The sequence below is a fragment of the Molothrus aeneus genome, chromosome 10 (assembly GCF_037042795.1).
Source record: "Molothrus aeneus isolate 106 chromosome 10, BPBGC_Maene_1.0, whole genome shotgun sequence".
Lineage (NCBI taxonomy): Eukaryota > Metazoa > Chordata > Aves > Passeriformes > Icteridae > Molothrus > Molothrus aeneus.
The window spans coordinates 11,221,556-11,275,475 of record NC_089655.1 but is presented as its reverse complement, the minus strand read 5'-3'; the positions used below and the strand labels follow the sequence as shown (position 1 = coordinate 11,275,475).

At 41.3% G+C, this 53,920-nt stretch overlaps 2 protein-coding genes across 2 annotated transcripts; both read left to right on the top strand.

Annotated features, from left to right (window-relative positions):
* Window positions 1-1,123: 1,123 nt before the first annotated feature.
* Window positions 1,124-8,621, top strand: PAQR9 (progestin and adipoQ receptor family member 9). Its single transcript, XM_066556276.1, has one exon. It carries the CDS (start codon window positions 1,124-1,126, stop codon window positions 2,336-2,338), a length of 1,215 nt encoding a protein of 404 aa, XP_066412373.1. The 3' UTR covers window positions 2,339-8,621.
* Window positions 8,622-29,518: 20,897 nt separating this feature from the next.
* PCOLCE2 (procollagen C-endopeptidase enhancer 2) lies at window positions 29,519-51,941 on the top strand. The gene is made up of 9 exons (XM_066556275.1): window positions 29,519-29,616; window positions 30,453-30,561; window positions 37,902-38,157; window positions 39,726-39,850; window positions 42,769-42,905; window positions 44,177-44,331; window positions 47,547-47,630; window positions 49,613-49,780; window positions 51,381-51,941. Exons 1-9 carry the CDS (start codon window positions 29,522-29,524, stop codon window positions 51,515-51,517), a joined length of 1,266 nt encoding a protein of 421 aa, XP_066412372.1. The 5' UTR covers window positions 29,519-29,521; the 3' UTR covers window positions 51,518-51,941.
* Window positions 51,942-53,920: the final 1,979 nt, after the last annotated feature.

Here is a 53,920-nt window from a genome sequence, read left to right as displayed (position 1 = left end):
TTTCACATTGTCGTGATTCACTACCAAATAGAAGATTTTAATGAAAATCTTTGGACAAAGCATTCTAATTACACTTGACCTCAGTTTATACCATGTGACCACACATGTATCTGAATATCACCATGTAAAATGTACTTTTGGCAACCGAGAGCTACTGGATGTTTAAGAATATCTGAAAACAAACGTTGAAGCAGCAGAGAGCAATCCCTTAGTCTGACTCCTACCTGTACCTGCATTAGTGGTGCAGGTGCATTAACCTTCTATTTCCTTCAGATGCCTTAAGGAACAGTAACACCCGTACAGCGCTTTCCCCCGTATTTTTATATTCCGATTATGTAATAGTGCTGCTTGCATAACCGCGACAATAAGTGTAGGATTTGTCTAAGGATCAACACGGAGCAGCTCCTGCCAGCCGTTCCCGAGTGTCCCTCCCAGCCGCCCCGCTCGGAGCGCGCAGATAAGGTGGGTGCCGTGTGTGTCAGTGACGCTCACCCCATGCAGCCCGGCCGGGAAGGTTTAGCCTAGAATAACGTTTGCATTCACTGCATGAGATAATGTCACCAAAGAAATCAGGTCTCAGCGGCCTTACCGAAGCACACAGGACAGACCGCTACCCAGCTGCCACCCGTCCCCTGTCTGGGGGTACCTCCCCGCTCTGTCGCGCCGCCGGGGATCCCCCAGCCCCGCGGGTCCATCTCCCTTTTCCCGGGGCTCCCGCCCGGCTCCTGCCGCACGCGCGGGCGCAGCCGCGCTCGGGGCTGGGCGGGCGCCCCGGTGCCCCCTTTGTGCCTTTTACAGCAGAACAGCCCCGCGGGCAGGCCCCGCACCGGGCAGTGCCGGTGCCAGTGACCCTGCCCCCGGGAAGGGGCGCCGCGGGTCCGCTCCGGCCACACGCCTCGCTGCGAGGGCGCTCACGGACCCGCCCCCCCGCTGCGGCCGCATCAATCATTAACGGCGGCTCGGGTGTCCAGCGCCTCCCACCCCGGGAAACCCTACCCGGGGCGGCGGGGGCGTCTCTTCCCGCTCCTCGGGAGCGCTGGATGCGCCGCCGGTCTCCAGTTACCGCGATGCCGGGCGGCGGGGCGGGAGGAGCCGCGGCGGTGCTGCCACTGCCCTTGCTGCAATGAGTGATGCTGCCGGGGGCGGCGGCGGGGGCGGAGAGGCGCAGAGCTACCGCGGATCCTCCGCCGGCGGCTGCGGGCGCAGCGGCTTTGCCTCGCCCGGTCGGCGGCGAGGCGGCGGGCCCGGGGCCGGCCGGGGCAGCGGCAGCATGCCGGCGGGCGATGGGGACAAGAAGGAGGCGGCGCCGCCGCCGCCTCGCCCTGCCGCCCTGCTGCGGTGGGACGAGGTGCCCGAGGACTTCGTGGAGTGCTTCATCCTTTCGGGCTACCGGCGGCTGCACTGCTCGGCACAGGAGTGCCTGGCCTCGGTGCTGCAGCCCACCAACGAGACCCTCAACTTCTGGACCCACTTCATCCCACTACTGCTCTTCCTCAGCCGCTTCGGGCGGCTGCTTCTGCTGCGGGGCGCCGGGGACGTGCCCTTCCACCACCCGGCCCTGCTGCCCCTCTGGTGCTACGCCTCGGGGGTGCTGCTCACCTTCGCCATGAGCTGCACGGCCCACCTCTTCAGCTGCCTCTCCCCGCGCCTCCGCGCCACCTTCTTCTACCTGGACTACGCCTCCATCAGCTACTACGGCTTCGCCAGCACCGTGGCCTACTCCTACTACCTGCTGCCGGGGCTGAGCCTGCTGGACGCCGGCGCCATGAGCCGCTACGTGCAGCAGCGGCTGGGCTGGCAGCTGGACTGCAGCCTCCCCATCGCGGCCTACCGCGTGCTCGTGCTGCCCGTGGCGCTGGCGCTGGCCGTGGGCTGCACGGCCGCCTGCTGCCGCAGCCGCGCCGCGTGCTGCGCCTACCCGTTCGCCGTGCGCACCTTCGTGTTCGCCATGCCGCTCAGCATGGCCTGCCCCATCATGCTGGAGAGCCTCTTCTTCGACCTCCGCGCGCGCAACCCCACGCTCTTCGTCTACTTCTACCGCCGCTACTTCTGGCTGCTGGTGGCCGCCTTCTTCAACGTCAGCAAAATCCCCGAGCGGATCCAGCCGGGGCTCTTCGACATCGTGGGGCATAGCCATCAGCTTTTCCACATCTTCACCTTCCTCAGCATCTACGACCAGGTGCACTACGTGGAGGACGGGCTGGCTGAGTTTCTCAAGGCACCCCTGGCTGCCCCCACCTACCTAGGCACCGTGGGCTATATGCTGCTCCTGACCGTCTGCCTTGCTGTGGTCGTCAGGAGGTTCCTCAACGTTGCAGACCTGTGCAAGCAGGACTGACCAGCCCGGCGACCCTCGGGACAGCGACCGCCATGCCAGTGACCCTTGGCCTGGAGGTCCTTGCGCCGATGACCTTCAGACTGGTGACCCTCAGACCAGACCCGCCATGTCCTGAAGAAGCTGTGACACCTGGGGGAAACACACCTGTGGAAGAGCCAGGTCCCTTTCATGGAGGTTTGCTGGAGAAAATGACCATGGCAGAACTGCTCGTGCTCTTTAAGCTACTAGGTTACCAGGGGAAGCAAGCAAATGCTTACTGGTATGTTGCTGCTTAGAGTATAAGCTGAAATAATTTAGCTCTGCTACTAGGAAGAATGCATGAATGGTGAATGCCACTTACTAATTTCATAACAATTAGGTCTAAACTAGCTCTGTATATACATATATATTTATATATCTAGCTATATATTTATTAGCTACATATATGTGTATATATATGTATACACCTGAAGACATTTGTGCAATGATTTCTCATAGACTTTTAATCAACTCCTATGTGAAATTTCCTAGCAGATTATGCACTGACATTTATCTTCCTCTCTGATATTGTAACAGGCCTTTGCAGCCACATACTGGATTTTAAATGCAAACAAATCAATAGCTATCTATAGTTTCTAAGGTCTTACAGCCTTTTCAGCCAGAGAACAATAGATTTAAGAGCAAGAGGAAAAACAGCTGTGAATTATTACAGAATTACCAGTTAATGGAGAGACTTTAATTAGACAGACAGTTAGTGGTTGGTGTAGCCACTCAGATACTAAAATAAAATAAAAGGATATGTAAAATAATCGAACCAGAAAGGGGTCAAACTGGTTTGGAACGGGGGCAGAGGAAGAACAAGGACCCTGCATAATGGAATGGCTCTTCCCCCAGCGTGTCAGGAACATCTGTTGTGCTGAGGGAGTTGCTAAGGGGCCCCTTTATCTTCCTGGGTAAATCACCCCCAAACCAGTCCTCTAGAGTCAAAGTCAGATGCCAGACTTTCTATCAACCCCTGCCAAGCTCGGTGGGAGTTCTGTGGATGTAAAGAGAGTAACTGATGCATGAGATCTCATTCTGGATCTTTTAAAAAAACTACATGGAACTAGTTTCTGCTGCTCTTTAATTAGAGCACTGTCATATTTACCATCCTAAAATTAGTTGCAGAATACGATACTGCTGAATCCGAGTTCAGCACCTAAAATCTGGCTCTACAAGTACTGGATACTGGCACTTTTTTGTCATTCCCCACTTTTTCCTATTCTGATTAGTTGTGGCTGCAGCTGGATGTATTGAAGTCCTCTTTCTGAAGCTTTAGGGGAGTTCAAAGACAAGAATTAGGAGGTGTTTTCCAAAGCAGTATCTTTTCAGAGCAACCCATGTACTATCCTTGTCACAGGACAAAGAGCTTAAGTATAGATAGAATTTACTCTAGATACATTTTTGTAAACCATGTGCAGATTTTAAGCAGATGCACTTTGCTTTCGTCTGACAGAACAAGTGCAATAATGTTACACAAGGGGCTTACCAAGCGAAGTTCAGGTGAGAAACTGCTTGTGTAACCCATTGTCTAAAGAAGGGTGGTACTTCCTTAGCAAACCCTTGTGTCAGACTGCATAATAGTGTAATAGCTGTTTTACTCAGCTCCTATTGTAGAAGTGTATTTCTGCTGGGGTCTTTCCCATTTTCATGGGCATGGCATCTGAATCCCAAGACAACGTTTTGAGTCCAGTTCTCATCTTCTGTAAGACAAAGTCCCCTTTGTTTAAAATGGGAATATAGGAAGGACTGTAGCCAGGGGTTTTGAAGTCAAATCCTTAACATGGGTCAGGATCATCACAGACCCAATAACTGATATGCCCTCTACCAATGGAACAGCTTTATGAAAATTTCTCAATTGAAGTGCATAAGCTAAAAGAAAATTACACTCATTCAATTTAGCTTTTATCTCAACCCATTTTAAGTATAATGGTTTGAATATTTTAGATTCTTAGTGAACTATGAAAATGGCCTAACAAAAATATATACTCTTTGCCAGCCACAGTTCTGCTGGTATGTCATTTCTGGAAGGGTCAGATGTATTTTAAGGAGACTGACTAGAATTATCTGGAGTAGCAGTTCCCAAACTGTGGCCTCTTGAGTTATTGCTGTTGGGCCATAAAAAACTGCATAGCCCTGTGTGAGTGGCTGTGTTCAGTTTTCATTTACCAACCTGCATGAAAAGAAAATGGAAACTACATGAAGTATTTTAAATTTTACCTATTTTCACTAAGTTTTGTCATAAATGTAGCATTGCTTTCTTCAGCTGCCAACAAAGCAGAAGATTATCTGCACCACTGGGAGAGAAGGCTGGTTCACAACATTGTTATTCCTTGAAATGTGCTTTAATATTGTGAAAACCCTGAAAACTCACAGCAGAAAGACAGTGGATCAAGACCTGCAACCATGTCATGCTATGAATTTCCACAACTGCAAAAAGAGGCCAAAAATCTTTGAGATGGGCTGTATTCAAGTTAAAATAATAGAGGCATAGTAGTTAGAGCCCAATGACTCATCCAAACTAATTATGTAGAAAGGGTTTGCCTAGGAGATGCCACTAGCACATCCAACCAGCAATTAAAAGCTAAGAAATAAATCTTAGGACAGCAAACCTCAGCATTAGAAGGCAGCTCAGAAACAAACAGTAAAAGCCAAATGTAAAAGACCAGGCTATTAAAGCATACTGTATAATGAATTATATTTGTGCTTGTCAGTCACAATGTAGAGGACATCTCAAGAGGCAATGTCAAAAATGGCTGTTGCTAACTTGTAAAAATACATTTGATATTTGGAGTTAGGCCACACAGGGTCATCTATATATATCTCAACGACAGATAACAGTATAAAGTTTGGATTGCAACCAACTGCAATTTTACTGGAATCTTACTGCTGTTACATGAGTTGCCTGTGAGCCCCAGTCACACTGAAGATTGGGTACCTGGCTCTGATATTAAGAATATTGCTTCATTCAGAAGTTTCTGTTGGCAAATTGTTTAGGCACGTGTATGGGCCTGAGCACCTCATGGAATTATTTGTAAAAGCTGGTTGCAAGCACTGCTGTCTGAGCCACTGTAAGCAGGCTGCTGAATCCTGAGTGAATGGCTACAGGGAGATGTGATTAGAATTTAAGAGTTCTAATTCATGGATTTTTGTTTGTCTGTTTTTTGTTTAAAAAAATGTGACTACAAATTAAAAAGGTACAGTAAGTGTGGAGAATATCTAGGGAATGTTACCTGAGTGTCTGTGTCTATTCAGTGAAGGACATGCATGCAGATAATATTCCATTTGCTGTCCGATGGACAAAACAAATCTGAGATAAAAAGATTCAAATTGGAACAAGATATCTATAATTATAGTGCTTGAATTTGCTCATATAGAAGTGAGTCAGCATTTGTGTGACTTGTAAGGGTGCAGGATAACTTTCTGGTGTGAAAGCACATGACTGAAGAACACGTGTAAGCATGTCCAGAGCTTGGAGGTCTAACCTGCAGACTAGGTGCATAAGGAAATCCTAGAAAACTAACTTGTTTGCAGAAGTATGTGTCATAATGTTTTTATAACCTGCCATAAGGTCTACACTGTGGATTCCACAGCTCATGTTTAAACCAAAAAGGCTTTTCAGGCCTTTTGGAGTAGAATCTGTATAGGGATGGGAGCACAAGGTGAGGACTGGAGCACAGGGAGGTGGCCTGTAAATGCCTGGGTGTCTTTCTGTGTTTGGCCAGCACTGACTTTCAGACTGACACACCTGTGCTGATGTGAAGTGACTGTTGCTGGGGCCACTTCCAAGAGTGTTGGTGGCACAGACACCCTCCCTTGCATTCAGCATGTGCCTAGAACTGCAATCTACACTGGCATATATTCAGTAAGCCTGGCTTCTGGGCACTTCTGAGTAGCCTGTGAGCTTCCAGCTCATCTTCCTGGAAGATCGATAAACCTCCTCTGTAATCACTACCCTGTTTTCTGTGGTGATACAGTATTTTTTCTGCAGTGTGTTCATTTGAATGTCACTATCCAGGGTATCTGTGAAGCTATGAGCAGCTTCATTAGCAAGACTGGAATCTATATCTGGAAACAAAGGGAAAGGTTTCATCTGCATGCTGTGCTTGTAGAAATGTAGCAGTTAAAAGTAGAAGTATGTTCAGTTTTTTTGCTAAAATGATAATTCTGCTTAGTTGTCCAAGTGTTATGCCTATTATTTATTTGCTGAATCCAGCTACTTTGTCAGGTTTTTGTCAACAGTGCACCTGCAGGAAATGACAGTATGGAAGTTTTACTTCATGTTTAAGTAAACTCTGAGGCAGCACATTCATAGAGCATTATTGCACTAAACTCAGTTGATTACCATCCACATGCCTTACAGAAGCAAGTCATACCTGTAGTAATTGCCCAGATTAAACTGATTTTTCATTGCCTGTGAGCTTAAAAATGACCAAGTGGCCAGTAACAAGCTGAGGAGTCAGGCACTCCTGGGTTCTTATCCTTGCTTTGCCACTATCTGTTCTGTAATCTAGGGCAAGTTGTTTAAACTGTGTTCATTTTGAATGAATTTTAATTCATGTGAAACACTGGAATTGTACCAGGGTTGAATTTGACCCTTTGTGTCTCAGTTCCCACATCTGTAAGATGGGGAGAATATACCTTACCTACCTCGCAGGGTTGCTCTGAAGACTAGCAAATGTTTGTAAAGCACTTAAAAATGCAAAGACCCTCCCAGGTGCTAAGAAGAAATCTTCAGCAGAGAGAATGTTATATTTTCCCCTCATCTCACAGGGAGAGGAGCATGAACGTTTCCAGATTGTGAACTCTTGGGACAAACCCCTGTCATTGCCATACTCCTAGGATGTTCACATCCTGTGTCTTTTGGAGCTGATGGCTCCAAAAATTTCCACTGGCTCAAGTGGGGGGCAATCAAGACCCAGGCAGTATTGAACAGGCTGACTAAATGCTTAAGGGTCAGGAGTAAAGAGAAAACATACATGACTTACATATGCTTTTCTTCAGAAATTCTCACTGGTAACTTGTACTGAAGAGCATTGTAACACCCATGAGGCCTCCTTGTTCATTTAGCCATGGATTGTAATCCAGTTACTATGAAACAATGGAGCAGGATTTCCCATCAGTGTCTGTAAGATTATTATTATGTCTCTGTTGCCATTGGGAATTTTGAACTACGTCAAACTTCTTACCAGAGTAAAAAGACCTGAAGTAAATGAAGCTTTTAAGAAAAAATACGTAATCATTTGAGAATATAAAATTATATTGATCAAACAACTTTCTCTTTTTCCCTCCTGTTCTACAAAACCAACTACATGGAGTTAATCTTATGGTTGAGTGAAATCTGAACTCGGATCTTTTGACCACATATATGTACTCTGTCAAGAAGTCCTGAATAATCATTCTAGTAACCCACTCTGCCCATCAACTGGAAGGGCTGATACAAAAAGCACCACTGAGAAGAGGACCATGTTTTTAAGAGTTTTTCTAACTGGGAGCAGTAGCTGAGGGGAAAAAAAAAAGACTACATCAAAGGGTTTGAGTGGTTTGTTAATCAAGGCCTGTACCTTTAGAAATTCTCCCAATATCCAAGTATGTTCCTAGCTTCTGTTAGACACCTCTGAGTCAGGGCTGTATCACCAACACTCAAGATACAGCTGAGACTTTACTCTGTCAGATGAGATGTAAGATGGTAGTGTCACATGCACTGCAAGACACTGACCTCCATTCAAGACACTTAGTGTCTTGGAGCTGGGTGTGGAATTAAGTTAAATAATTTTCACATCTTGCTTAGACAGATGCTGCTTCATTCCACTGAATTCAATAATAAATTATTGACCAAGACAAAGGAAGCAGGCTTTTGCTTAAAGTTGCCTGGAAGGGAACACCACCAGCAGACTTCTGCTTTCAGGGCAATTGCTTCCTGCGCCGTACTCAGAACATGGAGGATTCTGAAGTAGGGCTTTGCTACTTCATGGGAATGCCTTAGGATTTGTGGTTGTAGCTGGGGGTTAATAGTTCAGAGAAACAGTTTATAGCAAGTCAATTCTGTCTGCTAGAGGTTCAAGCACGCTTTAGTAGGAGGTATCATGTTTAAGGGGCTATGCATGCAATGAACAAAAAGTGTGAATTTTGTGTGGTTCTGTTGGGAGGGTTTGAAAATTTACTCTTTGTACACTTTTGGATGCTGACTACTGTATATGTAATGACTATGCATTTTTAGCAAAAAAAAGGGTGTGATCTATAAATAAAGTTGATTCTGAGTTCATTTTTGCAGAAATGCATTTATAAAGGCTTTTCTCATTTCTTTGTATAATTTACTGTGACGCCTGTAGGATCAGAAATACGTTGAATGTAGTTCTCTTCAAACACAGGTGAGTTAGCATGAGTACAGGAACGTTCAGTTCTTATGTAGGGGCATAGGGGTGTTGGTACTTCTGAAAACAGTATACTAGCAAAAGTATCATTGCCTTTTCATTGTCTTTTATATTTTAAAGCAATAAAATGGCATTCTTTGCCATTTTAGTTCTCTGCTAACTAAATAATGATAGACATCCCCGTTACATTAAGATCTAATACATTAATATGTCTTAGAAGATTAGTGTTCAGCCTACAGTGCTCCTTGAAAAATCATGAAATTGGTAGGAATAGCAGTGTAAAGAATCAGCAAAATATTGACTGCAAAATGAAGAGGTCTATTTGGCATCAAGTAAAGTTTCCTATTTGGCATAGCAGGATGGCAAAATACTGTTTTCAGTCCAAGTCAGGCACTAAAAAGCACTCAGTGAACTGCAATTACATAAAGTATCTGCCTTAAGCCTTTTCTGTCGAAATTCAGCAGGACAGGATGTATCCCAACATAATTGCAGGTTCCCCCTGATAGGAACACAGTGGAAAACTGTAGGATCTTCTAGTTGAGGTGTGCAGAATTCCTTCCAAAATTCTAAAATTCTTGAGATTCTTATTCGCAGACTTTGTACATCCTATTTGAAATGTGGCAATGACTTAAAGGATTTGATGAAATCAGCAAAAACCTCCATTACCCTCTTAGAAGTAGATGCTTCAAGAGACTACATCCCACAAATAAATACTCCACAAGACTGCATCCTCCTGTTAACACTTAAGGGTTTTCATAATGTTATCAGTAAACTCTGGATCTGACTGCTGGACATGAACAGGCTGGAGGGAAACCTCACAAAACTGATGAAGCCAGTGAAGATGGCAAAACAGTGAGCAGAATGGTAAGCAACAAAAGTTACAGCTGCTAGGACAGGTAATTTATTGAGGTCAGTGCTTCAGCCTTCAGCTCTGGTGGATCCATAGTTACTCTGATAATCTACGGGAAATCTGAAGGCAATCTATATTTTGTTACCATGACATCACTTCTCTGACAAATGACCCTAAAACTCAGGACTGTATTTGAGGAGGAACAAAAAAACATCTGACACACAATTACCTTCAGATTTTATTCTCTCATCAGAGGATCACGTATGGCTAGCAGGATCTGCGAGTGGAGATGAAACACATTAAAAATTAAAGGTGGAAAAAACATAGAGTATTAAATCAGTATTAATGCTAAAGCTCAATCTTGGCTGCAGTGACAAGAGCCTTTGGGGCAGACACTACAGATGCACTTTCTGCATCAGAAACCCTTTGCCACTGCAAGGCAGATTTCTTATCAGGAATGGCACTACACTTCTGTTCTGGGGAGCTGGAAATACTTCTCGTGCTGGGGAGCACAGCCTTTGGGTACATGCTGCAGGCTGTACAGAAGCAAAATGAGAGACCATGTCACACAATCTTTTTGGAGAGTAAGCAATTTTATAGAGTTTTCTAATTTGAGTCTCTCCTGCCTCCAAGGTCTAATCCTTTCCTCTCCCTTCTGACTGATGAACATGAAAATATAGTTTTCTTTAATTTTTGGTGTTAAGTATACTTTTCAATATTATACTCTGTTTGCTAGAAAATGTCTGTTCTCTCTCACTCTCCTCTGCTGTCCTGAGAAACTGGGCAATGCCACATGTACAAGAAAAAAAATCCTTGGGGTTTTTTTCCCCCCTCTTTATATGCTGGTCTCTCCACATCCACAGTCCTGAGGCTATGGAATTCAATCACTGGCACTCACTAGTGTTCCAAAATCTCAGCTTTTCTTTTTAGCAGCACTTGGAAGGACAACTAGGAAATGTCAGTGAGGTGGATAACAAGCAGCAGTATCTGTAGCCCTCAGAAATAATACAAATAATGAGCAAAAGGTAAACAGGTCCCTGGGGCAGCTTCTCTGATACCTTTGTACTCACAGACATCATCTCTCATTATCCAAAATTGAGTGAAGCTCATAAGCACATGCTTAACTTTAATAGGACTGTATGTTTATCTTTGTTCATTGGTGGGGTGAACTTTTCCTTGTGTTTAAGTGTGCTATAGAAGCAGAGCCCTAATGAGCAGACAGTGCCAGGAAAATGTTGCCAGCAAGAGTCTGGCACAGCAGATCCTGCCATCCAGCCCTAAGGCAGTGTCCTACACTCCCAACTCACTTTCCCTCCTCAGCTGTAGCACTTTAAAGCACTCTCGGGGCATCATCTGAAAAATTTTAATACAAAACAAAGAGCAAAGTATATATACAGCCAGAAATGCACCAACTTAGTCATGAAATAAAGCTGCAGAGTTTCCATTTGTACCAATTACAACATCAAAACATTGTTTCTTGTAGTGTAGTAGAAAATCATAGCTTGAAGAGAAAGAGTTTGGAACAGTAAGTAACCAGAATCACTGAGCACTGAAAAATATATTCAATAGCCAATATAGTTAAAAAGAATATTTATGTCTGTAGAATATGGACTTAAAACTTAAAAAGAGAAGCCAAATATTCTGTTCTCTCTTCTGAGAACACCTTTGTCCCTAGCAATAGAGCAAGTTCCTTCAAGCTATAACTATTCTGCCCTAACAGAAGCATGTCATCTCTTCTATTCTAAAGTTCAGATATGCTTTGGACAATAAAAAAATAATTTGACTTAACTGTGTTCAGTAAAACACAGAGAACTGATATAGATTGAGAACATATACAAGAGTTGGAAACCTGCCCAAAATTCAGGTTAAATGAATATTATTTCAAGTCCCAGCTAGCTTAGCACTTGGCAGACCTATCACCTCAGAGGGAATATACAGTGTATCTTCAGATCTGCTTCTCCTGGCATGACCATTATTCCAAAGAATATAGTGAATTGATATAATGAATGGTAAACAGTAGATACCTCAATTGCAGTTAATCTGTGATGAGTATATTCTTGTATTCAGATATAAGGCTGAATTACATACATGAAAAAGTTGGTGGTGCTCTACATACATCACAGAGTTGAAAAGAGTTTAAAAGTTGTATTGATTTTGACTTTGCTGGCAGATTCTTACATGGGTTTGCACAGAGCAAATGAACTGGTGGACTTACAAATATTACCAAGTGAAGTAATCACTGCTTTCTCTTCCAAAAGTCACAGTGACTCCAGGCAGAGCTACTGAAGACCCACAGTGAATCTGATCTGGCCCTCTTCCCTTTACAGCAGTGGTAGCTTGAAGTGCAAGTCCTCTGTGGAAAGTGCTAGATGTTCACCTAGCAGTTTCCAACACACTTCATTGCTGCGTTTAAATAACCCCAAGGAATGTTATTCATTAGCCAAATATGCACATAGAGCTAATAAATAATTATGATTTTCAGGCTCTGGAACTGTCATGATTTCTAATTTCAGTGTCAGGGCAACACTGCCAGGTATGTCCTAGACATGAGTGACTTCCAACTTATTACTCAACACTCTTTGTTCCAAAAGCCATTTCAGTCCCCCACTAGCTCATGAAGAAACAATCTGCAGCAAACAGGCTGGTAAATGAAGTCTCTAAGGTGACAACTTCCCTTGTGCACTATAATAGGTCAGCAGCAGTGCAGTTCCTTTCACAAGTGATTCCTGAGCTCAATTCACAAACAAGCACCAGACTCAGTTCTCTTCCTTTGGCATTTTGCCTGGAAGGCTCAAACAGGCTGGAGAATAATTCTGACTTGTGAAAAGCTCTTTTCCCCTCCTATTCTCCAATCACATCCGTGTGTGCAGTACTGGCACAGAGGAGGCAGCAGGAATGCAGGGTGGCACAGCACATCTCTGTGCTGCACCAGCCCATCCGTGGCACGGAGCCACATGATCCCACCAGGGCAGCTCCCACACGAGTCAGAGCAGCCTGAGAAGCTGGCAGTGACAGCCCTGCCTGCCTGCCGGGCCAAGTGAACCTCAGAATAAAGAGATTCAGACCTGCTGCTCAGAAGAAAGTTTTGCAGCATTAGTCTGTGCCCAGCAAACCCATGGAGGACACTGAGGTCAACCAGCAGGAGTTTCCTAGACAAGATTTGGTGTTACTCAGTTTTAAGAAAACAAACCTTCATTTTCTAACTCAGCCATCAATGATAAATGATACAGAGAATAGAAATTTTTAGTTTCCCCGAAGTTGCTGGATAGAGCTTAAAGACTAAATGACAAAAAAAAAAAAGATAAATGGATGTAAAAATATGACCACAGGAGGATAAAGGTGGCTGGAACCAGTGGACAAACAGATAAAAAGGACTAGAGTGGTTTTTTGCAAGTCATTTAACAACGAAGTAACAGCACATGCCCAAAGGAAAAGTTCAAGGAAAAGTCACCTTTAATATCAAAGCATTCAGTGAATGTAACCACTAAAGCCCCCTTTTATGACTCTCCAGGACCAAAAAAGGACTTCCAGTGAGAAGTGGATACATACAAATTAGTTCTAGGAAAGTAATGTTTATGTATTAAATAAAAACCACGTTTTAATGAATATGTATGATTATGATGGATAAATACCTTGTTGTAAAGCCTCACAACACACACGGAATATAAAAAATATATATCCTCTATGTGTCCTGCACAAGTAAAGAATGCCTGCTTTCTAATGCTTTACATGTTTTAGAAAGTTTATTCCAGCCAATTTCAGGATCTTCTGCGCTCTGAGGTCTGAGTTGGATCGAATCCTCAATTTCAGTTTGAAATGAACAAGGCAAACCAAATTATTCGCATCTATTGAAAAAGTAAGGGATAATTCAGCTTGCTTTACTCTGTCCCAGCCCGGGCCCAGGGACGGCGGGAGCAGAGCGGCGTGTGCGGGGATGCAGCCGCTGCAGGGGGCTGCGGTAGCTCCGGGGCCGCCAGGAGGAGCCGCAGGAGCGCGGCCGGGGCGGGCACGGCCCCGTTCTCTGCATTTCTCATCTGCAGCGCACAGGAGGGAGCACAGGAGCCCCCGGCAGGCGCCTCCGCCCCGCTCGCTCCTGCACAGCTGGGCCTGGGCCCCGCTACTGTCCCCGGGGCTGCTTTGGGAGGGATGCCCCATCCATGGAACACTCTCAGGGAGAAGCTGGCACAGAGACCTGGCCGGCTGGCAAAAATAATGCCTTAGAGGCAGCTGCTTGCTGATACTATCCAACAGGAAAAAACCCAAAACTCTTTTGAAGGGGATGACGCCACTCTCTAAGACATTCCTGGAATTTAAACTGAACATAAGTCAGTCGGAGTGAGAGTATGCAGTTTGCCATGTTGGCTTTTTATTTAAACATATAGACTAAAATAAGTTCATTTGATCTGTTTCCCTTGTCACATGCATACCACAGCAAATGCAGATTAACATACCTATTAGACTTCTGTAGTAGTTTAAAATCAGCGTGACAAGCATGCAAAGAGAAACAAAACAGGCAAGCAGTAAAAAAGAAAATCTGAAAGGATCTTCCTATGCAGGACTGCACCTTTCAAAGGTGAGCAGTTGAAAGTCATCAGTTCAGAAACGGCTCCTTCCTGGCCCAGACCCAGTGAGATGGATGAGCGCTGGTAAAGCCACGAGGCACACACCTGGCTGGCACAATGCCATGACCACCCTGCCACAGCCAGCATGTTGCCTACTGGATGGGGACAACTCTTTTACTCTGTTACTCAGGTATCAGACTGACCCATGTTCATTGAACCTGCTTACCATATTCCCAGCTGATGTCAAACAATGCACATATATTTCATGCTACAGTTTTCAACACCTTAGGCATTAAAATGTACTTTCCAAACTGCTGCAGTCCCCTTCTTGGCTCTAACATTGCAGTGTTAACTGGAGGATTGCAGCAGTGCTATGATTCAATCCCTGGTGGTAGTTTATTGCAGGAGCTGTTGGACTGGCTATGCTGTTTGTAGGGCAGAGCTGACATTCACAGTCTCAGTGACAGACACAGACACCAGCTCCCAGCTTGCCATGACCTTCAAGCTCTCCTGGGGAACTCCCATTCATTTTGGCCAGTGACACTTCATTCCCAACCTATGCCAAAGATTACACAGCACCTTCCAGACAGCTGTGCTTTCCTGTCCACTGGTCATCTTTCAAATAAGTCTCTTCTGGGCACAGCCACAATCCAGAGCTGCTGTCTGAGGCTGTTAGATGATCTCCACAGCCCTTTTCAAAGTTGGGATATAAGGAAGCCTGATCCACTCCTTTCTTATTCAACACCAGCACATGGAAAACATTTCACAGTATGACTTCCTGTGCAAGCTGCCCAGGGATCCCTACTTCTTGTGTTGGCACAAGCTGTGAACGTCAGCAGCCTTATTGTATGGATGCAGAATCTCATCAGTGTTTCCAACTCTCTTTACTACTTCTTTCCTTTCATTTATTTCTTCCCACTTTCTGACCCAATTTCACTATCTCATCTGTTTCCCTTTACAAATTTCAGGCCTGAAGGCGAATTTCTTCAGATCTGACTCCTTCTATGCAAGTGGAACACTGACAACTGCCTTGAATGTGGGTGGAAACTCTCTGAGAAGAGCCAAGGTGGAGCAGCCAGTGAGGCTGCAGACAGGGCACTGCTCCCTGTGTCAGTGCCACACTGCTGCCCTGCCTGAGGCTCCTGTAGCTCTGTGTAGCTCCATGAGCTGTGCCACACAGGCAGGACATACAAGTGACTTCCCTACTGCCTGTGGCCTTTCAGTGGTCAGTCTTCCCTTCCTGTCTTATACAGTTGGTTGTATTAGCACTAAAGAGTAAATAACTCTACATCCCACTTGAAATATGGTTGAAATGTGGCAACATGAAATCATGCTTGTACATTCAGTTAAATCCAGTAATAACATATTTTATTCTGACATGCCATTGAAAACCAAATGCATTTATTTCCTCATACAGCCCAGGTATAGGTAAAGCTTTTCTGGATGTTTCAGACACATTATATAAACTAAGTCAACACACAATCTGTCTAGATACAAAATACCCTTTGAGAATGAAATTCTGGTCTCTGAGGGATTTGCTCTGGCAATAGTAAGATTTACCGGTTTTGTCATTAGATTTTATTCTTAGGATATCAGTCATCATTTCTTTGTCAAGAGATTTTACATATCTCAACATGACTGATCGACTTGCAAGTCCAATCAATGAGAACTCAGAGGCTTCAGCATCTTTTCTGGTAATAACTGCTGGGATTTACTCTCAGGAGTATAAGAAATGTTCTGCAGTACAAGCCCCATCTTTTATGCTCAATGTCAAATGTAACAGGTTTCTAATAATAGAACCACCACAACCTGTCCAGCAATTCCAGTCCTGGATTTGCCACAGGACATATCTCCTTAGGTTATAGCTAATGCAGTAAACAGTGACTCTTCCTAGTGACATGGTAAAAATAGAAAGGCTTCACATGACAGGGAGTTTTCTCATCTACAACACTCTTCAGAAGGTTTTAGCAAGGGGACTTTCAGTGATATGTTTACAATTCCTCTTACACAAATTACAAAAGAACTCTGGGGGTTTCATATGGCTCTTTATAGGTAGGAAGTACAACCATCTCCAGGGTATACAGATGCTAAATCTTTAATTTCAGACCTCACTTATAATTATATATGCAAAGATTTTTATTTTATGATGGGAACATAATAGAAGAAATAGAAATGTAATGGGGGAAATAAAACTTTCCACATTATCCCTTAATTGAAAGAATTTTCTTGAAAATTCTCACATTCCCTTAATTAGTTCCATGAAGAGACCAAGTTGCAAAAGTATTAGTTGCTTTGGGACTAGCTGTCAACAAAATAAAATACCATAGTTGTAAGCTGTTGCTCAGCTTTGACTACTGGGGGCAGTAATTCTCTGGTCCAGCTGGTGTTACAGTGCAGTGCTCTCACCAATGCTCAGTTAAGAGTTACTTTAAGCCTCCAGAGAATTCATGTGACACCCACAGACTTAACAGGAAGGACAAAAATGATGCAGAGGAGCCAGGCTTCAGGGGTCTCTGAGCTAGAATGCAAAACCTTCACGGACCCATAGCCTGCAGCTGCACAGCCACAGCTCCCCTGGGGTCCCAGCCTCATGCTCCCTGCTGTGCAGTGCCACCATCCCAGCCTTGCACCCTCGGCCCCACCAGAGTCAGCTGAGGCAGGGAGACAGGTTACACTCAGCATGCCACAGCACAGCCCACAGGCAGGAGCAGGGCTGGACAGTTACGAACTCAGGACTGAAAACTCTGATCAGACACCCAAGGACAGGCAGCTATAAATTAAACCTGCAGAGAGTTTTACATCTGCACTGCCTGCACATCCTGGGCCAGGAGAACAGCTTGTTTCCTGTGAGCACATGGCCAGGGACAGCCTGCAGGACACCCCAGGCTGAGGGACACCTCAGCCTCAGCTAGGCAGTGGCTCACTGCACTCATTTCCCAAGGCCAGGGACACTCTCCCATTAACCCAAAGTCTGGTTCCTGGGCTGCGCTGGGTTTTGTGGCTGCTGCTGTGGTGAACACAGCAGAGCAGTGAGTGGAACAGAGAAATGCTGCTTCCTCCAAAAATGCACACATCCATGGCACTTGCTCACAGTGTTTCTGTACATATTGCAATGTCTGCACTTAGTTTTGTCCACACACGGATGGACATAATGCTGTACTTTACAAGCATCAGCTACATACACTAGATTTGATGCAGTACTTGCTGCTTGGTCATTCTTTCTCTTTTCATCTGCCAGAGCCTATGTGATATTTAATTCCTTAACTTTTGGAGTATTCATCACAATATCACTTGATGGATTCTTACCTCTTGCTGACAGCTGCCTGTTCTTTACAGCTTTTACATAAGATGTGTAGATGCAGAAATCTGCTGCAGCCCATCCATCTCTGAGTTTCAAGACAGTCTTCTCTGCTTTTGCAGCAGCTAACATTCAAAATTTTCTTTGAAAATCTTTCATCTGAAAATACATGTTTTAAAGGTTACAGGTCATTTAGCACTCTGCAGTCCAGAATTTCTTTCCAGATGTCAGAAACTACTGTGCTTTAATTATACATTCCTTTGAAAGGCCTTTCACACTACGAATCCTTTTTTGTTTTATGAAAGTCATTTTATTGGCAAAACATATGACTAACAAAAGGGATATGACTCTATTCTTACCGTAATATGAATTATTACAACACTGTTTACAGCTGAGCTTTAAAAACAATTTTCAGGCAGCTCTGGTTTTGATGACTAAAGCTTAAACCTCTTAGGGTTTTTTTACTCACTTTTTTAAAGCCAGAAGCAGTGAATTTATAATTCCTGATGCCATTTTTGTCAAGCTGGGCATCTGTAGGTCAGGCACCTACACTAGAACTATTTATGCTTGTGTTCTCTAACAGAAACACATAAAACTGTAAGAAGATGTTAGAAAATTGTGACACACTGTTTAATTCACAAACTGAGATAAAGTGAGAGCAGTTTTCCTCAGCCTGCACATAGCTTAAAGCTTGCTCCTTGCCTTAGCCCCAAACAAGAATTTGTTGCCTGAAACATTGTCTGTGCTCTAGCTGGCTCAATGAAAACTCATTTGTGCTGAAGAGCCGTGCCTCACATGATGCTTTCAGCAGGACTCTGCACAGACATTACCTGCTGGGGCTCCATACAGCCCTGGCTATTCAACTGGCAGGCAGGTCTCAAGAGCTCTTTACTCCTGCCAGACACAAACCATTATAGAGCAGCATTCTCCGAGAGACAGATCTGCTTGTGGGACGTATAAATACTGGTTTTCCTTCCATTGATGTCAATAGGAGCAAGGATGGAGGTATGATGTTATGAGATGCTAAGTTCTTAAAATATGTTCTGAATGATTTCTATTTTTAAGAGCTGTTTTGCTTTGGAGGATGAAAGGCCTGTTCACTTAATATGAGGAACAAGGTCTGTCTCAGAGATGTGGAAGAACATCTATTCATCCAAAAGCTTAGCTATTTCAGGAATAATCTGTAAATTATTTTTAGAGTTTGTTTAAGTGTTGTTAACTATACCTGGCAGATTTCTGGCAAATGCGTTATTGTTCCTTTAGACTTCTCCATTCCTGCAAGGAAACTTTTTGGGAGATGGGAACTTGTCATTTCTCCTGTTGACACTGTTCTACTTTGTATAAATAATTACACATTCACTGGGACTGGTGCTAACACCTCCACCCTCCCCAGGAGGGTTACTGAACCATCAGACTAGAGCATTGTTTTTCCCTCACCAGCTGGCTCCATGAATATTTAAGTATTTTTTACAAAGTGGGACTGTTCCAGTGAAAGGGGCTGATGGTCAGGTCACTGCTGTGAGGCAGAAACCTGAATTTGCAGAGCAGAGGAGAATTCCTCTCAAACACAGGTAGGAGTTAGATTTTGTAAGGCATGCACTGACTTCTTCAGGAACACTAATGCAATCCTAACTTTCTCTGTGGGAGTTACACATCAATTTGTGTAACTGTTTTGACAACCACTTCCATTAAAAATCCTTCTTTAGCATTAAATGAAATAGTTTGCACCAAATGAAATTGAATTTGGAAACTTAAGTTCATTTAGAAATATGAAAAATCATATTCAGCTCCTGTGTACTGAGATTTTTTTTCTTGTCCAAGTATTCAGTCAATTATTAGCTCATCCTAAATTAGAAAGTCTTCTAATAATATCTTGTTTACCAGTATGGGCTCCACAAATTCTATGCCTTTTATCTTAGTCTAATCAAAGGTCAGATCGATAATTTCTGCTTTCTGCTTTAAAAACTGCTAATTTTCTGAAGTATACCTTGTTGTCATAGAGTGAAGGGTTTCTGTGAAAGGCAGGGTAACTTGAGAATCCACAGCCAGGAAAAACTTCATTTTCCTTAACTGAAAAACTTTCAGTTTAACAAATAGACTTATTTTAAGGGTAGTTCAAATACCAAACTAAATCAAAACAGATAAACTGGGATTAGGAGTGGAACAGACTGCTAAACTATCCAAAATCAAATGGCAGATTTAACCCCTGATTCTTGCATTAATACAAAGTAGCTGAAGAATTTGGAAATGGAGTGAAAATTATCACAATAATCTTTGAAGATGAGGATGCAGTAAAAGCAAAAGTCCTGTTGTGTTTGGATCACACCTCTGATCACTTTGTTACAGTGAAAACGTTTTGGGTCTAAGTCTTGCATTAGACTTCAACTGGAAACGGATGCTGGGGTCTTATTCTGCATTACAGAAAATGTAAAACAGGTAAAAATTCAGACAATAACAATCCAGGGCAGATCAGAAACACAGTAGACTGAGGTCAGAAACTACTTAGTTGAATTAGATGCACTGGACTTACATTAAAAGGAGATAATTGAATAAGGGTATTTAAGAAGAGACTTCAGTGTTCATAATGACAGAAAATGATTAAGGAATCCACAGAGTCTCACTTTTACCTGGGTAAAACCTGTAACCATGAGATGGGTGATAACCAAGAGACAGGCCAGCTAACATTTTAGAGTGGTGTCAAGGCAGAGAGAAGTGTCAGCAGGGTTTAAGTTCCTAAGAGCCCAGAGCTTTGAAAACTTAGCTGGAAAGCTAACTCCAGAGATGTTGTACTGGATAGACAGTATAATAATCATGACCTATTGGTTGCACTTAGGCTCCATATGAACGAGTTCTTCTCATGCCCTTTCAAGAATCTATATACCTCACATCACATATCTACATCTGCTCCTATTTACAGCAGGAATTCCTTGCTATTTGACACGGCACAGGATAATTATTATCAGTGCACTGCAGTACATCTGGAAAGATGAAGGAATGCTGGCTCAGCATACCTCAGGCAAAGCACTGCACCTCTTAAAGAAGGATGGATTACATAAAACAGCACAAGAGCTGCATCAGCCTTTCATGCATGCTGCAAGCCAGGCATAACTGCTTTGAAGTGGAAGAGTTACAGCAGTACAGGTCTTCAACGGCAAAACAGGTAACAACAGAAATTTAAGTAAATACTCACCAATCCTTGAAAATTCTCTGATTCCCTATTCAAAGATGCTTCTCATCCACCAGAAAGTGTTATATAGTAGAGGGAGGCAGTCTTCATTCCTTTTCTGCTGGGATTAAAATGAAATTTGGCTGTTATCTCCAGAATAAGCCCAAAGACCAGGCTTAGATTCTGGAAAGACTTTTCTCATCTCAAAGTACCCTTTCAGTAAGTCAGTAGAAGGATTTAAACATAAAGACTCTTTCAAAACAGTTGCCCTGTGCTCAAGTGTCCATGTCCAAACTGAAGTCAAGTATAGTTTAGGAACATTGAAATTAAATTACAATATTACTTACTCAGTCTGGCCTTTACTTTGTTTGGTGGATACGAGAAATTTCCTCAGAGACTCTTCAAGCAAAAACAGTCTGAGGCTCTTGAAAGGATTAAAACAAGCAACTCCTGGAATAAAGAAAGGATCAACTGCTGCTTGATTCTGGCACTGCACTTTTGACTCCTAATGTACTAAATGACTGCTGTGGAGTTAGAACTGAATACAAGTTTCAGGCATTTTTATACCAAGTATATATCTAATTTAGGCATATAATGCTGTTTCCATATTTCTTTTCCAGTGTTTAGCTTACTTTTCTGATACATTATGTAACTAAAATTACTACTATCTAGAAGTCTCTGGTCCCAGCTCCTAAAATTTCCATGTATGCTCCTTCCATTTTTTTATAACTTTTCCCCTTAATGCTTTAACATTTTAATAAACTGTAATATTTTTTCCATAGCAAGAAGCATTTATCTAGTAGTCAGATGTGTTCTTTGCAATACCATGCTGAGACTGATATTGACAGTGACATTTCTTTGCATATTAAAAAACAAGGATTCTGAGAAAATCATTACCCAGCAACATAATAGATCACAGATGTGTTTAAAAAACATAATATTAGGCTAAACTCTGAATTCTGGTCTGGAAGGCATGTGTGCATCTCCCAGGGCAGTAATTCAGCACTTAGAAAAAGTAAACTCACTATTGTAATGCACATGGCAAATAGCTGAGTTCCAGCCACCAGTGAAATAATTTGGCCCCAGTTTTGCATTCCATGACCCCTGTACTCTGATGGGAAGTAGGCCATGGGGACTGTCTGTAATTCCTGCAGTCAGAACTGCCCAGCCCTGGTACAATTTATTGTTGCACAGAAACATCAGTGATGCAACACCCACTTTCTTGTCAGGGACTCTGTGCTGAATAAGGACAACTGAGAGCATAGCATGAACAGCAGGAGGAACCCAGAAAACCTTTCTGTACCATCAATATGATGCTGCACCTGGCAGAAAATGATTGTATCAAGATATTCCCTCACAATTACTTCAGCTCTCTTGGCTTGGCCTAATCTGCCTGTTAAAGAAAGGGTATTCTCTCTGTTCTGAATTTTCATCTTTGAGGAACGAAGTCCTTCAAATGTAGGCTCCCTCAGTTTATCATTCAGATGTAGCTGTTGAGCTGCTCATTGAAGTTAGGGACTCCTTTTCAAGCAAAAAAAAAAAAAACACAAGTGCAAGAATTATTACAGCTGATGGAAATTTGATTGTATTCTCCCATCTCTTGTTGCACAGGCTGTCATATCATTTGCACATTTTGTGGAGTGCTTTTTCCTCATTGTCCCCTTTATGGTAATTTGGAAGCAGATAGTGAGTTTTCTTATCAGTAAAAGTAGGAAACCAGAATTTTAGTTGGCTGAACAACACTTTTCTTCCTAAGAGCATTTGCAGTAAATAAATTAGATCCAACTGTTCTCCTTTTTATGTCCAGCCCTATAAATAATGTAGAGGGAAAGTCAGGAAAAGTAATGAGAGCATTGGCAGGAAACAGTTTCTCACAGGGCTTAGTTCTGATTTCAAATCTGTGTTGCCAATAACAGCAAACTAATTCCACGTGAAACTGCACTGTGCAACCCAGGTATCACCTGTGCAATAGAGTATGACACCATAGCACATCTGATTCTCTTTAGAAACATCTCTATCCTGCAACTACAGTGTTCAGAAGACAGGAAAGAACAAAAATAGGGGGAGGGAACTAGAAGCTAGATGCCCTAATACAAACCTACTTATTTATAGACTATGCAAAAGTCTTTCTTGGGTGCCAGAGAATTAAAGCACACACACAAAAAATAGTTTTCTTCTTTGCTTGAGGTTCCAATTTTGGTTTTGACAGCATTCGTGCTGAAAGCACATGCTCATCCTGAAAGAGACTTCTCTGGAGCACCCTTGATACCTTTTGCAACTTTTCTTTCCCTACTTCTGCACGAAGAGCACCTGACAGCCTCTCACTGTACACACTCCTGAGGACATTCCCATGTGCCTTTACCCTGTGCCTCCAGTGCCACTTGCAGCCAGCTCCAAGGGAGGGTGGCTGTGACCATCACCAGTTTGTTAGCATCAGCTGTGTCATGTAACTGCACTGGCTCCACACTCTCTTCATTCAGGTCAGAGCTGAGTTGAACAGTGTCTAGTGGAGGTGGTGCTTTTGGAAGGGAAAGGATGCTATTGTACATAGATGTTCAAAATATCAGCTGTTTTCATGTCTCAATCTGTAAATCAGACTCTGATCTAAATCTCCAGAAATTTATTCACATACAGACATAAGTGACTCTTGTCATTAAACAAGAACAATGGCTCCAAGGATGATTTATATACCTATATATCTCCCACTAAAGTAATTCTATTTTGTACCAAGAAACAGAAAGTCTATTTTTTCCATTTTAGTGACACAATTTTCTAGCTGCTCTCCTATTTCCTTCACAAGAACAACAAAATTAATGATCTCAGGTTTATCTCTCACATCCACCAAAGCTAAGGGAATCTGCTTTGTAATTATGTTTCATAATATTATCCACTTGAAGATTTGCTGATTTAGATTACATCAAGACTGGCTAGCTGATCTATCTTAGCTTTTACAGCCATCTAGATAAGAATAGCACCCTGTGACCCTTGCTGATGCCCTGCCCTGGAGCTCAGAAGCTGACCTGCAGAGACTGAGGTGCCTTGCTCCTCTCCTCTCCTCTCTGTCTGCTGCTGAAGATTTGGCCATGGGGCTGCCTGATTCACAGGTACCTGCTGGCACTACAGGGGCTCTGCCGTTGTTTATTTTCGGGCCCTCTACTCCAGACACGATGCTCCTGTTCCTTTTACATGTTGAGTATTTGTCTCGGACTATTATGTTTAAAATGCACTGTTAGGGACATAGCACTTGCTTAAAAATGGTTTTTTTAGAATTCATTCTTCTGATTGGTACTTTAGCCATTTCTACACCTGCTGTGTGGTCATTCTAAGTGCCTGCTCTTGGTCAACAGACCCTGGGAGGCTTCACTGGAATTGTTGAAACAATCTTATACTATGAAGGAGTATCTGCTCACATTGTCAATATTTCAAGAATCCTGTTTGATATTTATTAGATCTCTTTGGTTACAGGAATGTTTGCAATTTAGCAGTCGTTACCGAATTTATAATTTTTATATTATGATGCAAAACAGTTCAAGCAATGATAAACCAGCACCATTCTCCTTAATATTTTCTTATGCTGGCAAATAAGCAACTGACTTTGAACAATAGAAGGTAAAACATTTTAAAAAAATAATTATTGGATATCAGTTTGTATTCCTATAAAGAGAAGAGGCAAGTAGAAACTGATATTAGAATTATCCAAACTGACAAATGGAAACACCAGAAGATAATTTAGAAAAGCCATACTGAAAAACTCTACTGCTTTTATGATTGATGCCTCATGGCCGGTCTCTGCTAAATGCTAAAATGAAATATGAAGTTTTGAACTGTATTAAATATGACATTACTTGAGGTAAAACTAGCAAAGAGACAAAAAAAAAAAGTTAAGAATGTCAGCTTAGTTTCTAATAATTTCCTAAATTCTTAAGGTGTGGGAATACTGTCAGTACTACATTTACATTTGATATCTCAGCATCAGAAGAACCAGGGGAGGGGAGGTCTATGGCTCATCACAGACATTTTCTATATAAAGCCAGAAACTATATTGCCATTTGATAAATGAGCCAAGAGCAAAGCTTAACAGACAAAAAGAGAGAAGAGGGGAATTTTCAGCCTGGAGGCTCTGCAAGTTTTCCAGTAACAATTCTTGTGTGTGGATTTTTATTTCTAAGAAGTAGCAGATTCAATTAAAGGTGCCATATGATTAACTCTTTGTCTTACAGATCTAAGCAAATTTGGGAATCCTAGGAGCTGGCTGGGCACATCAGTTTGCAGGAGTCATTTTAGGTGCTTAGATTATCAAGAAAATAGGGATAAATGCTCTCTATTGCATGTTTTCCAATGCTATTGTGAAAAGGGAAAACTTGCAATTGCAGGAAATACCAAAGTTCTTTTGGAAGTGGAAACATCAAGACCTTGGCACTTCAGACTGCACTGAAAGAGTTGGGGTTGTTTAGCCTGGAGAAGGCTCAGGAGAAGCCTTACTGCAGCCTTTCAAAAAGTGAAGGGGACCTTACAAGATGGGGGAAACTTTTTAATAGGGTCTGTAGCAATAGGACAAGAAGTAATGGCTTTGAACTAAAAGGGTGTAAACTCATATAAGATATAAGGAAAGAATTTTTTTATTATGAGGGTGGCAACACCAAGAGAAATGGTGGATGCCCCATCCCTGAAAACATTTGAGGTCAGATTGGATAGGGCTCTGAACAACCTGATCTAGTTCTTCCTCATTGCAGGGGTGTTGGATTAGATGACCTTTAAAGGTCCCTGCTAACTCAAACCATTCTATGATTCAAATGAAATAAAGAGTGTTTATTTGTTGTCATCTTATTGCAAAAGTCCCATACCTTCTCAGTGATTTCTCATGGGCAGCTCCTCACAGCCAACAAACTCCACCTCTGGCCCAGCTCACCCACCATTTTGTAGCACTCATCTTCTTATTGGACACAACTGTGTCTTATTGGACACAGCTGCCCTATTAAGGGCAGGCCTGTTCCTAATCTTTGGTGATTAGTACAGCTGCAACTCCTCGGGTATGAGATTACCTTCTGCACTATTCTCTTACATTCTATCCCTCCACATTTATTGATAGTATCTCTGTAAATTTAAATTAATTTCACAGTGTCAGCTGAACAGGACCTGTACAGAAACACCAAGAGAGCACTGAAAGGTCTTTTGCCATAGTACAAAATGCCAAGGTATTTTGTCCAGGTGACTCTTCACAGAGAAAAGAAGATTTGGTGAGAAGCCTGAAAGCTGGAGCATAAGCTAAGCTTCATATTCAGTCAGGTCATCAGCCTACTTTGGCTGCTGTACAGCAACATTATGATTATCTTTGTCCCAGGGAAGATGTCAGGGAGAATATATATGTGGGATACATGAGGCACAGGAGGGTTGCACCAACATTTACACAGTTTTTCAAAGCACATCTCAGGGACAGTCTGTCACACAGGGTTACATTTCAGGAAGAGGTTTCCACTTTCCACTTCAGTAGCTGTCTCATTTTCAGGCAGACAAGGTCTCACTTGCCAGACATTCATTAGGAAATTTGTCTCTTGTCAGCTCTGTGTACAAAATATCTTTCTTCAATGACTGATAGGGAGAAGCCCTCACCCCTGGATCACCAGCATCACTAGCTGAGCCCAGCATTGCTGGCAGCAGCTGGTGGGGGAAGAGGGGTCCCTCAGGCTGGCTTTCCTGCCAGACTGCTGCAGGAGGCAATGACACCCTGTGACACCAGGCATTTTTTATAATTCCTATGGCACTAGCTCTGTAGTTCATACATTAAATGTCTGTCACTAAAGATTCACCATTCCAAGCCTGAAGATCTGTCACCTCAGGGACACATGACAGAAAATAGTTTTTGTTCTACCTTCAAAAAGAAACTACTGTAGAAAACTTTTGCTGCAATGTCAACTGTCCAAAGTTAGACAGCTTTTGTCCACATTAAGAAAGACACTTTGCTTATGCAACTCCATACTATTTTTGTCACATAACCTATGCATCATTTATGTAAAGAATACATACACAAGGCAGCATAATTAAGATTGTATGAGATTGTAAATATGCCATCTTTTGGGTTTGAGCTTAAAACCTTTCTAGCTGAATTTATATCCACTACCTACAAACAATTTCTAACTGTGCATTCCATAGTTTTATCCCAAAAAGACAGGGACTCTAACAGATGCTGATTGAGCAGCTTCCTGGCTTCAAAAATGAAATATCATCGGTATATGAAAGGGTTTATTTTATTTGGTTCCCTGCAAGAGTAGAGGACTGGGCTTGGTGAAGAAGAAAGGTCACTCCTGTTTCTGTGTTCCTAACAGATCATAATTTAGCTGAAGATTAATGTCAATGCTAACAGGTTTATTTATGGGTAACTACTTACTGGCCTTTTACTTTTCTGTTCCTTCTGCAGCCATTGATGGAAACCAGCCAGACATCTCTGGGTTAGTTCGTGGGTGAATTCTCTCTAGCAACATCATTTACATTTGGTAAATGCAGTTTAATTTGAGAGCCTTGTTTATAGTCTGTCATTTACTACTTGTGGTGTTCGTAATCTATTTAATAGTGGGCACTAAAGAAGTACTTGAGCACAGCAGATTGAGGGTGTTTGGGGAATACACATTTAGGGTGTGTTTCTGGACAGGCAGTGCAAGGGAGTGATGCTGCTGTTTTCCTGATTGGCAAAGGTGCAGGAGCTTGGCTGCACGGGCTGCATGGGCTGGGAGCTTTTCCAGCAGCCTGTTCATCACCTCAATTTGCTCAACAGGCCTGAATTGCCCTGTTGCTGCACAGATCTGTAGATATGCTTGGGTGGCAAGGCAGAACCTGTCAAGGTGTTAACTGTTTAGAAGTTTAAAACTACCTTTAGATGAGGCAAAATCTGCAGCAACCACATTTAAAAGGAGTCCTGGAACATGCAATCCATGAGATCTAACAGCCTTTGTTGGTGGTTTTGCCTGGAGCACAGCTCTTCAGTGGATATTAGGCCTGAAATATTCTTCTTATAAAATAGAGGGTCTTCTCTAGACTAAAAAACATTGACAGAAAGGAGCAGCAAGGAACTCATGTGTCTGTGCTGTGAGGATTACATAACTTTCTGTCATACACATTGACTTCCAGATGTAACAATTTTTATTATCATTATATTATACCTAATGTAATATAATATATTATACCATTATTATGCCTTCATGACTACACCCAATATACCTAGTGGCACCAGTTAAACTTCTAGCTGCTAACCAGCTTCTCATTGGTCATGGTGTAAGTAAATGTCTCCCTTTTGGCTTTCTTACTTTCCATTTCTGTCACTTAAAATCAGTTCAAAACCCAGCTGCACACACAGTCTCTGTTCTCACAATGTTATGATCTCTGTCTCCACAGCCCCCCTCTTGTGAGCTGGACTCCCTGCCCCAACCCTCCACCAAATCTTGCCTAGATGTGTCCTGGTCCTTCCTCCAGTCCCACTGGGGGGATGTGGCAGCCTCTCCTCAGGGCTGCAGGCCAGGCCCTCACACCTGGCTGCCAACACAGCAACCTGCACTCCTAAAACCCCGGGCCTTGCCAAACCCACGCACCCCCCAGCCTCTGCTGTTCCTTGTCCTCCAGTGCCTCTGTGCACACAGGAACTCTGCTGGCATCTCTTACTCACCAGCTTCTTGCAGGCTACCTCCAAAGGTCTGGGACATTCCAACAGCTGCACCTCCTCTCCCACAAAATCCCTCCTGGAAATGTAACAAGCATGAATCCAGCTTAGTCTACTGCCTCCACCCAGCACTGTGGAAAGCAGAGTACAGGTATCATGACTGCTGAACTGCAGCATCCACTTTCTGTTTAATCCTCACAACATCCTCTCTAATCAAGAGCACTTCTTTGAAGTTTTGGTAGTGAGACCACTCTTCTTTGTATTTTGCAGGAATAGGAATGTTAAGTGCTCAATAATCAAACTAAAAATAAGAGAATAGGTTTATATTCTGCCTTATATGCAGGAAAATTTCTGTTTAGTTCCTCAGGTCTGTTCAATTGGCTGTACCTGAACACTTCTACACTTACCTCCTTCTCCTGCAAGAGACATATGGGAAGAAGTACTTAAAAACAGTAAGACGAACAGGTTCTTTTTAAAGCAATACTCAGAACATAAATTATCACTTATTGATGTGATAATCTGTATGTCATTGTTCAATAGCACTAACAATGTGGTGTTTTTCAAATGTCATATTCAACAAGAATACCGTGTTCAAAATAAGAATAATGGCTTAATTTTTCATTTCTTTTCTCAAACAACTTTGGCCCAAATTCTGTAAAACACCCAAGTATTGAGTTCATCACTGAATGCTCTGCCACGGCCTTTTAAAGAGTATCCTTCACAGCCAGAGCGAAAAGGCTACTAAATGGGTCAGGATTACCCACCGGTAAACAAAACGAAGCATTTCAAGTTTACTTTAGAATTTAAATAAAGAAGAAATTTCAAAGCAGCATTACTATTTTTCAAGCTTTGGCGGAGCTGCAGACGATCGCACAGCCGGTAACACTGAGTTCATTCATGCCCGGGACAAACACCCGCCCTGTGCCACCTGAGGACGGCAGCGGGGCGTCGCGGGGGGCTGCGGGCTCGGGCCGCGGCGGCGGACGGGGGGCGCTGCACCCGGGCAGCACCCGCGGGCGCGAAGTGCGCGGGGCCGAGCCCGCAGCCCCCGGGAGGCACCGGGGCGGGGCCGGGCACACCCGGGGCAGCGCCCGCGCCCCGCGCGGGGAGAGAGGGCGGCCCTGCCCGGGCCCCTGCCCTGGGGGCGGAGGGCCGCGGAAGCCTTTGCCTCCTCCCCCGGCCTTGGCAGCCACAGGAGGAGCAGGCGGCGGTCGGAGTAGCGGCTCCGCGGCCCCAGCCCTGCCCCAGTCGCCGCTGCCGCGCTGAGATGCCGCCCGCCGTCCCGCTGCCGCCGCTGCTGCTGCTGCTGCCGCCGTCTCTGCTGCTGCTGGCGGCGGCGCGTCCCGCCGCCCCCCCGCACAGGTACGGCGCGCTCGGTCCCCGCGCAGCTCCCGCTGCGCCCTCCCCTCCCTTCGTCCCCTGCAGTCGCGTTCCCACCGTGCCTCCGTGGGGTGCGCGGGAGTTTCCGTGCCCGTGACTGCATCAGGGCAGGAGCATTGCCCACGGAGCCCGGGAGTCTGTAACCTCTCTAACATAACAGTATGATAGGGTGAGGCATGCCGCTGTCTAAAGCTCGGCAGGGCGTTCGCTCACCCTCGTGTGCTCAGCGGTAGCAGAGGTTCCACGCAGGTTTTCCAGGGTTTCTCGCGTGTCCGGAGCCGGCACCAGCACCTGAGCTGAGCCCTGAGCACAGCTGGGCCACAGGGCTCAGCACCAGGAGCGGGGCTCAGCACTGGGTGGGTTGTGCTACTGAGGTACAAAAAGGTACCAGAGACTTCCTTGATTAAAATATATAAGTTCAAAGCATAGAAAGGAATGAGAAATAATTTTTATATCAATGCTATTTTAACTACTATTATATGTTTTATAAAAAGTCATTGCTAATGACTTTTTAATAATTATTTTTCCATTATAATAGCAGTTTGCAATGATGTATCACATTGGCACACCACTGGTCTTAGGAAGTAAAAAAGGAGGGAGAGATAACAGTCTGTGCTGACCCAGAATTAAGGCCCAAGTAGTTAATTTTTTCTACACCCAAGTTCGCACATTAAATTGCATATTCTATATCAATAGTGATTTTATGTAAATGATTAAACATATTCCATGTTAGCAATGGCTTTAAATATATAAGCTGTTGAGACAGTTTGTGCCCCTTATACAAAGAATAAATGAATTTTGTTTTCTATTATTCTCAGGCCTACATTTACATGTGGAGGAGTTGTATCTGGAGAGTCAGGGTTTATTGGGAGTGAAGGATTTCCTGGCGTCTACCCACCAAACAGCAAATGTACTTGGAAAATCACCGTAAGAATTTTTAATACCACAAAATCAGTGCTGAAGACAATGAACAGTTATTTGTTGTTAAACTGTGTTTTACATGGGGTAATATATGTGCAATAATGAACTCGGTTACTCAAAGTAGCTCAACTATCTGGAGCTTTTTAGGGTTGATGTAACATGATAATAGTGGCTGAAACAAACTGGCCTTGCCTCATATCAGAAGTAAATTTTCATTGACTTCCCTGATGCACATCTAACTGTTTTAAATTAACTCATTTACAAGGAAACATCTCCCCTCTGTCACTGTGGAAAGCAATAGTGAGTTCTGTCAAAGGAAAGATTTGAGGTGGAAAGTATGAAAAGCAAAGTTTTTTGGCAAGAAGACATAAAAACCCCCAAAAATTCAGGCAGGTTTGCTTGAAGTGTGCTGCTAGCAGTGTTCTGCCAGCCAGGACATCTGGAGTCTGTCATACAGCAAGATGAGAGCAGTAGGGAAGTGCTGTTACATTTATAAATGACTATGTGAAATGGAACCATGTGGCACAATTGATATTTTGATGCTGAAATGAGGCTGTAGGGCAGAGATATCATATTCATGGACAACAGATTCCATGAAACAACTAGGACTAAATACTTCTGGTCTGGATGTCCTTATCCACAGACTCAGAGAAGGGGATGTGAGTGAATGATTACTCTTCCTCATATCTGCACAAATTAAACCCTCTGAAACTGCCCACCAAATTTCCTCTCTTTTTTAGACATAGTTCACCAAGAACTTTTCTGACATTTGGGCCTACAGAAAAAATAGTATGGCATAAAAAATAAGTTCGTTTGTGTGTTGACAGGATCACTAAAGACAAGTTCAGTTGAAAGACTGCATCACAGGTTAGGTGTTGGCAGGAGAGTAGGATGTCACAGGATAATTGTTTCCTGCTACTATAGAGATGCTGACGCAGAGCAGGAGACATTGATCTGTTTACAATGTTCACTTTAAAACAATTCTCGTACCAAATGAGTGCTGTGATTTTAATTGTTTTATCTGAAAGATCCCAGTGAAGCTGCAGAGCTGCTTTCTGCACCTTTCTGTTGCATTATTATTGGGGTCAGTTAGAGGTTACCTTTGAGCTGTGTCTGACCTTATCCCAAAGAGGATGTGAAGAGTGGTGCATGCCCAAAAACTTGCTTCCTTGCTATCGAGGGGCTGAGGTGACAGCAGGCAGCATGGCCTACCTTGCAGTCTGAGGAGCAGATGCAAATTGCATTTGGAATCATAAACACATGCCTTAAATAAAAGGGAAAAACATACAAAATGAGTTTACCAGTGTAACTCAGTATTAGATGTTCAAAAGATCAAAATTGAATCTGGAGGGAGATAATAATTTTGCTTATAACAGCATGAAGTTTTTACCACTAAAAAACTTCAATAAGAAATGGAGGCAGCACTAAAGAAGCAATTACTGAATCATGTCATGTGTCTGCCCTTCAAATCTGGGGGGTAGAGGGAGAAGAGAACAAATTATTGTACTTAGAAAGTCCATAGAGAGTGCTTTAATTGCAGACTTTATGTGGCTGTTGCTAACAAGATGCCAACATCCAGGTGAGCCTGGGCACGGTGAGAAGCATTTCTACAGAGCTGTAGCAGAGCTGTGTCTGCACTTGAGCTTTTTTGGCAATGGGAGGAATTCGATGGCTTCTGTCATTTCATGATCACCCTGACTCCCAGTGTTCTGCTGTGCTGCCATTTCACTGCCTCCTGCTTGTCCTCTGTGGTTTGCACAAAGCCAGAGAAGGGCTGCACAACTGGGTAGTCCAGGCTTGCTTGTGCCCTCAGCCCATTTAACGCCTGTTTTGTTAAAAATAATGTTCACTAAGCCAAGCTGATTTCTTTTCCCCCATCAACTGTAGAATGCTCTGTGTCTCTGGGGCATGCAGGAAGGATGCAGGGAAGGCAAGACTAATAAACCTGCAAGACTAAGCCTGTACTCTGTTTAAAAAGACCATGGTTTACCATATTGTGGCAAAATGGTACACTCAAGGGTCTGGTTAGCCTGAATTCATACAACAAAATCCTTTCACCAAATATTGCTGAGGCTCAGAATAGCTTGTAATAGCACCCAAGTAAGAAAGCCAGTTACAGTGCCATGAAGAAATACTCTGTAGTTACTGTTAGTCTTCCTCATTTAGCATCTGGTCTTAGAAAGTGAATAAGACATTTGCCTGTCCGTTTTAGCCAAGGGCTGTGAACACCTTTCTGAAAACACTCTCCTAATGCAGGATCTGACAAGCCTGCAAGACTGATAGAGACATTGATTTACTTTATGTCTGGGTCATGAGAAGCATGAAGCTCTTGTTTTCTCAACTACAGAATTTCATCATCTGCACAAGAAATGCAGAAAGAAAGGCAGAATGAGAGCTAATTCGTTCTTTAGAGGAAAACAGGTTTAGAAAACATTACAGATAAATAAATAAACATTACAGATAAAACAATACAGATAAAGCAATGTAGCATTCAGGTATCATCTGAAATCTTTCCAACTAGTTTGCTAAAGCTGGAAGAGTCTAACTCAATTATGGTTCTGTTATTTCAAGAGACTGGGACTTTTTCAGCTGGCTAAAGAAAACAGCTTCTCTATTCTAAGAGCTCTAAGAAGTGTTCAGCACATGCTTGTGGTTCTATTACAGCCTTGGCACACTACCCAGCAGCTTTTCACTGGCTTTGCTAAGTCATTTGTACAGCTATTTCCTTTCCTATAGTAATGTATATAGCTTTATCTGAAATATGTCATATACACTTACTTTTAATACTCTGTAATCCTTCTTGGCCATCACCTCACATAAAAGTGTCACATAGTCCAAGAATTTGAACTGCTGTCCTATGTTTTTCTGGCAGGCTGCTTAGTTCCCATAAAACTCCAACAACTTTATGTGCAACAATAATACTGGAAACTGTCAGAGTTATGTAAGGTTATGTTTTTATAGGTTCAGGAGCTGCGTTCCAGCAGGTTTGCTGACAATAAGCAAAGTTTGAAAATTTTACTTATCAGGGCAGTTGGGAATCTGCCCTGAGGGAGCAGAATATTTTAAATAATTTTTTCTGTGTTTTAAGTGTTCATTTTCGTATGCCCTTCCAGTAGAAAACAGGTCTTTACACATTGGTTGTATTGCTGGAAAAGAAAAAGATGAACAGAATCTAGTGCCCTTGTCAGGAAGAGCAAGCTAATACAAATTTTTAAAATTGGAGATGGAGATAGAGAACAAGAAACTAGGCAGAAATCATAGTTCTTCCCAGGATGTAACTCCAAATAGCTTCTACATTCATTCTCAGAAGAGAGAAATAATACATTTGGCTTGCAGGTAGCTGTTGTATTTTTCAACTCTACCTAGGACTGCTATAGCAAAGCATACAAGCAGCATTTTTGTATTAAACATATATCAATATATATTCAACCCAATATAAACCCAGGTGTAAAAGTTAGACAAACTATATTTGTGAAAGTTGGCATTTAAGGGGTTTCCTCCCTTCAAAGTAAATAGTCTAAACCATGTAATTTTGATGAAGAGGGCTTTGTATTCAGTCACAACAACAGAAAAACAGCATCACTACTTTAAAGGTAACTGAACTTTGATTAACATGATATGAAATATCTGCAATGAATGATAACCAAAAACAATCTCACAACCTTATTTTGAGGTGTGTTGTATATATGGAATAATCATGCCCTTTTGAAGAGTTTAGTAATCTACACAGATGATTTTAGGGAATTATGCTGTACAAAAACTCCCTCTAAAAATTTCTTTAGCCTTCCATAGGAGTAAGGCATTAGTTCAGCATCGTAATTTTTGAACCTAAAGTAGTTTGTAGAGTTCAAATAAGAAGGGAAGCAGAGAGTGAGTATGGGTCAGTTGCCCTCTTTGTAACAAGGAGAGGCAGAGGATGAAGTGCCTCTGTTGTTGAAAGATACCAGCTGGATGGATAAAACAAAAATAAGGCACACCCTGCAGAGGAAGCATCACATCATTCTTCCTTTGACTCCTCCCTCTTTTTTTTCCCTTTTCTTTTAAGAGCTGAATTCCTTCCAGTTCTTCCTCTGAGGTGTCCCATCTTACTGCATCAGGCTCAGATGTGGCTCAAAGTAAACAATACTGAGTCATGCTGGCCTTTGCTTGCTCCCCTGTGTTTCTCATGGAACAATATTTTAAATGTCCTGGGACAGCCATTGGCAGATTTTAGCACATTAGTTCTCAACATTTAAAGAAGCAAAATGGTAGAAATCAAAGAAAAGCCCAGTTATGCAAAGATGCCTGTATTTAGCACAAGATTCCTTGGGAGTAGCTGCAAACTGGAACAGCTGCTGCCAGAATGTGGAACCAGCATCCTCTGCACTTCTGATTGTCATCTACTCGGACCACAAAATTTTAACTGATTTAACATACTGAAAAAAATTTGTTATTTTTGTGAATGACAAATATTTTAATAAGCAAGTATATTTTAAAAATAAAAGTAATAGCAGTAAGTAGTGACTGTAATTAAGGGCCTGCCACGTTTCTTTAAATGACTTTCCTCTCCAAATTCAGCTAAACATGAGCAAGGATTATTCTGACAACTAAAACCTACAGCAGGCTCCATGTTAAACGTTCACAACCATGTGGCTGAGTTTTTCCTACCCATTTTTTAACAGACTGTCATGAAACAGAAGTCAGTACATCTATGGGGAAGAGTCTTGACCAAGTTCAAATAGACTAAACTGACAGAAGCAGAGATTAAAAGCTACAATGAAATATAATTAGAAAGATAGTACAGTACAGTACAGCATAGCCAGTGGTGGGGAGAGGAGAAGGAAGCAGAACGCTGCACAGAATCGCTGATACCATGAACCACAAAACCTAAGGCTTGAGTGAATGGCTGACTGCAGTTCGGGTTTGGCTGCTTTGGCATCCTCTCCCTCCTGAGCAGGGCTCTGTCCCACGTCCTGGGGTGGCAAGAGAGTGGCATGTCCAGGGGCACAGTGAGTGCCTTGGGGCTGGTGTGAGTAGAGCAGTGCTGGGTCAGCTGGACCAGAGCTGTCAGTGAGTACCATCAGCGTTACTGAGTGCTAACCACTTGGCTAAATCGGAGTGCAATTCTACAAGGACAGCAAAATGACCTTTTTTTACCCCAGAACCAGCCACCTCTCACATTTCCACTTCCTTTTCTGAACTCTGGGAGAGAGCAGGTATATTCAAAGAAGCAATTCAGGCTGAGAAAATAGGGAAAAATCTCATAAGCATTGATAAAACTGTTTAATCTAATATGCTAGAGCAACTTGTGCTCAGCTTTCAAAAACAGGGGAAGGAAAAGGGGAAATATCTTAAAGATGGGCAAGCTTTAGCCAAAGCTGCAAGACGCTGTTGTGGAACATGTTGGACAAACTTAACTGTAGGTATGATAGTTTATTTTTAAACATGATAACCTTTAAAGGTCACCCCGTTTGCATCCTGTCATACCAGTTGGATAAACTTACGAAAATGACTGTTCCACCCCAAAAGAGGATATGCTATTTTACATACATACTTCTGGAAAAAAGGTTTCTGTAACTAATTTTACAGTCAGCATTTCTGAATTGACTTGTCCAGTCACACAGACTTTTGTAGTAAATAATAGTCAGATCTTCTGGCAGGAGTACCAAGTTCATTTTAGCTCATTTTATGTTAAAATGACCAAGCCTTAATGCTCCTTAGTGATTCAGACCAGAATACAAGTGAATGCAATAAGAGATTTAGATATGAGAGCAGTGATTCAAGGAATAAATTCAAGATTATGCTAGTAGTGGTTTTGTAGTAGGAGCAGTGATGTGGGGCCCTGAATGCATTTTTGAGAGAACTTTGAACTTAAAAGGAAAATTCTCTGAAACCAGCAGCAGGAACTGCAGTGGAGCTGGTCAGGAAGTGTGCACATGGACCCTGGGCAGCTGAGAACAGCTCAAGCAGAAATCTGTCCTGCTGCAGGATCAGTATCAGCACTGGGCCTGAAAGCAGCCACACGAAAGAGTAACCTGAACACACCTACAGCACATTTTCAGTACAACTAGAGCTGTGGCTTCTGTCAGTATCTTCTGTGGGTTAAAGCAGTCACTTCCATTTATAGCACTTCCATCTATACTTGACAAGCAATTTTTAACTGTTGAGACTCAATGTTAAAACAGTTTGACAATTTCATATAGGAACAGTTTAGTTTTAGTTTATTTCAAACCAGTGTTTTAAAATGAGTCACTGTTAAGGAATGAAAAAAATTCATGGACTCTTAAATAACGTTGCTTAAATATGAACTTAATGCAGATATATTAAATGTATGTTTAAAGCAGAAAATTACAGTAGTGTCTCAGTAAAGCAGAACAGCTGCAATTATTTTAATAGCTAACCACTCTACCATGATATGGATTGAATGCAGATAATTACACTTGCCTGTCTAGGGTCTCTCTACACTTTAAAATACTGTTTCCCTTCTTCAGTTCTGTTACACAGCATTAAGTGCTTTATTAGAACAGTTTTCACTTCTCAGTATGCTGATTTTTCTCTTAAAAGCTTGTAACTGTATCCTAGGAAATGTTCTTCTCCTTGTAAACAATTATGTTGTCTTAATTTACATCCTTCTCTGTACTCTTGTCTCTTTTGCAATGTCCATATGCAGACATGTAAGAAGATTTGCCCTGTCTTATATTTCCTCAGATATTTCAGAAAAAAACCTCTCTTCTGTATTGAGGACACCCACTAGTGGTTCTTTTGAATTCTCTGTTTATAGTTTTACATTGTCTTTCCAAATAGAATTATTTCACTGCAGACACTCAAGTAACTAAATATTAGGGTTGTACAGTATTAGCCATAAAATTTCCAATTTTATATATAAATGTGATATGTATGTCAGTAAATTAAAAAACTCCTTCAAACTGTGAAACTTGGTAACACAAATCAGAGAGAGAGGCCATTTCATTTGTTTAAAATGGTAAATTATTTTTTCCATATTTTTTTCATATTAATCTCGTCCTCCTCACTTTGCTTGGTGACAGGGAGCTGCATGGCTGATTCTACACTTTCAGCAGAAAATAAGAGAAACACACCAAGCTGAACTGGTTTATAATTTACTGCATGAGCCTGACTAGCAGATACTCTGGATCAGAAATAAGATAATGGCAAGAGATGGCCAGAACCTTCTATTAAGGATTGGTCCAAGTTACTTTAAAAACTGCTGTGCCTGGAATACAGTTGATAAAAAGAGCTCATCTGAACAGGAGGTGAAGGGCATGAAAACAGTAGTGCAAACAGTGGGATCTGATAGGTATGTGGTCACCCTTGCAGATGCATGTCTCCCTCCTTCCCTTCCTCTGCAGGTCCCAGAGGGAAAAGTGGTGGTTCTTTCTTTCCGGTACTTGGACCTGGAGAGCGACAGCCTGTGCCGCTATGACTTTGTGGATGTCTACAGTGGCCACGCCAACGGGCAGCGCATCGGCAGGTTCTGTGGCACTGTCAAACCAGGGGCCCTGGTGTCCAGCAGCAATAAAATGTTGGTGCAGATGACTTCAGATGCTAACACTGCTGGGAGTGGATTCATTGCCAAGTTTTCTGCGGCAGAACCACACGAAAGAGGTAATTAACCATTACATATGTGCTGAGGAGAAATAGAACTCGGCTCTATCCAGAGCCACATTAATGCTTAAAAAGATTTGGTGCCAGTGATATTAGAGATTGTGCTATTCAACATATTTTTTAATTACCTTGCTTAGCAAATAGCAAAGTGTAACTGTTTAGCCATCTTAGTTCATCACGTAGTAAGGACAAAGGCTGACAAGTCTAAGAGTAGTGGAAGAACTGTACCTAGTAGTAAACTGGTAATAACTATCCATTAAAAGGACAAATTAAATTCAATATAGATAAATGTTGCATATAAGGGGAAAACACCCTAACTTTGTGTACAGTACAGCAAGTTCTGAATTTACTCTTACTGTTTTGGAATGAGATCTTAGGTTTAAAGTAGATAATTTATGAATACAGTAGTTGAGCATCAATTCAGTGCTTAATAGGTATCAAAAAAGAAACATAAACTTAATTTTTAGAAAATAAAATAAAGACCAAACAACAACAACAAAAAGCACGCCCTTATAAATCCATAATGCATGTACATCTTGAATAAAGTGTGCCTTTCTGATGTTCCCATCTCAGAACTGAATATGATCAAATTATTGGAAGGAATCAGACACAAAAAGTATGATAGAGTTAAAAGAGCATCACCTACACAAAGATCAACTGCACAGCATGGACTTCTTCATGCTGGAAAAGAGAAAGTCAAAGGGACTGTAGGAGGGGGCTTTGAAGTCATGACTGGTGTGGAGGAAGTGACTGAGGACCTCAGTCCATCTCTTTCAATATAAAAGCCAGATGAGCAAGCAGCTGCAAGGGAAAGGAGAGGGTGATTTTTCTCTGTGGCCTGTGAATCAGTAGAACACTGTACCAGGGGACATTGTGGATTGTCTATCCTGGTTTAAAACCACTTACAAAAACATATCAAAGCAGAATTTATCAGATATTACTAAAAATAAAGGCATTGTCTGGTGCTTGGGAAGGGTATGAACAGTGAGAGGCTGGGAGGTCACAGGGAGGTGGTATTGCCCTAGTTAGTGACTCTTTTTCAAGGCTTTTGCTATTGGTATGGTTCCTGACTAGACAGGTTGTTGGGCAGAGGCAGTGCAGGTGGTGAGTAATTTATCAGGCCTACCTGTTGTAAACTTGTATTGAACGATACATTAAATAACTTTGCCTGGATGTAGTTAATTTAAGGAGAAGGTTCATAGTAATATTGTAGATAAGGATTACACACCTGATGGAGTTTTTAATTTGGAACTGAGGGCAGGAGATATGGAAGAAAGACCCCTCTCCATCAAGAACGCTCCCCAGGCTGCAGTTCCTTTGTGAGTGCCTGTCAGCCCCACCATCGCTGCCATGGGCTGCGGGGATGGCTCCTCCAGTACCTGCGGCTTCTCCTCCTCCAGTGTTTGCAGGAATGCTTCTCTCTCTCTGGTTTTTTGCCGTTTATTAGCTGTGTTTTGCCAGAGGTGCCTCAGCTGGGGCGGAGGGCTCGGCCGTGTCTGGGCGGGCTGTGGCGGAGGCGCCCTCAGCACGGCCGCCGCCCTCAGGGCCCGCGCTGTGCTGCCTTGCAGGGGACCAGTACTGCGGGGGACGGCTGGAGAAACCCTCGGGCTCCTTCCACACGCCCAACTGGCCAGAGCGGGACTACCCCGCAGGAGTCACCTGTTCCTGGCACATCATAGCTCCGAAGAACCAGGTAAGGCGCTGCCAGGGCCCTGCTGGCACAGCTCAGCTTCCAGCGCCGACAGAGACCCACACTACAGAGCGGGCGGCTGCCCACTCTGGCCCGGGACATTGCGGTGGCACCCGGCCGGCACGGAGGGCACAGCACGGCGGGCACAGGCACGGCCACGCTCCGGCCGTCCCGCCTTACTCTCCCCTATAGCCCCAGGGGCCACGCACTGGTACACCCCCCGAAATTAATCCCATTAAAGCATCTCTGACTGCTGAGGCTTTTAAGCCAAGGAGGGTTTAAACATTATTTTCTTAATTCAAAAAATACCATGCAAATGAAGTCAGGGCATGTGATCGTCTCAGCACCAAACGTGATGATGACCAATGCTGTTTTGAGTCTAACAATGTTTGAGCATTTACTATTGAGGTACTCAGGTGGAGCTGATTGAATTTAATAAAAGCAGTTTATTCTATTTTGTATTTTGAAGGCTCCATCGCATAACATGCTTGCTTTATTAGCTAGATGCCATGAGAGCATATGTTCCCCCTTCATTAGGAGCTGAGGAGATGTGCCTGCAGACTGAGAGGGCTCTTGTGCCACGCATGGCAAACCACAAGTGTGTTCCCTACACTGGAGGGCGAATCTCAATCCTAGCTGCACATTTTCTGGTTGCTGCTGAGCCATCTGCTCTGTATCTTAGCAGGAGGTCTGCAATGATTGAATGTTTTGGTTGACAAGCATGTTTGGTAGGTTACTTTTCTTGCCACATTCAGCTTTTAAAATTCATTTACATATAAAGATGACTTTCCTCTTCATCTTCTGCTCATGACTAATCCTTGAAATAAAAAAAGCTGCCCCAGATAAATATATTCTTCTGATCTTTCCTACTTTTGCATTTACCAAGACAGTTCCTCCCTTGAACTGAAGCAGTATGTCAGCTTAGTCTTTCCTGTATTCCTTTTTAATGCACGTTCCTTGTTTGCTAGATACAGGCCATTTAACAATCCTATAGATAGGCAGTGATTTTTAAACCCTTATCTGTAAACTGCAGATTACTTTGGTTCTTTCCAAATGGCTCTAGATAAGCCTAAGAACTTTTCCTAAGCTCACAGAGAAGATTTGAGAAAGGTTATATCAGCATAAAAATAAGGGCATTATATCCTGTGCCTTTTGATGATTCTATTCCACAAATCTACCTGTTTCCAAATATATATTATTCATGTACTGCAACAGTGGTTGTTTGCATGGAAAAAAGGCAGAATTTTGACAGTGCCATTTTCCATTAAGTAGTGAATAAGCATCTCTCTTCAAGTGCACAGAAAAAGCTCCCCAGTCTTCCATTTGCCAGAATTTAGGTGGTGTTGTCTCTATTTCCCTTTCATAAGCAAGTGATCAATAAAACAAGGCACTCTTGTTTTGTTGTTTCAAATACAAACCAATAATTACTTAATTTATTACAGAAGATGAAGGAGCTTCTCCTGATCATGAAGAGCTTCTATTCTATCATGAAACACTTATCAGTGCAAAGTGCACTTACTGAACAATAGTGAAGTAGATACTATGGCCTGCTGTTTTGCCTGCTATGGAAAAATTTAGCATTTCTATTCCCAGTTGCATTACTTCTTTCTTTACCATCTTTTTTGATCACAAACATGTTATTCAGATGGGTATTCCATTTAAAGTGCATTTTTTCATCATGATACTGAGGGTTTTGAAACGAGCCTGTTAGTCATCTCTGAAATCAAGTCCCCCAAGGTTACTCATACTTCATGGGAAACAAAATTAACAAAATTATGCCTTAAATATCTTAATAGTGCAAAACTACATCCAAGCAAAACTAAGACATCAGGTGATAACAGGCTATCATTACTATGAATGTAGAACAAGATAACTTTTGCTATGTCAGTAATCAAATAAAGTACATGCCATGTACAAATTACTTCTTTGTACAATCTTAGAAGATTTAATACCATCTTTGTTTGAGTCAGATCTTTATAAAGGTTGATCTACAATCAGCACAAATCAGTCTTGTCATTCAAGCCTTATTTGTGCTATTTATGGGAAGATGATTTAAATACTGTTATGCTTCATCTAAAGAAGCAACCTAAATGCATATATTACCTCTGTTTCCATGCAGCAGTTGGGTTGTGTTTTTCTTCCTTGCCACACATGACTGACAGAGTCATTCTGCAGGACTTCATTCCAGAGTAGTAGATTCCATTTCTGTTTTCTTGTACATTGTTTTTTTTTTCTTTAAGTAGAAAATTCCATAAATAAAAGTCATTGGAGATAATAGCATAAGTACTGAAATACCAGCATGATACTATTTCCCATTTATGACTTGTAAAGCCTCAACAATTATGGAAATCTGACATGGAAACACTGTTCCTTTCAGTACTTACTTTCTCTTGGGTTTAGTTTTACTATTTGCTAATTTTCTTTCTATCAAGATTTTAATTTCTATTGTTTTTAATTCTGCATCAAGTATACACAGCATTGGCAACCACAGTGATTTAGGCCCTGCTGTTAATGAAGTCAGTGAAATGCCTTGTATCAACTTTGCCTTTTTCTTTAGTGTATCTTGAAAGATGCAATGACATTAAAAGCTCCTTTTCTGTTGCTTACACTTGCTGTAGTTATTTTAAGAGCATTGTAACACCTAACACCTACTAACATTCACTCATAAAAATAACTTTATCAGAAGTTACTTGCATACATTTGAGAAGAAAACGTTTTACAGAGTATTAGAGTCATATGCTGAACTATTAGTTGGAGAAGTCATGTGGATTAAAATACTTCACAATTAAGTGGATTAAGGAATTTTCCTTTATTGAAAGAAAAATTAAATAGTACTTTATATGAAGATGTCACTTACTACAAGAAGTATTAATAAATTCTGCATGTCAAAACCTAAATGACTTATTTCCATTTTCCCTTAGCTAATAGAGTTAAAGTTTGAGAAGTTTGATGTGGAAAGAGACAACTACTGCAGATATGACTACGTTGCAGTGTTTAATGGTGGGGAAATCAATGATGCCCAAAGAATTGGGAAGTACTGTGGAGACAGTCCACCAGAGTAAGTAACTTCCTTTAGCTGGGAACTTCACTGCCACTGTGTGTCATTTTGCCAACAGTTCTGTCCAAGGCTTCTAAAACATTTTAATCTTTAAATTAAATGCAGTGTTTTGTACCTCCAACAGAACATGTAGAAATTGCTTAGTATCTTGTGTCTCTCTAGGTTTTTTCCATTTTCTCTCTCTCCATGACTAACCCTGGCTCCAGCCCAGGTTCTCTGCTGTCCCTCAAGCCTCATTAGCCACTGTAACAACCCCAGTGCTACTGATACTGGTGTGGCACCAGTGGTAATGGTAGCTGAATATGAACATAATGTGTATGTTTTGATTATAGATACTGAAGGACCAGGACCCAGCTGAGCTCTCTGGCCCCTTGGCTTATTCCTCACTTTATCTGACTCACTTTCCTCTCAGCCCTTTTTAAAAAGACAGGATACACAGACTGGGTCAGATCTTTCAGATTTGGCCTTGTAGTCCTGGTGTTCAGGAAGCAGAACAAAGCTCTTGGCAGCTGATAATCAGTGCCCTCCTATGTCCACAGGCTGTGTCAATACTGCAGCAAGGAAAGTCTAATCTGGGCAACCACCATGGCAGCTAAATCCAGAGAATTCCAGTTAATCAGCCCCTTACTTTTGGTTAAATCAGACCTGGCCATCAGAGTAAACTGATTTCTGATAATCTGCCAAAAAAAGGGAAACAATGACAAGTTTTTACTTCAAAGACCTCATTAAGGGTTCAAAGAAATCCTGGGTAATCAAAATCTAATAATTGACAAAAAGTGAGCCCACAGAAGTAATAACCCAAAACATTTTATATTTTGCTGGGTTTCTTGAAGAGTTGCAGCATCCAGTACTTAAGGAATTTTCATAGCCCTTCCAATTGTGCAATATCTTTTTTACTAAACAAAACCAAATTTTAAAACACCCCATTTACTTACTTCCCCTGTGTACAGAGGATTTCTTCAATGTATTTTCCCACTTTCCTAATCTGACCCCTTCCATTTCATGGAAGTGAAGTTTGCAATGAAGTCACTGGGAAGAATTGAACAATACTCATATTGACATAAACTTCAGGAATCAAGGGGTTTAGGTGATTAATGGAAATTAATTTCACCATTTCATCTTCAAAACACCAGTGTATGACATGCCAGCAAAGCATTGTGTATTTTTCAGTATTAGTCTGGAGTGTTGGTTTTTTTTAATAATGTTATTAATGCTTTTTGGCTTTGACATGTGAAAGAATGGAAATATTTTATTTTGTTTTTCAATTTTAGGCCTATTCTGTCTGAGAAAAATGAGCTGCTCGTTCAGTTTTTATCTGATTTAAGCTTAACAGCTGATGGTTTTATTGGCCATTATAAATTTAGACCAAAAAAGTTACCCACAACTACAGCTCTGCCTACAACCACAACAGTCCCTGCTACCTCAAGTAAGTCTTACTGGCTCTATTTCATTCCCTATAAAAATTAATTATTCCAGGACAAGGAGAGAGTTACAGAAATACAAGATAGAAATGAGATTAAAAATTCAAGTTTTACAGTTTGTTAGTATTTTAAATGTTGAAGGAATTAATTAAAATTAATATACTCAAGGGAGTACTGGAATATACTCAAGGGAGAATACACTTAACATTCTTAAAGGAAATCTATCCAGGCAGGAGTTCAGTATAAAAGTAACTTATTCCACCTGAGAGAATTTTCCTGTCTCTTCTCAATTTTGGACAGTTAACTAGCACATTCCATAGAAGAATGGAGAAGCTAATTTCTGTTTAATAAAAATTTCTGAATATTTTGGGAAATAGTTTTATTTAAAGGAACTCTTTCTTCTGTTGATATGTAAAAATCTTACTGTGTTTTTCTTCATATAGTTTTTAAGATCAAGCAAAATTGGTATGGAAGTCAATTGAGCCCTCTTCAGGTTCTGTCAAGACCTTGTCAATATGACACTCTCCTAGCATAATTTTTATTTGAAAATATTTAGTGATTGGAACTTACAGAGAAATATGTCTCACTAAAACTAAGTCTTCTTTTGTATTTAAGACTAGACAGCATATATGAAAGATCAGAGCTGGATTTCTCTGAAGGTGTTGCCAAAAATACCTCATTACTGAGATACTGAAAGGATAAATTCTTAGAATTTCTATAACCTGAATGTGAAGCATTTCAGATACAATTATAGCAGAAAACCAAATTATTTATGATGTTTTTGCAAGGCATAACCTGATTTGTACTTAAAGCACATCACAAATCAGGGCAGCAATGGCTTGTTGGCAGGAAACCAAGGATCTGTGGTGCTTTAATCCTGCTAATGAAGGTATTCAAAATAGATAAAAATAAACATGAAAAAAATGAAACCATAGTGACCTGTAAATCATCCTGATGTGACTCTAACAATAAATAATTCAGCTCTTCTTCACTCTAAAGCTCTTGTTAACGACCTTATTGGTTGAAACACTTGGTCTCAAGTAACCCAGGCTGTCAGTAACCCTGTTCAGGGTTTTCCACAGGCAAGAGAGGTGGAATTTACCAATTAACTGCAAATCAATTTCCATGACAGCATCAGTGTTAGGAAATAAAAACAGGCTGCTTCATCTTAGAGAGGGCAACAGAGGCAAGGTGTTCAAAAGACTTGTCAGGCAGACAGAAATAAGTCCTTTCAAGGTGGGATCAGTTTTGCACAGTGTAGGCATTTCTGATCTTCAAAACAAACCACAGCAAACCAAACCTCTACAGTTCAGTTACATTTCTGAGCCATCAGTTGCATCCAGAAGTGTCCAGTTCAAAGAGACTCATCTTAATATCTTGCAAATCAGATCTGCTTAAACTTGCACAGAACTCCAGGCATGAATAAAATATTAAACTTTAGTAAGCTGTTTCAAGAATTACATCAGTCTTTATGGAACATACAAATATTAGTACTTGCAGAAATAAATAAATGCTATAACACATTTGTAAAAGTAATGAAGATTAATCCAATACCTGTGGTGAGGTATATGACTTTATCATATCATTGGATAAAGTCATGCATTTTCCTGTCAGTGTGCCTACATGTAAAGTGCTAGGCAACTAAACTTTTATTTCAGTTCTTCTCCAGTTCATGTTTTGCTAAAGTACCTTACAAACAATAGACAGCCTCTGCTGACAAGTCATAGCAAAGTTGGTCACCAACCAAAATTTATTAAACTGAAAAAAAAAAGAAAGAAAGAAGTGCCCTAAAAGGACCAAACAAGATTCTTTTGTAACACATAATCCTAGTTTTAAATTTAGAAAAAGCAGAGCACCTCAGTAAAATTTTGGCAGCTACCACGTTGGCATGCACCTGGGAATCATCTGCCTGCTGGATTTCCTAACCTCCTACTATGGACACTAACTTGAAAGACTCAAGAAACATTAAATTCTAAATTTTTGGTGTGCTGTGTGTAGCATTGAGATAGGAAGCACTTGCCAGACCTGTACCATTGACATAGTGACTTGTTCTTTAAAACACTTTTCCTTGTGGGAGGCATTTAACTTTCTAAAGACTCAAATACCAAGAAGACTGCAGAAAGAAAGGAACAAACCAGCCCAAAATACATAAAAAACTATGAAGCCTAACCTTTAAACTTTGGATTTGAAAAGCAAAACAATGAGCAGTGCAGATCTTCTAACAGCCTCGGCCATTGCACTGAAGGCAAAGTAATTTTAATATCATTTGTTCATTTTTAGAAACTTGGAAAATTATTCAATTAAAAAGAAGTACAAGAATACTGATTAGAAGTTAGTCAGAAGTTATTTTTCAAAAAATATAGGCTGAATAAAACTTTTGCAAAATGCTCCATTTTGAAGTAAAAAACTGCAAAGATACTTGTCCTAACTAACTTAGTTTTTCTTGGAAATTAAGGTTATATAGGGATTTGTAGTTTTTTTTCTTAAATCTGTCAGTGTCACCTCCATGTTTACAATACCTATGTCACTGGCTAATTCCAAACAAATTTGAAAAGGACATAAAAACCTTAAAGTACTGTGCATCCTACCATGTTACATGGAATGATGCACAGAAACTATGAACATCCACCCAAGTAGGAAAAAGATGCCAAGTGTATTCAGTTGTTTATAAACAAAGCATTCAATTTCAGAAAGGAAATGTCAATCCCTAATGTTAAAGCCATACTTCAAACATCTTGTTTCATGAAGAAAAACTATGCAACACTACCTGACATGAAGCTATGTGAAAAATTTGGGGAAAAAAAAGGTCAGGAATTTGAACTCTGATCCCTTTCATCACAACGTAGTAATTTCCAATAAAAGGCCACCTCCTCCCTGGGAAGTGTTACTGTAACATCCTGTTGTGGTACTGGAGGTGTTCTGCTAGGGCTGTATGGCAGCAGCAGTGACAGGCTTCAGATGCCACACAAATATTGAGTAACTTCCATTCTCTCAGGCTGCTGGAACAGACCCAGCTGAGACACCTGAACAGACAGTGACTGGAGGTGCCAGCAGAGAGAAGGAATATTGTTACTGTGGTGCCCATCCCTGAAATGCCAGCTCTGGCTCATGCATACATCAGGATTATTAATCTTTGTTCTTGTCTTTTTTGAACATCGTGCTTTTCATTTGTATCAAATGCTTCATTTCAGTTTCAATTTAGTTTTTTCCTTCCAAAAAGCTGTGAAACCTACAGTTGCCCTGTGCCAGCAGAAGTGTAAAAGGAGTGGGACTTTAGAAAGCAATTATTGTTCAAGCAACTTTGGTAAGGAAGCAAAGTTTCTTTTTATTTATTCATTCTCTGCTGTGTTTTTAGACTCAAGGAAATTTTCCCAGATGTAGTTCTGGGTTTCCATTAATATATAGGCTGATATTTTTACACCAGCTTATCTATGTATCTGACATCAGTATCTGTGTTTCACTCAGTACATTCTTGGAGATATTCTGAAATAAGCACTGCACAGATATCTGAGACAAACTTACCTTCTCAGTCTGAGAAGGAAATGACAATGTAAGACAACCCCAGGATTCACTGATTCAGTTACTGGATTGTCATCTCCATTTTCTGTAAGCAGCCAAGACTGTTCCACAACACAGTGTATACGCTTCCAAAATGCTTTGAAAATAAATTAGAAGGGATGGAAGCTTCCAAGCACTGCTGTGTGTAACAGACATAAATCAGTCAGGAAAAGCAGTGTTTGCTGTGCATTAGCACGGGCCCTGGCACTGCTGATCTGCTCAGTTATGTGTCAGGGTATTTTCCCATATTAATACTGCAATCTTTTTTTAATCCCCTATAACATGCCTGGCAATTTGATGGGAAAACTCCCTGCCACCACCCTGTTTTCATTTTAAGCTGACTCCCTCTTACTGCACTGCTAATCCCTTGAGGTTTGAGGAGATCTGATGGTGGCTGTGCCTGATGGTGCCCAGCAGCAGGGGAGGCTGTGGCTGTGCCCTGGGGCAAGGAGCACTCAGGGTGCACTCAGGGAGCCCCTCCCAGCCCTGACCACAGCCCCTTCCAACCTGCAGCCCCTACAGGCTGGTACAGCACAACAGAAACGGGCAGGGAAAAAACCCAAACCATAAATGGTCTCCTCTTACTGACCACACCCCAGCTTTGTGGCTCAGGGTAAATGACACTACATAAAGCTTGGTTTTTTTCCCCTAGCATCATAGCAAGAAAACACATTCTTCTCTCCCATCTTCTGTCAAATACTTGACATTTTTCAGTCTATTCCATGACAGGAGTGAGAGTAAAAATACTTTATATGCTACTGTGAATGCAAGCATATCCTAAGGTATGAATAAGAAGTCTGTTCATAGAATATTATTTACTTGAAGTTTATTTGCAGAATTTATGATTTTAGAAAATAATAACTATTTCTCTTTCATCATGCATTTCATTTTATTGTTCCTAGAAATATAGCTGCAATACCCAGCAGTTTAACATCCACAGTTTTTTCTTGATTGACCTGGAACATTCTATTTAATTAAAAGCTCTGCATTAGAGGAAGATAATGTGAAAATTTACAAAATGCCAAAATGTGCATTATGCAGTTTTGTAAAATAAATCTGGCTGTACATACTTGATAATTGAAGATCGAATTTATCCTAGATAGAATATCTGGTGTAAAAAGATGACCTGAGAATAAACCAAATTGTTAATACCAATTACCATTTCCTTTGGATAAATAAAGATGGCTTACCAGTTAATTTAGTCATCCTAGGGAAAAGAAGGTGTCTTGATTTTCATACTGAGAGGTCTTTGGGAGATAAGATGGTAACTAGAGATATGTAAATACATTCAGCTGAAATAAGTTTGTATTAGGCCTCAGGCAGATCAAAATCTAGTTCTTATGGCATTAACTATTCCCTGCTCCTCATCTGGGAGTGTCAGAGAGCTGGGAATTCTGATTTTGGCTCGAAGAGTTTCAATTCAACTTCTACACAATTTGAAAACGACACATTAAAAGAAGTATCAAATTGTACAGTTTAACTGAAATCAGAGAACTGGGTTTGCATGAGACTGACACATTGTAGAACAGTTTCATATTTGGTACCACCAAAATTTGACAGTAGTGAGTTAATTATTAGCAGTGATACTCGTATTTTTAGTAAGTGTTCCCAGTACTGTTTGTTTCCTTATTAGGCACTAATAGACGCAAAAAGTTTTTATGATGCCTCAAAATTTTTGTCTAAAAATAATAAAAATATACCAAATATATCAAATGTCTTTTCTTTTAGTAATAACTGGAACTGTAATCACAACAGTAACACGGGCTGGCAGTCTGCATGCAACAATATCCATCATTAATGTATATAAGGAGGGCAATTTAGCAATCCAGCAAGCTGGCAAGAATATGAGTGCCAAAATTCTTGTTATGTGTAAGCAGTGTCCTCTCATCAGGAGAGGTAAGTACACAGTAATAACTGCTTTGTGTGTTTATAAAAGATAACAGTTATAAAAATTACTATTAGAAATATAGCCACAAAAATAAAAAAAATTACCATAGTTTTATTCTGCAATCAGCAGTTAGTATTAAAATAAATTTAAAATAACCAGTAATCCAGAGGTTTATTGCATTTTTCAGTTTTTCTGGAAAAGGATTAGGTTCACGTAGATTACAGGAGTTTGCAGAACTTTTTTCTTTAAAAGCCACATGATGCAAGATAAAATCTGATTTTCAGCTTCATTTCTCAGATGAAGCTGAGATAGATTTTGTGTTTACATGTATGTATTCTGGAGCTAGTTTTTATACACAATTGTTTATAAGGGAAAGACAACAAGCCTGCTAAAGCTGGAAGAGCAGTATGTCACAGGAAATGGCAGAATCAAGTTCCACTCTTGTGTATCTCCTGAATGTATGTATAGCTTTACAGAAATACTCATAGCATTTGTATCTGCAAACAGCCAGTACTGCTAAAAGCTACCTTAAGTAATATACAGAGATCAACCAACATAAATTCCAGTTAATTGTGGTAAAGGTGTTAAAAGAAATAGTGAGAGCATTTTTTTATTGAAGTAACTAAGTAAAAAATAAAACTGTTTTTAGCTTTGCCTCATAAGTAAACAGGTAGAACATGAGAACATAAACAGAGTCATAGCAGGAAATGGTCAAAGTAATTTAATAAGCATCAAAAAAACCCTGATATCATTCTAGATACTACCAGAGCTTAAGCATATTATCTCAAAGTGGGCAATAACAAAGTGAAAAATCATGATCAGAAATTAGCTTTTGCCTTTAGTTATCTGAAAACTACACACTAGGAGACATAATAATGTCCTTGGTGAAACAAACTGTCTCCTTTTAGGCAGACTTCTGGCTCCAAACCACTTCTGTTTCTCATCCTAAATCTCAATGAATTATTTAAGAGCCATTACATAATATCTGAACTTTTCTGTTTATATCCCTGTGATACCATTCCTTCCAACCCAAGACCTTGCAAATCCCCAACCCTTCTAAGGCATAAAAATACACAGATCCAATTGAATTGTCCAAAGCCAGGTCTTACCACTCATTAAGTCCACCTTGCCTGAATGCTTCTGTATGTATCTGGAAAATATTTACATCTCTGCAGAGGGAAAGAGAATGAGAAGATTTAAGAGCATTATTGCTTAAGGGCATTAACCTACAAGCTGAGCAAATGTGAAAATATTCAATATTAATGAGACATATTCTACCCTGGGTGACAGTGGTTAGGTTATCCAGTGTTGATGGGCTCTTCTAGTGCCTCTCAGACTGGACAGTCTGTGTTTAAAGAGTATCCCCTATATATTTAATTATGTAGTAGACACTTAGCTCTGCATCAGCTTGATTTTTACATAACTAGTTTGTGGTGTAACAAGCATGGCAAAGATGGGTAAGGGAGTAAATGTTGCAGGTAGGAAGGAAGAAATGTTGGAAGGCATTGGTAACAAACAGTGAAATGAACAGAAACCACAGGTCAAGAACTGTACTTACCAAATGATGTCCCAGATTTCTGTCTCATAATCTCATTCTCTCCTTTCTAGGTTTAAACTACATCATCATGGGCCAGGTAGAAGAAGATGGCAGAGGCAAAATCTATCCCAACAGCTTTGTCATGAGTTTTAAGACTAAGAACTCAAAGATCCTAAATGCCTTGAAAAACAAAACATGTCAAAATTGAACTCTGCAACTGTGTTCTATCATCTGTCTTGAAAAATCATTTTAACTTAGCCTAAGTCATGGAAATACAAGTGACTGCCAACAGTATGACCACGCTGACCCTTCCTTCCCTCCTGTCCACATAAGCACAGCTGGCTCAAAGTGAAATCATCCCATGTACCAGAGGAGAACAGACCCTCCTAAGGCTGAAAGCCAGAGGTTTGCAGCACAGCCATCTGATCTCAAACATACCAATTCCAATTACTTGGAAGATGTTAATTTATAACTGTCCAATTTTTTAAGGAGTTTTGTACGTAAAATAAGAATTCTAAGTGCAATATTTATAGCAACTCAGTTCAACTTAGCTTTTTCTCTAAAGTTGTTTTATTACATGGATTTCTGCATTATTATCAGTGCTTAATAAAATATTTTAAGATTAAATCATCCACCAACTAGTTATTAATTATTTATGAAGTGGGGCAGCTAAATATAGAAACTGGTTTTTGATCATTTACATGCTTTTGATGGTTTGGGCCTTGCACATTGTAACTGACACTATACTTCCTTGCTGATTAAGGGTCTGATTTTCCTTACATGGAAGTCAGTGAATCATTGATCAGAACAGGAACTCTTCAAAGAATTAGAAGCTGTAAAACAGCACCAGGCTTTTCTCCATTAATGACTATCTGCCTAGTAAATGTCACCATTAAGTTCTGTAAGGTAATAATAAGGTAGAGGAAGGTAGGAATTAATTTAGTGGTGGTAAGGTGCATATAGAATCTAAGATCCCTTTAAGAATTTGTTTTCCTTGTATATAAATACCAGAGCAGAGTTCTTTGGATGATCTGTGACCATGGGCAGGAGACCAATGCAATAAAACCGTCCCTACTGAAGTACCCATTGCTTATTCCAGCAGGGGAATGCAGATTGCCATTCCCTCATTCCCTTCACTGATGGATTCTCACACGTAATGCAGTACAGCAGCAGCAGCTCAGCAGCACAGCAGCCTCTCTTCCAAAGGCTTTATGGGTAGCTGGGCTGGGGACAAAAGGATCAGAGGGGGGCACAGAGGTACAAAGGGGCTCTGCTGGCAGCTCACATCCAACAGCTCAGTGCTGCAGCCACACTTCACAGATTGCACTGCCCCACTGACCAAACCAAACAGCATTTCTCTGGGGAACCAACAGCAACATTTGTTTGCAAAGCAGATGTAGTTTTGTAATTTTAAAACTTTTAAATTGGAATTTTAATTTTCCAGCATTACTTCCTATACGGACAAAGGGATTTTATGCACAGTGCTCTCTGCACTTCTTGGCAGCAGCCATTGGGGAAAAGCAATGTGGAAATCATGCTCTGAGCTGTCTTGAACTACAACAATCTATTTTTATTTATGATGACATGGCCATCTGTCATGCAGCTTTTTTCAGTGAGGCAAGAAAGGACTGGCAGCTTACTCATCATCTGCCAAATGGAAGGTAGGGAGAGCTCCTGCCTGCTCTTCTCAAGGCTCCCTTTACACCACTTCCTTTCCCAAACCAATGCACTGGTAGCAGTAGGCCTGAAATGGGGAACAGAGGAACATGGAGCAGTGCCAGTTTTCTAAAGTAAGAATTGATTATAAAACACAGGTAACAACTGCTGCAAGTTTTTAAACCCAGTATGTAGCAACTGTAAACTTAAAAAATTGAAATCCAACTTGCAACCAAACAGAATCAAAATTATCTAATCACGATTTCTGAAATAATTTCTACAGAAATAACAAGACGATAGTTGAGCAAGAGTGTAAAGTAAGCTTTCAGTCATCATTGATTTTGACCTTCCTGCTCCAAATGCACATATGAAAATTTTCATCTCCATTTTTCATTTATCAAGGCAAAGCTAGTTCCAAGACAAAACAGACATTAATAATGAAAGGGAAGAAAAAACCTTTTCCAGTTATCTCAAAAACTCTTAGTTCTTTCATGACTTGCAGAAAAATTTGTACAAGGAAACTGAATCTATAGCCAAGTTAACTCTAGTTTCCCCAATTTTTTTTTCTATATAAAATTTTGTTTCTGTGCCTGTCTAGAACTATTCTGTGAGTGAGCATAAGGGAGACCTTGGAACAGCCTGTATTAAACTGTCAAATGAGAAAGCAATAGCATGTTTAACATGTGAACTAGAAAAATCTAAATTATGAGAAAAAATTGAGTACAGAGTACTTGGTACCAATTAGCAGCCACAAAGCTTGGAAGAGCACAGCAGTTTTCAAATAAAACAGAGATGTATAATGTGATATATCTGAGGTATGGCAGAGAACAATCTTCTTTCTGTCTCTCTCATTCTGCAGGTTTGTATTTCAGTGACAAGTAAAAACTCCTGAACTCCCAGTCCAAAACCCCCGAGAGCCTTGAAGTGCACCAGTTCTTCCTAAGGCCATCTGCAC

Excerpts from the sequence above, each read along its gene's own strand:
- PAQR9 (XM_066556276.1), top strand. The coding sequence starts at position 1,124 with ATGAGTGATGCTGCCGGGGGCGGCGGCGGGGGCGGAGAGGCGCAGAGC.
- PCOLCE2 (XM_066556275.1), top strand. The coding sequence starts at position 29,522 with ATGCCGCCCGCCGTCCCGCTGCCGCCGCTGCTGCTGCTGCTGCCGCCG. Across the intron at positions 30,562-37,901 it reads AATGTACTTGGAAAATCACC|GTCCCAGAGGGAAAAGTGGT; the intron begins GTAAGAATTTTT and ends CTTCCTCTGCAG. Across the intron at positions 44,332-47,546 it reads AACAGTCCCTGCTACCTCAA|CTGTGAAACCTACAGTTGCC; the intron begins GTAAGTCTTACT and ends CCTTCCAAAAAG.